This window comes from Thunnus thynnus, chromosome 2 (assembly GCF_963924715.1).
Source record: "Thunnus thynnus chromosome 2, fThuThy2.1, whole genome shotgun sequence".
NCBI classification, from domain to species: domain Eukaryota; kingdom Metazoa; phylum Chordata; class Actinopteri; order Scombriformes; family Scombridae; genus Thunnus; species Thunnus thynnus.
The window spans coordinates 33382155-33443102 of NC_089518.1; the positions used below are offsets into that span (position 1 = coordinate 33382155).

The window sequence follows — 60948 nt, forward strand, 5'->3', positions numbered from 1 at the left end:
CATTTTTATATTTTTTCAGTAAATTCTTCACTAGCTGTTCCATAAATTCACCCCTTTACAATAATTTCTTACATTAGTCCTTACAATATGTTTATAAACCTGCAAATTCCTCTCAAATCAAATCGACTTTGTCTCACTTTAAACTACTTTTGGACGCTTTCAGGTAATAATTTCTTTTTAACTCTTTACATGATTTTGAACCACGAAATTTTATAGTCTTTAATTTAATTTAGTTTAATTTAATTTAATTTAATTTGTTGATATAGTTTTGTTAACAATTCTATTGGCTCTCTTTTGAAGTATTAACTTCAAAAGAGAGTAATTTGTATTTGTTTTATATGTATTTCCTGACACTTTCACACAATAAGTTATTTATAGAACTCCATGGAGGTGGTATAAGGTATATTATGAAACTTGATTTAGAAAATCCTTTGTTTTGCAATTGACTTGAAATGTTTGCTTTGATGTCATTTATATGCGCTTTCATGCGTAATTTACTATCTATTATCACACCCAGAAATTTAACTTTAGACATACTTTCAATTTCAACATCATTGATCATGAGTTTGCTTTGTGAATTTGCTACCAAAGATTATAAATTCCATCTAGCTAAATGCTTTAGAAATTTCAATTCCTTTTCCATTCTAACCACAAGTCATTTCATGTCCTTACCCCAACAAAATAAATTACTGTCAAATGGTAAATGGACTGCATTTATATGGTGCTTTTCTTGTCTTACCGACCACTCAAAGCACTTTACACTACATGCCAACATTCACCCATTCACACACTGGAAGAGGCTGCCATGCAGAGTGCCAACCTGCTCATCAGGAGCGATACAAAACTTCCTAAAGCGCCCCACAATGTTTCTATACTCAACCATTCACACACACGTTCACATACTGATGGCACAGCCATTGGGAACAATTGTGGGTTCAGTATCTTGCCCAAGGACACTGCAACATGCGGACTAGAGGAGCCAGGGATCGAACCACCAACCTTCTGCTTGGTGGACGACCTGCTCTACCTTCTAAGCCACAGCCACCCAAAAATAAACAATAATGGGCCTAACACTGAATCTTGGGGAACCACACAAGTAACCTTCAATAATTGTGAATTAAAATGATTGATTTGAACACTTTAATAGGTGAACAGATAGGTGATCCAGAGTTGATTTTATTTAGATGTTTGATTGTAGATTAGTTGTTGGAAAATACACAGACACTTCAACTCTCAGACTGTAGAGCAATTCATAAACTTTGTGAATAGTATTAGCTAGAATAGACATTTTATTAGACATTGTTTGGGAATAAATAATGAAAAATAACGTTCAACTTGTAACTATGATGATGAACTTCACACCTCTAAGTCTCCCATGAGCCATAATATAACTATTTACATGATATAACTATTATTTTCAAGAAGTATTCAGACCTGGTATAATTAGATGTCCTCACGTAACATAGAGTAAATTAAAGGGAGTAAACATGAGCAGAGACCCAAATGCTTTAATGGTTTGGTACAAATTAGAGCTCCATAATTCAACCCAAAATGCAAAAACATTTACATTTGAAGAAGGTTAAAGAAAGAGAAAAATCACAAAAAATATATATCCATTACCCAAATGGCAGATGACCCCCAAAACCTACATGCTGGCCTTGGTCATTTCTATCACTTACCAAAACACTACAAATAGATTGTATGACACATTACTACAAAATCCAAATATTCTTAGATATGTTCATTCTCAAAAGATGTCTTCACAGTGTTGAGGGTGTAAAACAGGAAACAAAAGACAATATTAACAAGTTCACAACAACCTCAATTAATTCAAAATTGAAATTGGTGAAACATAAACAAGCAATGAATTAAACAAGGCTGCTTGTTTGAAAATCTGTCACAAAATTGGAAGAAGATTAAGAAAACCTTCTGGTGAATTACTTTTATCTGTCACTGTACTGTAACTACACTGTAGTTTTGAATGAATTTAGCTTATTTTAATCTTCTATTTTATTATAACCTATATATATGTATTTTTATTAGTCCTTGTGTTTCTTTTATAACTTGTCTTAATGGGTTTTTTTTATGTCCAAACAGCGCTTGCCTTGCAATTAGAGATTAGATTAGAGATCAGACACAAATCAAAGCAATAATTCTCAATTTTATATTTTAAAAATATTCATTTTCACTATCAAACTTATCTGGGACCTCGGGGCAAAAGCTTGAAAATCAGCACAGTCTTGTTTGATCAACACATCTGATCATCCAGTGCAGACTGATCAGCCAACAGAACATCAGTGGAAAGATTTGAATTGTCTGGACGTGAAGTGCGTGCCCTTAGTAATTATAATTCAAGGGTGTGCTTTTTCAACACTGACACATTGTTGAACTTCCCAAATGTGAATCACTTTACACATTACTGCTGACGAAAATTTTCTCTCCTGTTAGCAGTTGGAGCACCGAGCTTCTAGCAGTGTTGGAGCAGCACTTTCGCATCCTGTTTGACTCTATTTTCATTTAAATGGCGGAAGTTCAATTCACTTTGCCCTGTTTTATTTTAAAGTTGGTTTGTGAACATGCAACAACCAGATGACCAGTGCTTTGTATTTTCCACATAAATAGAACAGATGCCAAGAAATGACCCTGAACAGAGGATCTAAATCAGGTTTTTAAAGAAACATGATTAGCATATTTGCAGACTTCCGAGCATGCATTGTCTGAGAGTTAAAACTCTCCAGAGATGCTTCTTTTTTGTAGTTTGAAGAAAACATACATGACGGAAACTTGTTGTGTGTCATTAATACATGTTAAGAGAAGTCATGGTTGTTTATTTTAATAATAATGAAAACAATGTTAACCATGATGGAGGTACTGAATTTAGTCCCAGCACATTAACAATGTATTAGAGTCATAGACAACAGCCTGATATGTTGTCTTTGTACTGACTCTCACAACAAGAGCAGAGGCTGAAGCTTTAAGTTCTTTGTGTCAAATGAAAAACCAGCTCTGAGAAAATTTTAGTGTGTGACAAATCTGACTGTGACGCTTGTCAACATGACAACATGTGTGAGCTGTGACCATATGAAGTATTCACAGTAAAACTTTTGGGATCCTCTGGCCAGATGTTGCCTCAGTGTAGGTGAGCTGAGCAGTGGCTCTCTGTCACTCGAAAATCTCTGTTGAGCTCTCTGGAGGAGTTGTGGTGGATGTAATTTAATACAATGAGAACAATGTGATGGGAAATGCCTCTTCCAAAAAAACTCTTATTTCTGTCTTCTAAAAGCAGGTTTCTGTGTACTTTCCCTAGATCAACAGACAAAAGGTAGTTTCATTAGATCATGTGTAATCTGATGCTGTATTGAAGTATAAACTGTAACTCCTCAGCCATTATTTTTCCTCTGTGGGTGGCTCGGTCTATCCTGCAGAGCCGGTTTGACAAACAAAATTCCCAGTGATGTAAAAATCCAGGGTTTGCACCCAGGACATAATTGTTGTGAGGCAACAGCGCTAACTTCCGAGCCACCAATGACGGATATGGGACAGACTGCAACATTGTCTAGAACAAACAATAAGTGGATGTTTTGTCATCATGTGTCATTCATGGGACTTCATACGTGACTGAAAAACAGTTAACATTATCTGCTGTTACCGGCACTGAATACTGCTTCAAAGAATACTTACATCAAGAAGGAAAAAGGAAGGAAAATGAATTCCTTACCGTATTTAGCACGGAAAGTTTTTAGAAATGGTTATATCAAAATCAAGTGTTTAAATATTACAGATGGCACAACATTACGATAATTAATAACAACACCAAGTCTTATGGAAGCCCAAAACTGACCAAATAAGAACACAAACCTGCACCTACACCTGCAAAAACTCTGCCACAAATTCTACTTTTATGAAGCTTATTGATGATCAGTTTTTGTTGACATTATCAGAAATGTGATAATTCTATTTTATGTTTATTATTGAGGTCATAGCTGGTGGTTGTGTTGTACTGGACTGCATTATATTGGAAGTATAAATATATATATATAACATACATGAGGGGGGCAAAATATTAGAAACATTGCATTAGATTGTCCAAGTGTACCCAATAAAGTGGCCAGTGAGTGTTTATACGAATTTTCTTAGGAAAAATACATTTTAATTTCAGTTTGACTTTTATTTTTCAGCTCCTCAGTTTTCCCATCTTTTGTGTCTTGGCACATGTTTAATCCAGAGCTGCAACAAAATTATTTTGAGAATCGATTAATTGTTTTGAGGCATTTCTTAAGAAAAAATACTATTTTTCTTCAATGTGACTATCCTTTGGTTTCTTTAGTCTTCTATGATAAAATGAATATATTTGATTTATGGACTGTTGGTTGGGTCAAAACATTTGAGGCTTCACCTTGGGTTTTAGGAAACAGTGACCATTTTATAGATCAAACGACTAATTGTTTAATTGAGAAAATAACGGACAGATTCATCGATAATGAAAACAATTGTAATAATACATAAATAAAATGTAATCATTTATTAATTCCCAGTTATCCTCATGCTTCTTCAGGAAAAATGAGACCATCACAAATATCCATAGAGAAATATATCTCAGGTTTATTAATAACTTTCTTCATCTTCAAAACTCATTAAGACAGAAATTATAAAACAGTATTTACACCTTGTTTCTTTGTTTTGTTTTGTTATTTTTTTTTTTTTAAGTTAAAGCATGCCGGAGAGAATGAAGGACAATCAGTTTACCCCCCCCCCACACTCCCTCCCCCCAACGCCAGTCGCTCCATTCGCTCTGTTCCCAAATTAAATTCCATGACAATAAAAAAAAAGATTATTGTTTACCACGATTATTGACAGTGTTTTGAGGTACAAAAACATAACCAGACTTGATTCACACACACGAACACGCACGCACGCACACACACTGAACCCAAACCCAGTACAATTTAAAGCAGGTGGGGGGGGGGGGGGGGGGGGGGGGTACTCTAACTCAACACATACACAGGCGCACACACACATGAACAAAAACACCAACAAAAAACATTTGAACAATTTCAGCCTCATCTGATAAAAATCTACAAAAATTAACAAAAAACAGGCCGTTGAAATGGGAGTGTGTGTCAGGAATGAACACAAAAACTAAATCCAGTACAGTCACTGAAAGAGAGAGAAGGCAACAGTCAATGAGTCCATTAAGCTTTTCGTGTCTGTACAGACAAGACACATGACAGCAAAAAAAAAATGCAGTCATGTTAAGGAGTCTGTGAAGCGAGGATTATGAAAACTTGGTCAGTAACAGTATTTTGAAAGAGCTACGGAGCTGGCAACTTTGGCAAATTTTGTGGCTTTTGGGAAAATACTGCTTCCTTGCTAAAGTGCTTCCAGTTTCAAGTCTGGGCTGTTTGAATTTTCTTAACCCCCACAAATGAAGAACAATGGGAAGTTCTTGTTACGTAGTCATTAACAGAAGCATTTCTCAGAACTACATTAACCGCATTAGTTGAATTTTACATCAGTGAGGTGGCGATAACTCATGTTCCTCTAGCATTTAGTCACTGAGATTTTCTTTCATATGTTGTTCCTCAAAAGCTCACACCACATTGCCTCCACATTTACCACGTATCTACTATTGTAGGCCTACTAGTTCGTAAAAATTGAACAGTCATTTCAACAAAGATCAAAAATATTTTGCTTGGATTCAACAATATATCATGATTGTTAGCCTTAGTGGAAAAGTCAAAACTTTTTTTTCAACCTGTTGTCCAGCAGCAGGTTGTATTTTCAGAGGGTATTGTAATCCCAAAGATGTATACTATCTGCCCACAATGATGTAATATCCTAAGAAACCAACCCTTAAATCCAATATTTCCACAGACTGTGCGCCTGCCTTCTGTAAGCTGGCACAGCAGACTTATGTTCAGCAAACTAGAAGAGAGGAGTCTATGGAAAATATTGGATTTAAACGCTGCTTTTACCCCAAGAAAACATTTTATTAGGTTACAAAAATACAACCTGCTGCTGGATGTAACCAAATCACAGAGTAAATAAGTCATTGGCATGTTGTCAAAGCTTTATAGATGCTGTAGTGTTTAAATGCTAACAACAAAGTCATGTTTTATTCTAAAATGACATGGTTTTACTACCCACTGCAGTGGATACCATGTTTTAAGCCTCTATAGGGAACTTCCTGAGTTTTGGGGACTTCAGCTTTCAGTTCTTCCTTTACTTTTGAAGACAAGTTTTCCTCCCCAACCTTCAAATATCAGTGACTAGTCTTAAAACAAGAAGTAATCAGCTGCTAAAATCAACACATCCTCATAAAAAAAAAAAGACAGTATAGTTACATTTAGTTATGTTTATGCCATCTAGCAGCCATAGAAATGCACTCCGCCTTTCCAAAACTGTTACAAATCACCGTTAATGGATTTGTGGTGTGACTACTCTGTGGTTAAAGATATACTATGCAGGATTTGTCGGTTGGTGTTTGCATTCAGATAAATAAAACTTTATTTTCTGATTGTTTCACAGCGGTTACGTTGTAAAGCACAAATAAACACACCCACACCTCAGCACAACCCTGTGGGAAGGAGCCACATTGCCGGATTTTGAATGCAGAGCTTTATCCTGTCCGCTGTGGCAGAGAGACGGAGACAGTGATGTAACCCGGTTGCTATGCTACGAGTCCCGACCTCACACTTGCACTGGGGGCTACACACCCGCTGCCCAAAGGTTGGCACCCAGAAGCATCCCGAACACAGCAACAATAATAAGAAAACAAGGCAAAATACAGGCAGAGGGCTGAGTTTCCGTAGATAAATACAACACCACACACTTGAATGGGTCATAAGTGATGATTGAGAAGGATTACTTTTGTATGAGTCTATACACTGGTTTGTTGTTGTTGTTGTTGTTGTTTTGGGGAAAATCCTGCATGGTATACCTTTAAGGTCTGGTGTGGTTTAGGCATAAAAACCACTTGGGTTGAGTCAGGGAAAGATCATGGTTTGGGTCAAAAGGGTCACTTGAAATGTGGTTTATACTTCCTTAAAGTTATGCAACCTCATCATCATGGCGACACTTTTTTTTTTTTTAAAAATGTCCCGACTTGCAGTCAGAAACATGACGCTCACAGTTGAAAATGGGAAGCAAACACTGGTCTCCTTCAGAGGTCCACTATCCATCTGGCAGTGACCCAACCTGCCCCCTCCTAACGAGGCAAACTCAACTTATCAAGCCACCTTACATTATATACATACGTCATCTGAAATGTGTCACTTCTCTGGGTCATAATTACTACGGCTGCTAGATGGCATAAACGTAACTATAGGTTGTTTTTGCCGGCTGAATTTTATAGGCCTACCTACACTGTCGTCGTTCTTGTGAGGACCGGCTGGTTATAAACCACTTGTCAATAATGTGAGCAGTAGCTGGCCAATTGTGAAGAATCCATTTTTTTTTTACATTAGTTTTGGTTTGGATCCATCATAAAACAACCTATACATAACAGTTCAAATATTGACACCCCCCCCCCCAATCATTATTATGTCACAACATCCTGAACTATCATGAAAACCACAATCAGCAGTGCATAAAATACGCATTTTAGATTTTAATAATATTTATATTTAGATCATATTTCCCCCTCTTCGCTAATAAGGTAATTTTTGCCTTTCACCCACTGAGGTTCAACTCAACCAGTGAGATTACTAAAATTCCAGTCTTTTGTGATTTTAGTGTCGTGAAACACATTGAAATAAGATTAGTGTAACTGTGAACATTTTCCAGTTTAAAAAGAAAAGACAGTACCAATGTGTAAGAAAGGACAAGTGTTTTTAAGGCAGTGTGAGTAACACTGTGTTACACCATGAAACAAGCTCAGCAGCTCCCGTACGCTCCATCATAACGACCTCCGAGGTTCTGATCGAATAAACTGACCGTGACTGGTGTTCAATATTCAAATCCTTATGTTAACTGACAAAACATCAAGATCAATTCAGATTATTTTCAACTTGTAGATAAAATTATTGGTATACTGTTGAAAAAGACAAAACACCAGGACAGCTCAGACCCACGATGCATCAGCCCCATAAACCGAAACACAGAATTATTATTTTGATTATCACAACTCGTGTCTTTGGCAAAAATGTCGAACGCATGACATAATAAAAGATTTCTACTTGTTTCTGCAAAAATAAGTCAACTATCCATGACTACTTCAGGTCACTTGCTGCCTGCTTCAGAGGTTATTTATGTGTTAATTTGACTGGCTCAAATGTATGAAAATAGATACTAAGAACAAAACATTTTTAATGCACATCAAGTTAATTTTCTTGGGTCTTTTCTAAAACACTTATAAAATTTAGGCTTCCCCAAATGTGAAACCACAAGACTGTCAAAATATCAAGTCATTCCAATTCATTAGAAAACAGAAATGACGTTTTCAATCTGCACTGAAAAGCAGAAATAAGTGATTCATAATTCCTTACAGGAAGAGAGTTTATTTCAGTTAAATTATTATTTACTACAGAAGAGAATAGAGGCCTAATGACCAGTCGACCAAATAGTTAACCAAAACACTTCCTCACCTTTGAGTGACTATAACTTAGTGATATGAATACTCTGAAAAATGTCAGATTGTGTGTTGTGACTTTGAGATTAAGTGTTCAAATTAAATTGTTTTGGTGTGTACCCACTTCCCCGTCACCCTGTGTTGTCTACCATGTCCTAACCTGTTGGATTCACCTGTACGTTATACTGTATGTGTTAAGTGAAAGTTTAAAAAAATATTGCGATACTGAATGCAGAGCAAAAGGCAAAGAAATCTCAACTTTTCGTATGGTTGCAATGCATTCTGGTATACTGAGGCTGCTGTTAAGTGTAGAAATCAATCTCTGCTTCTTCCGCCGTGGATGTCCCATCAATACTAAACATTTGCGCCTAAATAACGAAACTGAAAAGCTTTGATTTTAAACACAAAAACAAACCCCTTGTGCGTTTTACTGTTCATGTTTTATAATAATAAAAACACCTATGAAACACCGCTGTAGTTCTGCTAGAAATCAGACTAAAAAAAAAAAAAAACAACCGTCATAAGACACAAAATTTGGCCCAGAACAAAAACAAAGCACCTCTGACGGTAGCTGTGTTTATATCTGAGGTTTTAAGGTAAAATTTTCTGTTAAAATCTCATCGGAAGGTACAGTAAAAATATAGCTGGAGTGTGTGTATGAGTGTGTGAAGATCTGTGAAAAACATGCATTGTGATAATCATAAAATATACGACATTGTTTCCCCCCCCCCCCCCAAAAAAAAACAACGGTGAATATTTGGCTGATGTCAGGGCTGAGCGGCGTGTTTGGCTAAAGAAGAAATGCAAACGACAGCGACAAAAAAAATAAGTTTGCCGTTCAGTAAGCTAGAGTTACCCTCATCCCCCAGATCTGATTAAAAACAGGAAACCCAAAACATAACCATTGAATGCAAAGGAACATTTAACACGTAAAAAAAAATCTCACAATGAGGCAAAAATTTAAAAAAATCACATTTCTCACCCTCCTCCCGTCGACAAAAATGTACACACACACACACGCACAGAACAAAACTGTAAGCAAAATAAATAAAGTTTCAGATTTCTTAAAGTATTTTCTACTCAGGAGGTCATTAAGTTTCCCTCTTTGTTTGGTTTCTGTTCCCACCAACTCAGGTGATGGCCATTTTTGGTCACATACACACTCAACACACACACACACAGACACAAACAGACACAATCAGACTACACACCCTCTCTTTACAAAGTAGGAAAGGACTCGCAAAGTTTCTACGAGGATCCGTCTCATCGCTCTCAAACACCTTCACCTCTGTGGCTTTTTTTTTTGAAAACGGATTTCTTTCTTCACGACTTGATAAAATCGAGGCGCGAAGAAAAGAAAAACAAAAAGGTTTCTCAGAGAAGAGGAGCTGTTTGAGAGCGGGATGGCCACGGTTAACGTACCCTACACATTTAACTGAAAACATTCATAATCATATTGATTGTCTTAATCACGATACAGACTGACTGCCTATCGGTGCTGAATCTCTTTAACAACTCTGGGATATAAAGGCCCTGGGCTACTTTACTGCTTCTATCTAGGAAACAAGAAGGAAAAAATATATATATATATAGAAATCCACCCCAAATCCTCCCCCCCCTCAAAATAAAAAAAAAAAAAAAAAAAAAAAGAGTCTTGTGTGTCCGTCTCACACTCAGAATTCATCAATAAATATCTCTCTCTATAAATTTCTATGGAACATATATTACTTTGTTTGAACTCTGCTGACATGCTCTTTGTCTTCTAGCTGTATGGATGAGGCGGGTGGGGGTGGGGGTGGGGGGTGGGGTGGGGAGGGGAAGCAGGTTGCTACACATGCGGCGGCGGGTTGGTTTTGGTGAGCAAAGTGCGACTTTCAACCATGCTTAACGTGTATGTACGCCGAGAGAAAGAGAGAGAGAGAGAGAGAGAGATGGGGGGGGGGGAGGAGGGCGGATTCTCCCTGAGTCTCGTTGTTTAGGGACAGTGAATTGGAACCAACACACACACACACACACATTTAAAAACACACACACACACACATACACAGAGAGAGAGGAAGGACGTTGCACATCGGCGAGGCCTCTGAACGCTGATGACGTTGATAGGCGAGAAGGGGAGGAGTGTTCTGGTCCAGATGAGCAGGTCCTTCACATCTCTGCAGTCAGTTAATACATTAGGCAGCATGTATACACACACACACACACATACACACACACATACACAGGGACATACATACAGATACTCCTTGATGTGAATGAACTACCATAGATGAGTGTTGGGTTTGTTGTGAGTCTCTTTATGATGGTAAATGGATGACGCAAGTTCCCACAATACACTTTGGCATGTCTGTGTGTGTGTGTGTGTGTTCTGTTTAATCCTTGCATATGTACACAATATGCCTGCAAAGCCTGTCTCTCTCTGATACACACACACACACACACAGACTCCTCCCGTCCTCAGCGTAGTAGTGCATGCGTGCAAACGTAGGAGGATGGGGGGCGGTGTGGTGGGCGGGGGTGGGGTGGGGGTGGGGGGGGTCAAATGCTGTTTTCCAGTTGGCTGTGGTGGTTGGCTGTGTGCGGCGAGTTCTGCTCGTTGAGGAGGAGGAGCGTCGTCTCATCGGGCCCGTTCTCCGTCGGGGTGGAGTCCGCGCCCAGGTCCGTGATGGTGGTGTTGACGGTGGCGGGGGGCGTGTTCTGATCTACGCGAGCCGTGTTGTGGCCGCTCTCTGGGGACTGGGGCGTGCTGTCCAGACGGGACGCCATCAGGCCGTTCTGGTACTGGGACCGTGTGATCTGAAGGAGAGAGAAAGGGGGGGGGGGGGGGCGATAAAGCTGAGAATGTGCACCTCGCCTACAACTTTTAAAACAAAACTTGCAGGATACGGCTAGTAGGTATCCACAGCCTGATATAACTTATTCCTCTGTGCTGTAGACAAATGTTGTTGTCCAAAAACTAGTAGAAACACATCAATGAGTCACACCGTCTACATGACATGTTCCTTCATCCCTGAAGACAAATACGAATACCACACACTATGTCACTGCACAGTACACCAGTAGTCATCGATTCTGTGAACATTTAGATGTTTATGATTCATCTAACTGTGTGAGTCAGGTCCTATCTTCCAAATCACAGCTACTGTATTTGTAAGTGATTCTCCCCTGCTGTAGCTGCTTCAAACTCACAGATTCTAACAACACTGATGACTAACCTTGACGAACTGCAGGTCGGTGAGGGCTCGGACGTAGAAGTCGGGTGTGTACTGCTGCGACGGGATGCTGTTGTTGAGCTGGCTGTTGCTGCCGCTGACAGACAGAGATTCAGTCCGGTCTGCTCCGCTCAGAGAGGCCGTGCGGTTCAACCCGCTGAGGTGCGAGGGCGAACGAAACTCTGCGGACACATGCGCACACACACACACACACACACACACACACAAGATAAAAAAAGATTATTAACATCTCCTCTCGGCGATCATACAGAACTGTGTGTTGAAGATCTAACAGGCCGTCCTGCGTACATAAATAAAACAGGAGACGATGTTTATCGGTACAGAAAGCTGCGGCGTTGTTTTTGATGTTCTGTTTCAAAGCCGTTCATGAATTTACGTCTTTATGATGCAAACACAGATCAATGGGAGACGCTGTGAGCACAAGATGCAGTGTAAGTTCAAATGCAGGTTAATAATAATGATATGAAGGGATATGACTAATTAGTGACACACAATACAATCTAAACAAATGTTGTATAAAATCTGTGAGAGCAGGGAGACACAGAGGGGGGCCAGAAAAAGGAGGTTAATTTATTTCATCCACTCAACACACAAAATCGTGACCAACTCTTTGTTTCACTAATTTAGCTGCGTGACCGGCAGTGACACACAAAAAATTTCCTAATAGCATGATAAACAGTGAGTCAGCTTGTGTTTACACGGATGCTTTACACGAACATGACTTGCAATTTACTCACAGATTTAAGATAACAGTGTTTTTTTTTTACTGAAGGTTGTGAAGTGCAGGATGCAAGATAACACACGGCTCATTAACAGAGGTGGAAACAACTATAATATATCGGTATACTGCCGAGCCCAGACGCCGTAATCCTTCAAAAGTACATTTGTTTTATTCAAGCTACATGAGGAGTTTATTTGGCACAAAGAGGAGCATAGACTGTCTAAAGCTTTAACCTTTTAACACCCGCTGCTCACAATCAGGACACTATGTGGGGCAAGGATTGCTAGTGCTATGAAAACTTCAATTAATATAAACATATAAAAAAGTGTATTTATAAATAAAACTTATGTCACGGCAGAGTATATTAAGAATGTTCTTGATTTATCATTTTATCTATAAAATGTCATAAAAATAATCATCCCAATATCCCAGAGCTGAATTTACAATAATATAAAACAGAGAAAAGCAGAAAAAACTCACATTCAAGGAGCATGCGAATGCAAATGTTTAGCATTTTTGTTTGAAAATTGTCTCAAATGATTAATCAGTAAATAGAATAGTTGCTTATTAATTTTCTGTTGACTGACTTGATGGATTACTGGACTAATCATTACAGCTCTAGAGTATACAGCGGACACTTTACAGATATGGTGTCCTAGGAGGTTGGGTGTTAAAGGGTTAAAAGTGCCTAATTTGAAAATAAATGCAACTTTTTTTAGTCCATTTACACTGAGCTTTTTTTTTTTGAGGATTTTAAAGGAAGTCCAGGTTCAAAAATGGTTCACTTTTACATCAGAAGTTGGGACCAATTCCAGCAGGTTTGGTCTGGTACTCTGAGTCATAGTTGTGAATAGTTTCTTTTTTTAGGATTTTCCTAAAAAACAATATGTATAGACTCATACATCACCACATCATCACCTACGACTCACTAGGAGCACATGACAGTGTATTTATCTGCAGATACCCTGCCCTCTGCTGCTGTGTTTCAGGACGTTTCTGGGAGTCATCTTTTGGGACGTGGGTGTGTAGCACCCAGATAATGACAGCACGCAGGGTGTGAGACTGGGACTCATAGGGTGGCAACGCTGCCTCCGTCTCTCTCTCCTGCTCTCTGTCTGTGTCATGGATGTGTAAAGAGAACCGGTCTGTTTCTGTTTGACTGAGGGACAGAGCAGAGAGGCCACAGCGGACAGGATGAAGTTCTGCATTCACACAAAATCTGGCGATGCGGCACCTTCCCGCAGGGTTGTGCGGGGTCTTGGCGTGTTTATTTGCACTTTAGAACGTAACCGCCGTGAAACGATCAGAAGCTCCCTCTCTTCATCCGCTCTCTAGCTCGCTCGACCGCCGCTGCTCTCTCTCCGGTGTTGTCGAGAGCTGGGAAGGAGGGGTCAACTTTGAATCCTGCATAGTATGACTTTAATAACAAGAACACGTACGAATTGGCTCCAGGCCTAAAAGTGTTCCCTGACCTAGTTATTTTCCACCTCTGCTCAAACATATTGAAACCACAATGACTAACATTCATGTGCATCATCCAGCCGATGGTTTCCTGAAGTCTGTATTGTGGCATGCTGATGTCATCCAAACGAAACCATACTGTTGAATGTATCACCCACACACACACACACACAGACACGCGCACACTCCACACGCAAGCTCACCACCAGCGGTGTATTATTACCAGTAGGTGTGAGTCTTCCAGCAGGGGGCCTCAGTGAGTCATAGGAAACTGTTTTACCTGGACATGTCAACTGCGTTAGCTTTCATGGAATTAATGTAGCTAGTTAATCCTGGATATCTACAACTACATTCTAGTTAGTGGTTAGACTTTACTTAGTCATGAAACAATTTTTTATTATGTTGATATTAAAGACGGGAACTTTTAAGATCCAGTAGGGAACTTTTCTTTATTTAGATCATGTTAACTCGTGTTTTTCTATATTTTTCTTATTGTCAACAAATCTCATGTGCAGAGACAAAGCAACAGTGAACTGATCCTACTTAAAAGTGTTGTGTGTGCATCCAAAGTCTGATATATTGTATTCCTCTGTGCCGTAGACCTCTGTTGTTGTCCAAAAACTATTAAAAAAGCATCAGTGAGTCACACTGTTGCATTTGGTGACAGGTTCCTTCACCACAAAGAGTTTTGGCTCGTTAGTTTGTTTAGAAACGGCTACAAAGACTAATAACAGGGATTTTATAAGTCATTGAAGCCGTTTCAAACCAAACTACTATGACTGTAACCTTTGTGGCAAAGGAACCCAGGTAACGGTGTGGCTCATTGATGTGTTTTAAATAGTTTTTGGACACTATGGCACAGAGAAATACAATATATCAGACTTTAGATGCACACACAACACTTCTAAGTAGGATCAATTCATTATTGGTTTAGCTCTGCACATGAGATTTTTTTGACAATAAGAAAAATATAGAAAATCGCCAGAGATAACCTTTGAAAAACTATGCCTTGCCAAAGCACTAGCTTTGATAGACTCTTGAAGCCTTTTAGCATGTGACAGAGTAACAAAGTCCTGTTTTTTTGCCAAAACCTAACATTTGGTTTCTTTATCTTACTTTTTCTCAGCTTCAGTCACATTACACATCACAAACATACAGTTAAACCAAAACATGAAACTAGACTGTCAGATATTTAGATACATGTCTCTGCAACCTTACGTGAGGCTTTCCTTTTAAAAACTTTTCTGCCTTGGCTGTAATTCATTTAGTGTTAAAACTTAAGAGAAAAAGGTTGCCTACTGGATCTTCAAGAATAATAATCAAGGAGGTTTTAAAACAACCAACTTCTAGTTGTGACCTGGTGCTCGCAGAGTGATTAGTGTTTTTAAAATTAAAGGTGGACAAGTGATGGACCCAATTCCAAACAACAATCCTCACTCCTACCCATATCCAACATCTTCTAATGAAAAGTATCAGAGGTAAAAAAAGAAAAATATGCTTATCTGGTACAAGACAGTTGAACTAAAATCCTAATTTCATATTCACAAGAAGCAGGACTGAGTAGGTACTGGGATTTAATTTAGAACTGGGCGTTTGTGTTTAAATGGAGTAGAAATTATTTTTTGTGCTCTACCAAACTACAAACTATTTAAGCTGCGATTTGGTCATGAAAACTAGGGTTGATACTACATCATGATAGTGAGGGAGAGGGAAAAAAAAACATCAGAAATTAAAAATCCCAGGTTGTATCTCAATAGCTCCGTGCATTCTCCTTCATTATTTTTTATTGATTTAAAATCTGAAACTTAAACAAACAGGAAGAAACCATCTGAAGCTATTGGGATGCATCCAAAGTTGACGCTGCAGAGAGCAGACAGCTTAACCCCTCGAGGGGCTTCGAGTCTCATCTGGGTGTCTCGTGATGTTGTCCTATTCTTCTCCATCTTAGAGGTGTCATGTGATTGTTTTCTGTCCCCAAGCGCCCTCACAGTTTAAGATTTGTGCTGACATTTTGGCAGATACGCTCTTTGATCAACTTTCTTGCCGTGCAAGATCCAAAGAACCTGTGCCTGTTTCACACCTTCATCTCCAGTGTATTCCTGGTCTCCCTCGCGTTACGCTAATACTGTAGCGCACTGTAAGGTTAGTGTTGGCATCATCTCTAAATGAAGTCAACCTGCATGACTCTTCTTCTCCTGTATTTTCAAATCCAGGCAGAATTTCTCATTTAATAATTCAGAAGATAAGGGTAAAATCTGAACTTGTTTTCACAGAACCATATCATGTCTTCACCAGTTTCTCTTGTCATTGATTTAGTCTAAAATGCCCTCATGCAAATGTATCAATTCTATTTTCCTAATTTACTCTCCTCAGCGTATCTCAGCCATGAACACAGAACCTTGGCCCTGACCCTCTTGCAAACGTACGTAGCTTGCAATTTTCAAAGACCCGAAATTTATTTAGCTGTTCGAAACTGTTCTGCATGTACAACATTTGCTAATTCCCCAAAATGACAAAATGAGATAAATAAAATGATTAGTTTTGAGTACTAAGGCTTAAGAAGGCACAGTGGTGAAACTACTTCCAAACCCTGTTTACACCTGGTAATAATATATGATTAGATATCTAAATATTTTATCTGGATAAGAAAATAACTATGCACATTGTGATCCACAGACAGATTACAGAGGTATCCAGATGTTTGGTGATTCATACAGTGTGTACATTGTAGAAAATCTGTCACCATAAATAGAAACATCACCTCTGTGGGCAAGATTTTAATCACTGTGGATACAAATTATTTTACAGCAGATAGAAACGTTACCAAAAGTAGATCTTCATCACTGCACTGTCTAAGAGAGAGTTATTGACACCACTGCAGGAAATATCCATGTTAGACAGTAACATATGCTGACCTACACCAGATGCAGATAAAATTAAATGCAAATGAAATGTTGGCTCGATAAAACCAGGTGTAAATGAGGTCGACTTGATTGAAAAAAAGAGCTTATTTGCCAAAAAGTAGCTGTTATTTGTAACTCTTTGCTGTCCTTAAAGGGTAAACTGACAGTGACACATGGGGAAGAGAACTGCTGCCGCACTGCCGTCTTTGAACCTGTTGCACCTTTGGCCACAGCACAATCAGTGATGTCATAGCAGGTATTTCGAGCATCATTGATGAGAGCGTGCTCACAAGTGCAACTCGTAATCTTTTCTTTTAGCCCATAGAAAGCAGTGCTGGAGAAATCTTCTGCCCTCTGTGATCGGGCGTTAATTTACCCTTTAACAGATTTCTAAGACAACGTCTACAAAATTTTCTAAGCCACACCTGGCGAATCAAGAGCCAGGCAACTGAACTCTAACCCGCCCACCCACCCCCCCAAACCCTCGCCCATCCTTGGTGTTAAAGGACCCAGACATGCCGGAGGTTACCTGGCAACCGAGAGAACAGAGAAAACCTCTTAAAGGAGAGGTGGCGAGGACGAGGTGCAGCCACTGAGAGGAGAAAAGGAGGAGGTGATCGATGGGACAGAGGAGGGAGGGGGATGAAGGGGAAGGGGGAGGGAGAGTCAGTGAGACAATGGGAGACAGAGAGAGACAGGTCTGCTTCCAGACTGGGTGAGGACATGCAAAACTGTGGAGAAATTCTGCTCTGGGAACGTCTTGTCAGGTATTTTCCTTGAGATGTTTTGCACAGTTTCTGAGAAATAAAACTTCTCAGAAGCAAAGACTGCTCTTGTTACATCAACTAATAGTTGGATGAATTGGGGGAAGGAGCCTTGGAAATGAAAAAAAAATATGTTTCATACATCACAATCTGCACCTTAAGTTCCTGAGAGAGTGAGGAAGAGAGAATAGAAAGAGGAGAAAGGCTGGCATCAACATTTTAAGGCTGGTATGGCTACTTGTGTGCTAAGAAGGGTTTTAATTCCAACCCACTAATTAGCTCCTTCAGGTAAAGGGGAGGAACACATTAGTGTAATCACCTGCTGAGATCAGTTGAAATGAAAACATATAGACTGTTTGCCATAAATGACACACAATTGGCCATCGTTGCCCTAAATGACACCTTAAATTGTTGCTAAGACTTGCTTGAAGACCGCGCTCCATTTGGCCATGCCGGTGTACTGCTTGTTATGTGGCGGCAAGCGTGAGAAAACCTGATAAAATGTAGTGTGCATGATGTGGCACATCCTGAGTTTGTAGGTTTGACGTTTGATCTCCATCACAGCTTGTGTTCTTCCTCAAACTGCATGACATGCAAAGTAAGCTTTTGCTTCACTACATGACACGACATTGAAATAGGGCTTAAGCATTGTCTACTATGACTCAAGATTCAAGGTAAATTGACAAACTGTCTCTCAGATTGTCCTCTCTATTCTCAACTCTTCATATTTGTCAGATCGGGCCATTATCGGGTCGATATTGTGTTGTCTGATCTTGGAATGACCAGATGTTCAGGCCAAAAACAGCAGTGCATTAAAATAAATGTATGGGTGCATTGTCAGCTGTGTGTTGTAACGGGTACTTTTCAGACAATAAAGTATTATCCAAGAAGGTCAGTTTGAGTAATACATCCATTAGTTTGTCTTATTAAAAACCAAAATGTTGCACAGCAAGACTTTCAATACTCGAAAGATCATTTTATACTCTGTAAAAACGACTGCCGGGTAAACAGCAGTAATATAATGTTCTTTTGCAAAGTAATCTACCAGGAATGTATGTGTGCACGTATTTGATTGGCTAGCGTATTGTGTTGCAGGATGACGCCTCAAAAGTTGAGTGAAGTTCAACTTTTTTGCCGGATGGCCCTGTTTTTTGGGGGGGTTTTTTGCCACTAGAGTCACTAACACAATGGTTATTGGAATAAATGAGGTGACTGCTGCAAGGTAAAATGTTGGTCTGAGCACAGCCTACAAGTAGCAAACAATGCAAACAAAGAAAGGAAAAATCAAACTGACACAACTGGCAGACAGGAGTAAGACAGGAGGGATTATTTTGTATTTAAAGGAGTGACATTGAGAGAGTGGGAGAGAGAGAGAGGGAGGTCAGGAGTTCAAAAGGCAGACGATATTTCACCAACCAGTTACTCATTTCCTCCATCCAACACATGAATGCTCCCAGTGCCCTCAGTGAACTCTCTCTCTCTGTCACACATCTCAATGAGTTCGAATCCTTTTTCTCCTCCAACATAAAACTGGATGTTTTCATCTAACACTTTATAAAAGTACACATTTTTTTTTCCTGCTGGGCATTTTTTTTAATTTATCTAATTTGATTTAATGAACACATCCTCTATGAATCATCTGTTCACTGCCGTCAGATGTTCATAAGCAAGTCATTGAGGTCATAGAAGAGGAGGAGGTGAACGAGGACACGTTGCACCAGAGAATTGTGTTTGCATGTATTTGTTTAACTCGAAAACAAATCCCAGCATTTGTTAAGGTACGTGGACAGTTGCTTCACGTTTGATTAAACAACATCGCGTGATATAACATGTATTTAAAAAAGAAAAACACTTTTCAGGTTTTCTCAAATTTAAGTTTCTTTCTTAGAACAAATGTTGTGAATTACATGAAAATATCTGAACCACAGCGTGTGTAAATGTGTGACTAAATAACTGGCAAGACTTTAGTCAACAAGCAAATTCCACACAGTTTTATGTAAAATGGTGTGATGTGGAAGTTTTACTAAAGTTAAAGTCTCAATAATGTTTAATGACTATAATATAAGTGACATATTGTTATAAACATTTACACCAGCAAAGGTTAATCATAAAATTATATGTTTTATTTTGGGTCCTATGAGGTTGCACTACTTTCTTTTTATGTAATGATTACATTGTCCACTAGGTGGAGCTGTTTATCCTCCTGAGATTAATTGTACAGTATCTGGATGTAAATACTGTAGTTGACCTCTGGCTATTATTACCATTTACTGTCCCTGTATTGTTGTTATGTGTCGGCTACCTCTGTGTTCAGCATCAATTAGTGACAGCCACATAGGTGAATTGTAGTTTCAATAGAGTTTTGTAACGGCAGTAAACTGTCTTTCAGTTTTAATTACACACTGACTCATAACATCTTAACTAAATTCTATATAAACTTGCTTAAACAGGCAATCTTGTGAAGCTGTTGTGTTCTCAAAAAGCAAGAAGGAAGTGATGTCAGACTTCTGAATTCCATGTAAATGATGCGGCCTCTTATTTTGCACGTCTCATCGTTATTCAGCACGGCACGATTTGCACATCTCTCCTCTGAGGAGAGCTCCCGCGTGTATTCAAGGGCATTTTTATTTAATAATTTGTTTTTAATCTGTATTATTCTGTTATTATTGTGTGATTGCTGTAAAGCAGCAATTGTATATGTTACACATTTTTACTCTCCTTTCAGAGCTTGTGCTTCAATCCCTTTCAGTTAACTCCAGGTCACATCTGTACTTATAATCCAACTACAGTTTCAGCGCTTTATCTTACATTATCCTTCAATTCTTTTCTTTATCTGAACATGCTGGTAATCTGTGTATTTCATCTTACTTTTACTCTTTCTGGCGATGTTGTTTAGCTTTTTGCTTTACAGGCAAAACATTTCAGCTCTCAGGTTTTAAGGCAATGCATTGTACGTTCATCTCCCTGCTTTCCATGCAAAACGTTTATACTTTCAGCATTTCCAGGCAATTCATTTCAGCTTTCAGCTTTGATAGTATTGCAACTTTAATCCGGCAAAACATTTCAGTTCTTAGCTTCTTCAGGCGGCACACTTCAGCTTCCGACTCTGCTGCTATTACACATCAGCTTCTGGTTTTTTCAGTAATGCAGCGTGAGAAATTTCAGCTTTCAGCAATCACACACATTTTTTTTTTTTTTTTTTTACACAGGAAATGCATTTTCTAGTTTTTTCAATCTCTTTTTTAAATATGTCTTTTAGCTTATTCTGTATTTTATTTTTACTACTGAGTAATAGAGTGAAAATTGTCTGTACTGTGCTGCATTGACATTTGAAGCATCTACCGTATCTGTCCATCAAATTTTAACCGACATGTAAACAAAAACTGTTCTGTGCTTTCACACTGTGGTAGATGGTGGGTTAAACAAACATTATAATAGGTGAAAACCCTTTCCTGAAGCCTGCATTCAGAACATATATTGCCTCTTGCATTATGTAAAATGTGCATTTCTCATCTAATACCATTTATAGCAGGGATACACAATTTTTTTTTTTTTTAACTTTAATACCTCAACTCAGGGTATCCACCAAAACCAAGAAGTGATCCAGTATTAATGCCCTCTTTTCCCTGAATATAAAATTTGTATTCCTCACTGGGTGAAACTCATTGGAATTATTTTAATGGACAGTAACATGAGGTCAGACGTTATTGTAAAAAGTGAGAAGTAAAGTAAAAAGAAAGTCGGCATCCTGCTGTGACTGTATGAATGTAACTGATAACAGAATCAGTTTATAATGACATTGACAAAGAAACTGTATTTAATGTGGATCGATCATCAGTAAAATCAGTTTCGGTGCTGATAACTATCCAGAGGTTTGAAATGGTGCATCTCAATTTATAATAGTGCAGAATACTGGAAAAATATTACCTATATTTATCTATTTAAATGAATGGAACACTTAAGTACCTTAATTATATTTATTAACTATGTTTAAGTCTTTCTCTTCTATTCAACGTAATATTTTACTGATGGCAGAGGAGGCTGTTATCTTCTAAAATTTTACCACTAGGTGGCAGCAGAACCCTTTAAACCTGAACCATTACACTGCAAATACTAGTTACTAGATTCCTTATAGTAGATTAATTACTTGTGCACTAATATTGAACAAATGATACTAGCTAATCCAAGGAGAAGAGAAGAGAGGGAGGAGAGGAGGAGGATGGGGGAGAGACGGGGTAGTCGACTCACCCAATGTGGGAGCACTGAGCGCCATGACACCGTAGTAGGAGAAGGGTCCAGTCTCAAACTTCATGTTTTCATTGCCGGCCTCCACCTCCACTCGTCCCTGACAGAAACAACAGAAACAACAGAGACAAACACGGATGATGTGTGAGAGATTACAGCTTTATGACAGATGAGATTCACTCGATATTCCTGTATTAGCATAAACACAGTAACATAATATTAGGCCAGCAGTTATGTTTTTCCTTATCAATTAGTTCTATGACATAATATCTGAACTAATGACAAATATAATGCAAGCGAACACCCAAAGTATTTATTTTACAACATGACTAGCAAATGTGATGGTATTCTCACTTGATAAACGTCAAGAATATATTTTCTAATATTCATCTATTTGAACAATTTAGCCATCAGTACAATACATATACATTCATCATCATTCAACATCTTTATATCCCTTTATTGCCGACCCAGATGAAATAAAGGAATGGACGACAGGCTCCAGTGTATCCATCAAAAACTGTGAGACACGTTGAGACGCTTTGTTTCACTGGATTCTAGCTGAGGTTCAATCTGAAGCCAATGTTTCGGTACTTTTTTAAAATTGATCAATTTTAATTTGAAAAAAAGTGCAAAGAAAGGTGCAAAAATTCAGCGTTTCCCCTGGAATGTTGCTTTATTTGAAGATGAAAGGCCACTGAAACATCATGTGACACAAAAATCTCTATTTAAAGTCACATGAATTACATTTTTAGGCAGCTCATCGGCTCCGTTAGTGTCCAAAATACGTCGAAAAATCACGTCAAACCCTCATCTTTATTACAGCAGAACCAGGTAACAATGACTTGACGATATCAACTTTTTTAGAAAGACTAATATTGCCTAGTAACCCTGACTTTGGGTTTTTGGAGTTGCACTGTCTGGCCAGTAGAGGGCAGCACAATCACAGCTCAAAACAAGGTGGCCTACAGTATTTATTAGTGATTATTGGAAAGGCTCTAAATCATTTGGAGAAGGAAACATGTTCACTTTGTCCTCGTTTAGACACCAGTAAAGCACCCTATAAATCAGGATTCCTAAATCTGCCGAGTAGTGCGAGTTCAGATGGACGGTGTGATGCTAATGCGGAGAGGGGGGGGGGGTGACCGGACTTAATAGAGGCTCTTTGTAAAAACTTAATTCAAGGGTGCAGAACACACACAAATGGAGAAATTAGAGACAGGGATGGAGATAGAGCGATGCCAGGACAGAAGAGAGGACAGAAGGAGGCCTCTGTGTTGGTACAGAGAGTTGGCCCGAATCGGCCCGCTGGAATGTGTGAACTGCAGCAACAACACAGCACAGTTAATCCACACTGTCGTCCCTCCTTCCCTCCATCCCTCCATCCTCCCATCCCCCTTCACATGGACTGAGCTGATGAAAGCAGAGCAGGTGGTAAAATAAAAGAGAAACCAAACAGAAGGGACGAATAAGACATTGCAGAGGAGCTCGCTACATCTAGCGGCGATGATTAAATTGGGGCGTTTTTAAAAGATTTTTAATTACAGGGTCCCTTTTCATTCTTCTTTCAAACAAGAGTCTTTACTCTGCAGAAGTTAGATTTGTAGAGAATAAACTCTGCCGGACCTTTTGTACAAAGTAACGTTGTGCTGCAAAGTCTTCCTTAAATCTATGCAACACAAATTTAAATTATAGTCAGGATTTTAAGGTTTCCAAGCTTATCAAATACGATAGGTTATGGTGCAACCGTTTAATCCCATGGCATCTTGGGTTAATATTTCACTCAGTCTAGCTTCAGGAAACATCAATACAGTGTTGGAACAAGCAGAAACAGGATACATATTATGTTATGTCCTAAAATGAAAGCTTGTTTTTCTAAATTTGTATTAAAGTTGAAGGTAAAAATGATTATGAGGTTAAAAAGGCTGCATTTGTCCAACTCAACTGTTTGTAAAAAAACAGCCGATTGGATTTATTTTACATTAATGGGTCAATCAAATCAGACTCTCATTATTCACTTCTATGCAAGTTTATCTTTAAGACCTCCCGGAATGAACTGTTATGACAGAGCAAGCATTTACAAACATAAACTCCTGCTATTTTAAGGTTCATGCCGGTGTTGAAACCTGGCTTGGATATTACAGGAGAGGCAGGGGGGAGAGGGAGGGTGACGAGCGTCTCTGTCACTAAACAACTCACAACGTCTCCCCGCGGCTCCGCAGCGAGAGCTTCACAACCGATGTCAACACCGATCAGAGCTAAACTCGTCTAGACGCTGTTGCCGCCGCTACTTCTCTGACACAGCATCTACATTTAAAGCGCAAATCCGACTATTTAGCTGGTTTTATTTTTCTCATAACCATCAATTCTGACTCTATTCAGTCTTGTTTGCTTGGTATCATCCCTCCAAATCCCGACAACCTAGTAAATTCTCAAAAAAATAATCTGAAGCAGGTTTTTCAGCACACTGACTGCTCGTTTTGGGATGACACAGCAGTGCAAAAATGTCAATAAAAATGATCTGCAGGGACACTTTTCATCTAACATTTTGGTGCTTACTAGTCGTAGTACTTCCTTACTTACCCGCTCTTGGGCTGCAACTAACAATTATTTATATTGCTGACTAATCTGCCAGTTATATCTTTAAAAAGGTTAAAAAAAAAAAAAAAAAAAGCCAATCACAAGATCTGCTTGTTTTGTCAGATTAACAGTCCATCAAAAAGATATTTTATTTTCTATGATATAAGACAGAAACACAGCAATTCCTCAGTCAATATTTGGCATTTTTGCTTGCTTACATGACTAATCGATTATCAAAACACTTCTTTTTGATCGATTGATCAACCTATAGTTTCAGCATGAACCCTTTTCTGACTAAAAGGCAGCAACCTGTGGAGCAAAATAATCAAGGAATGTTGTTATTATTTCCCTAAAAAGGAAATATACTCAAGTCTGTGACATGTTTTGAATACTTCAGATGTTTCGGTGGTTGGTGTATGTGGTGTCCGGGGTCAAAAATGTGCCATGTCATGTCTTTAGGCTCGTACTTAGTCCACATACTCACAGCCAGAAGCTCATTAGCTGCCCTACTAACGTTAGCACGTGAGATAAACAACTCTCATCACACCTAGCGTTCTCTTGAAGGCTTCTGCTTTCTGTTTTTTTTCCTTTTCTCATGATTCAGCTTTGAGGTTGAGGAACAGCTTTGATTATTCAGTTGTTTTTTTTGTTAAAACTGTGAAACCATATTTTTTTAATGAGGACGATCTTCCCATCTGTCAACACTCAGCTCCTTATGTGAGAAGATTCTTATTTTTTCATCTTCATATAAAAAGAAAGGTAAATTCACTCTGCACATATGACTTTGCTGGTCCAAACTTATCCCGTTACACACGTTTTACACCTGCCTCGGTACAGCTACGGGCCTCTACCTTCGGCCACTGAGTAATCAGAGGTCGAATGCCTTGCTCAAGGACGACTCGCTGCTGAAAAGAAGGGCGAACATTCCCTGCAAACCTTTTCTGGCCGCCTGATGTTTCTTTCATAATCCTACATTTCTTCAACTTATAGTTAACATGCAAGGTTTACCGCAGCGTGACTTCTTCATCTGACCCTTATGACGAAGGTTAAACCTCCAGCTTTCTGTCTCTTAAAGTATATCAGCAGATTTGGAAAGATGCTAATCTCTCGACATATGGTCACCTCTTTGTGTATGTGTGTCATCGGCTGGGGGTCGAATACTTAACCTGTAACACGTGCGCATACACAATAAACTCATACATGACTCTCCCCCGTGCCTCGCAAGCATGCGGGAGGGCTGACTCCTGGGGAGATCTGCGGCCGTCCGCGCCGCCGCACGGCTGGTGTTTAATTTTAAAGGGAGGCTCGGGGGGAGGGAGGGAGAAGAGAAAGAATAGAAACAGAGGGAGGCGGATGACAGGAGAGAGAGAGAGGTGTAAAAGCCTGCCGGTGCTCCGGTCAGACCTGTTTTCCTAGATCTGCACTGACAGTGCAGCCTGACAGTTTGCTTCGACCAATATACTGCAGCAGTGTGGTCAGAGATTCAACCCTGGTCGCAAGCTTTTATCTTTTTTTTTAAATTTCTATATAGTAATAATAATAATTTCTATATAATAAATAACTCTCAAGTGTGGTGGTGAACTTTACTTCCCAGCTTCTGCAGTGTCATACTATAAAAAATCTGCAGCATAAACTGCTTCAAACTTAATGTGGCGGAAACTGTCACAATTTTGATGATGTTAGACAATAAACAGGAGTGAGCTGCCACGTAGTTGCAGAGAACAGCAGATTGACAAACACATGCAGGACTGTGAGAAAGTTTATTTTATTATTTCTGTTCATTTTTAAAAAACTGAAGACTACACACAATCTTCCTGAGAAGAACCACAATTTTGCATCAAATACTTTGCAGAATACTGAGAAAACTGAAGGGTAAGTTAAGCTAAATGATTCCTGATATCCTGAAGGAGTCAACACTAGTAAAACCTTAAAGTAAATTTGTATTATTTAAAATTTTGGTCATCATCACATGGGGCATAAACCATTTAATGAGTCAGGATTTGAACCCCTTCACTTGCTGATGGATCAGTTATTTAAAATTGATGCTCACACTCTTTAGGACTTCATTTAAAATTCTACTTTTGAAAGGTAACAATGTGTCAGGCTGGATTTTGGGGTTGTGTGTATAAAATGAAGTTAATAGTCTGAAATATTTCCATTTGATGAAATGCTGCAGCCATGACGACCACGAATGAAGAGCCGGAAGCAGTTTTTGTTGACATTGTCATACATCTCTACCTGAAAAAGCAACCTTTTCTTGACCTAAACCCACTAGCTTTTAACGAGAGTCACACATGCAGGTGAGTTTTATGATAAAGTGTGGCAATAAACCTGTGAAGACATGGTACTTTGACATCATTACCAGTTTTTACTTTGTGCTGTATTTCAACTTAAAGTTCAACTATGAGTGTGTCTGTGTTTCTGGTTGTGTGTGTGTGTGTGTGTGTGTTTTTGCTAAGACATGTGCGGGACCTGCACTGTAGGTGGGTCTTGGCCAAAGTTCAAGTCAGTGTTTTATGACTCATCGACAACGTGAGCGAGAACTTTGTGTCCTTGCCGGAGTCTCTCTATTCATCAAACTGACATACATCACGGCTCTGATGTATGTCGCTGTCGACAGCTTTCAAACTCAAACCCTTTTTTGTGACCTTGTTGTGATCATTTATACCGGACTGCCACTGCTACGGAGGAGTTTTCCCATTTCAGATGAGTGAGGGCAGAAAGGTAAAGTTAAGAATAAGGTGGAGTCAGTGAAAATACTCCGGTGGAGCCTCGAGGGAAGAGACGGCCGCCTGTTGAAGTGTTGGAATGAGGCCTCGAGGTCAGAAAAGTAGAGGTTTAATTGGGTTTTATTAACAGCAGAGGAAGAGTAAATAAAAAATCATTTACATATTACATATTCCCTTTTGTTACTCAGCCCAAAGCTTCCTTTAAACCAACTTTAAAGCCTCCACACACGTCTTCTCTGCTTAACACGTGTAGAAGAAGAAAGGAACGTAATACGGTTTGACAAGCAGCAAGCCTACAGTTTGGAGGTATTTAATGACTATCATCAGGCTAGCTTAAAAGTTAGCCGCAGTGACTGCTACATGAAGTCACGTCCTCTCAGTGAAGCTGCATTTTTCTCATGCCAGCTCCAACTCATCAGCTGATTCCTGAATGTTAGCTACCAGTAAATAAGACAAATTTAGAGTTATCAGGAATCACATTCCCCCTCTTTTGGTCACCCACACCAAGCCAGAATGTACCGCATCGGCCCCTCCATCAAACTAACTAAGACAACAAACAAGTCGTACCCAACATCCAACGCTGATGAAGGATGATTCCAGTTTATCACAACTTGAGTTTTGTTTTTATAGTTCTGACCATAGTTTCTCTCTGTTATGATTATATTGTACACAGTAAAAAAAAAAAAACTGCGGTTAACAGCGAACTCAGTAAGCTCAGAATATACATGTGGTAGCACAAACTGAAGTGAAAAAGTAAGGGGAAAATCCCAAAAGTGCTCGACACGTGCTGCGGTACTGAAAGTCTGCTAAAAAGCTACTCGACTCTGTAACCACTGACATTTTATTGGTCTTCTCAAAACAATTTTTCTTTTAATTTTATGAAGCACACGTTTGTCGAGTTGACGTTGTGGGTGTGTGTGATTTGCTACTGTGTGTAACTTTGTATCATGTGTCCTTGCTTTGTACTGTTTGTTATTGTTTTGTTATTTGTTGGAATATGTATGGAAATCAGCTGTAAGCTAACTGGCACACGGTACATTAAATGGTAACCTTTATGTTTACTAGTGTGAACGGTCCCTTACAAATAAAATAAATGAATAAATACATTTTTAACCTTGTATCTGATTTTCAAAATATATGCCAATAAATTCCCAGACTGTTTTCAATAATAACATCAACCGAACTCTGAGAAAAGTAAAGAAAGTTTAAGGACAGTTCGTAAAAGCACAGAATTGAGTTTTCTGGTCACTAAACGAGGGAGTATCGATTGGGAAAAAGCAGGCACTCACAGACACTACGCAAGGAGGGAAGATTCAGCCTCCCTGTGAGTGCCGGTAAAGGTCAATCAGTGCGTGCGTGTGTGTGTGTGTGTGTGTGTGTGTGTGTGGGAGAGTGTGTTTGTGTAGCTGTGATGAACCCCTGCAGAGGTCTGAGGAATCGCTGTCACAGGTTTGTTAATAACTTATACCAAAACCAGTAGGAGGCCCCACCTGAAACCACACACACACACATTTGACTAAGAGTGCATGTGAGTGTCTGTTGTGTGCATGTTACCAGCCTCAGCGTTTAGTGGTTTGTAACCACATGTTTGTCTGCTGACTTCAGTTAATGGTTGATGTCAAACTAAACGGTTTTCCTCCAACAGTTTGTGCAAAGTCACTGAGTCATTTACGCTGTGTCACACACACACACAGACACACACACACACACACACACACACACAGACACACACACACACAGACACAGGCCGCCTTTTAAGTCCAGGAATATTTCTTATTCTCCAAGGACTCCATTTTTCCAGTGCTCGTCCACAACAGGAAGAGTTGCTCACAAATATGTTCTGACGTGATCATCCTGGAATGTAACTACAACAATAGTGTTTAAATACTAATGACGAACGATGTCCATCAACCAGTTAAAGAAAATTAATGGTTACAATGTTGACGATTTATCAGATGTTGGCTACGGCTTCTCAAACACAAGTATTTGTCTGTGTTTCTCAGTTTTATTTGATCATAAATAATGAAACTTTTTGTTGTTTTGTCTGTCTAAAGACATCATTTTAGTATTATTTTCATTGTAGATTAATCTGATGATTATTTTCTTGATGAATCGATTAATTATTTACTCAGCAAAATAATAGTATAGTAATAGATTCACAATGTGGCATTCACAATTTCTCAGAGGCCACGGTGATGTCTTCAGTTTTATTGTTTTGTCTGAATAACAGACCAAAACATATTCAATTTAGTGTCATACGTGATAAAGAAAGACAGTGAATCCTCACATTTTAGAGGCTGGAAGCAGTGAATTTTTGGCATATTTGCTTTAATGACTGGAGCGATTAATCATTAATCAAAGTAATTATCAAAACAGTTGCTGATTCATTTTCTTGCGTCATCGTTGCATAATTTTGTCATTGTTCTTCACATTCTAACTAAGTCTAAATCCATGCTAGCAGCTCTGTGAGGCCGTTAGCGGTGCTAACATCAGGAAGCTAACATACTGATGTTTACCATGTTCACTGTCTTAGTTCAGTGTGTTAATTAGGAGCAAGTATTTAGTCATAAAATTATTGGACAAAAGTGAAATTATGGCCGGATGGTTGCGCTAGATTAAACATTCAGGGTTCATTAAAGTTATTACAAAAAGGTGGTTATATTTCACTCAAAACTACATGAGTGAACCTCATGGTTACTGGAGATACTGGAGGTAAAATGTTGGACCAACATACCGCTAGCATGGCTAAAAAATATATAGCTCAAAGCAATAACTGATAAATATATTTATAATGAAAATGATTGTTTTAAATACACATCACTAAAAAAAAACTCCCTGATGATAAAACAGCAGCTGGACAGTGAAATGACATAAATAAAGATATCCAAAAAGGGATGATGACGGGTTATAAGCCTCAGTAGTAACATACAAGACTCCTGGTATCCAAACATTTGGAATAACTACAGTAGAGCTAATTCAGTATATGGGCTGAACATCATTCCCTCCTCTCATCAACACTCTGATCTAATCACAACATCACATTCTTCCAGAGGTTGAAGGAACCTCATGAACGCTACTCAGTGATCTAACTCTGTCCTGTGAGAATCAGAAAGCATCCTTATAGAGGCACATGAATCATGCTGGTCATAAACAAACAGCCTGTCCGCTGACAGTGAGGATCACTACCAGGAAAACACACACACACACACAAACATGCACACACACTATAAAAGGAGCGCAACAAGGACAATGAATTATCTGTAACTGAGGTTTTCGGGTTCTCATGAGTCAACCAGCCTCCCACACATCGGATATACATGCACTCATTACGCCAAGAATACAGCCGAGCATGTAAATGCACACACACACACACAAACACACACACACACACAGTCCAGAGTTTCAGCTACATTCATCATTCATTCACCTCTGTCGGTCTGCCAGGTCTGATTTTTAAGTGCCACAGCAATCCTCTGGGTATTTATTTATTCTGCCAGCGGTCACTCTGTTACTCTTACAGCACCTTCACAGCCTGGACGCTGTCGTTTGCTGCAGTAAACTAATGTTACTGTTGATACTAACTCAACACTTCAGGTGAAGGTAGCGGGTGATATTTACCGGGAAGCCATCTTGAGGGGTGTTGACAATGTCAGAGAGGTTAGCAAATGTAATCAAAAGTTGGCTGGACAAAGTTTTTCAAATAAGGTTTACACATTTTTCAAGACTTTTGGTTTGGAACAAGAGAGAAATACATTCAATTAGATCCTTGACAAAGCGGGATTAAGGAGGGCGGTTAAAATAAGGAAGATGAAAATAACATCTTATTAACGATGAACTTATAGCACCATAGTAGGGATGTGCAGAAAGCCCAGTATTTGTATTTGTATCTGTATTTGTTGAGGCAGCAAAATTATTTATATCTGTATTGTTGAATATCTACGTTACAACACGTAAAATACGTATCATCTCAGCATTTCTAAAGTGACGTAGTTAACATGTGATCAATATGAGCTGATCTTTCCTATTAGGAGGAGGAGGAGGACCGGTGGATGGTGGGGATGTGCAGAGACCCCAGTATTTGTATTTGTATCTGTATTTGTTGAGGCAGCAAAATTATTTGTATCTGTATTCGAATAAAAGTGGAAAGAGGCTTAAAAATCCTGTTTTTGTTTTTATTACGCTTTTAATTTTAGAAAATTAAAGTGTTACAATAAGAATAAGTGTTCATAAATAAACTACCTTATGAAGGAGGTCCCCACACCGGGTCTTGAACTGGAGTCTCCCAGATCATAGACCACTGCGCTGACTACTGAGCTAAAACCTGTTGCCTCGTTGCAGACAGACCTCTAACTAACAAATACTTTTTAAAATATTTGTATGAAACAAATATTTGTAAAAAAAAAAAAACCCATTATTTGTGCTTTGCCGAATAATGTATTTGTATTCGGGCACACCCCTACACCATAGCATTGTGACTTGAATGCACTACCAATGAATGATGCACTTTAGCAGTTTTGGTTTGTGAGTGATAACAGGGAAAGAACGGAGCCATGCACAGGTAAAAAAAAGGTGTACAAGAGGCCGTTTTCCTTCTGTACTCGACATACGAACATACGCAGCCTTCAGGTTTCCACGTTTTGAGGCCCGTAGAGCATGGTGAGTCTTTCTCTGCCTGAGCCGGTTAAAAGCATGCACGTTACTTTCACCAGCTGGGGCTGGCTGACTTCCTGTTGGCTCCCCCCCCCCGCACACATGGATAGGATGAAATAATTTATTGATATGGCTCCTCAAGACTTTCTGATAATACAAAGAGTCATTTCAGGGTGTTTGCAAAAAGCTTTATGGGCCAGTCACATGATCCTGCGATAGTGAACGCGGCCAACCGTAAACCCTGAGCCAAAAATCGCCTCGCAATCCTTCTCTCTTTCAATGTTTTTTTTTCTATCTCTACTATTTGCCAGTAAATGCTAAAAAGCAAAGCAAAATAGTAAAGATTATGCACATAGCAGGTGATTACAGCAGAAAGGATTCGAGTACCTGCTCCGCGCTAATAGTTACATGGATATTTAAAAAAATCAATAAGCTGTTGTCACACGTCCAAAATAACCAGTGTCAAATTAAAACGATCTCTGTGCATCTCTCTCTCTCTCTCTCCCCCTCTTTCTCTGTTTCCAAACAAGCAAACCTGGAATGTGAGAGTCTAATTTTGTTTACAGGACAAACATAACTAGCACACAAACTTGCAATTTTCCACAAGTTGTCTACACACACAGGCTCGTCCGAGACTCTTGAGAGAGGAAATTCATAATTCATCGAGTAGTCAGCGGTGTATCTGTAATTACTGAAATTAAATATTGATCGAGAAGGGAATCTTATGTAAACATTTACTGTGAGGTGAACAACTTTACAGAAATCCAGGTTACATTAAAAAAAAACAAAACAATGGAAAGTGGTTTAAACACTCATTGTCAGAAACGGAAGCAAAAAAAGCCTTTAATGATAGAAGTAGTTAGTAGTGAGAGCTGTTGCTTCATCTATGCCCTGCTCCTCTACTTTGAAAATCTTGACTAAAACTCAGGATTTTCCACACAGTACCCAGCACTATTCACAACTACTGGTTTCAGCGGTAACATTCACTCCACAGCAACGGTGGAAAATTCCCTTCCTGGCATGCTGACACTAAATGCCGCCCCCCTCTAAAAAAAGGTCTCAGAGGATTATTCCACATGTGGGGTCTACACAACATCCTTGATATCCGGCCTCCCACAGGGAAGATCTCACCGAGACGAGCGGCGGGGGGAGAAAACCAAAAAATGATCCCCGGATCACTGGACCCACTGGTAATGACTGTTTTTGGGGACGGTGACATAACCGACGTGTGGGAAAATAAATGTGTGTGAAAAGAGATTAAGACAATGAAGCGTAATTTCCCAGCCTGTGGGATTTGAGTGCACGTGTATATGTACACAGAGTGGATACAGCGGAGGCGGTGTAGTGATTTTGTATGTTTACAGTGTGTTAACATAAAGAGGGAGGTTCTCAGGTTGTAGTGGGTGTGTGTATATGTGTGTGTTTGGCATTAGAGTATTGAAGCTGACTGACAGCGGGCCGATGCCGTGTCCTCCCCGCTCTGATAACATCTTATATAACGGGGATCAATTAATGAAGAGTGTGTCCTCCTCACATCTTCATCTCTCTGTCCAAGGTCGCAGCTGTGGGAAACCTCGTACGACCTTTCTCCCACTTTTACTTTTTACCTTCACCTGTCATTAATTTGGAGGAGTCACTCAGGACTGGAAAGACAGGTGAAGTGATGACAATATAGGAAGTCAAGTAACTGTAAAAATGTCCCTTGTCTTCGATTTTGACTGAAGCTTTATTTGTTTTGTTGTTCGCTGACATTAAAGATAATTAAGACTGAATTTGCTGCTTTTTATTCTGAATATTGAATCTTCAAATAGAAAAAACTGGAGGAAACTAATAGATTTGCAGCCTTAAATAGCACAAAAGACATTACTGTGTCTTCATCACAGTCAAACTTTGAGTATTGCATATTTCAATAAACAGGTGCATATTTCAAAAATACTTTTTATCGTTTTTTCAGTTTACTTTCAGCAGGAAACACCACCTGTTTTTGGTGCACTGGGACAAATCATTTAAGTGAAAAGTTGTTGAAATTGATCTAAAAATGTGTTAAATCTGTTGTGAAGATTTTACAGTTTTCAGCTTCTCCAAAAAAGACTTGAACTCCCCTGAAAATGACAAAGTTCAAGTTTGGAGGAGTCTCATAAAGTGAAAGATTATCAGCCGTTATCTTACAGAATTTCATGAATGATATATTAAAACTACACTGGTCGGTGCGGCTGACTTTATCTTCTTTCAGTATTGCATATGACATGATTAGACTGGACATGTGCAGGGTGTTTGGTATGTGGGCTGTTTTTTCTGTGGTATTGTTTTAATCGAATGTGAATTGGATGTAAGATAGATCACTGAGTCGGGCTGTGAACTTGTACCGGTCCGTGTAGATGTGATTAAACATGAACGGACATCTGCTACCCGCTCTTCCTCCTGATGCACTACTGATATCGTAAAAAATGTAAAACAGCGCCCTGAAAAAAAAAGCTTCGCTTAAATGGGAAGTTGCTTCGTTAACGTTTCTGCTTTCATACTAAAGTGATTTGAATAACGCCACTGATTCTTCAGTTATCAATTCGACTTCCCTATTTTTGGTTTTAGCGGCAATGAACTGATAACAACAGTTTTTCAAAGTTTCCTGATGTCAACCACATACTAGAAGTTTGCCTCGCTCCTCCGAGAGCTACGAGCTGCATCCCACGCTCACCTCCTGACTACGTCTTCTGCATTTTTATGTCTTGTGAATAGTGTGAATAATTTATGTTTTCTTTATAAAACATAAATAGTGATCATGTGGTGAAACAGATATCATGATTATCATCCCTGTAGTAGTACAGAAACGCGGTGTGTTCATCTTGATTTGTGTAAGAACGTTAACCCATTCTTAAAGGAATGCTTCACTCAAAATCATTTTTTTTTATCTACTATCATTTTAGTGACAGTTGCTCCATCATGGACAGAACTAAAAACCACAGATGAAGTCTAGAGACGACGAGCGTTTGGCACTCCACCAAATCTGGCTCTCTATAGAGACTCCAAGTAGCCGGTTAATCTCCTTGTAGAGTTGATTGACTTTGGCTCAGCTTTGACTTCTCAACTGTTGTTGTCGTTGATATAACAACACAGATTTTTTTTTACCTTTTCTTGATCGCCAGGTCTTAATTTCTCTCAGTAGAATATATTTTAATGAAGATTTCCTCCCTGCAGTGTTCTTTCTTTTGCGTTATCGGTGTGATCAGCATGCATCTTGACAAACTGGGATTAAACCGTAAATGATCTACTGTATATTATGTATAATACAACATCTTATCTAACAGTAACGTGTGAAGGCTGTGGTCGACGATGGCAAACACAGCTCAGAGGAAAATATTAAAAGAATTCGTCCATGTTCCTAAAAATTTGACCTTAAAATGCTTTCTTAAACTTTTGTCGCAAACATGACGCATTGATGTTGACTGAGCTACTTTGGTTTTGAGAGCGTATCTAATTCTACTTAACATATTGATCATTACGTACAGTTAAAATGACTTTCTGAAGATAATTTAGTTTTATTTGCCAACCACTGTTCAGTGACTCAACTTAATTTTAAATGCTCGGACAAATCTCAAGACACAGACACAAACCGAGGCAAACAACAACACGCTTTGCTTTATCAACAGTTTCCGGGACCCCATGTCGGGTCGGGCGCTGTGTATAACGCCTTCTGCCATCTGTCGCAGGCTGCAGCTTAGAGCCACGTTCAATAACCGGGCGGATCACTCAGTGCCGCTATGCTCCAGATACACTTGGTGAGGGGGTGACTTGACAGGTGGAGAGGAGAGAGAGGAGGAGGAGGTGGAGATAAGGGTCAAAGAAAAGAAACAGGGAGAGAGTGTTTGTAGAAGGTTAGTCTCATAATCCGAGCTGCTTTTATCCAGGCTGAAGCAAATGGAAATATGACATTTAAAAAAAGACTGTAGGGCGGGATGTGTTCATCGCAATGAGTCAGAAGGTTGTTGCACTTATATGCACGTGGTGTTTAAAAAAAAAAAGTGTTCTGGCATCAGGCAGGAGAGTTTATCTAAACTTGATTTTCAAGATGATATTTTACAAGATGACGTCATTGTAAGTCCACACCTGTCCTGGCAAACAGTTGTCATGCGTCTTTTGTGACTGTAATTAGCATACCGTGGGCATGCAATTACTTCTTCCCTTTTCTTTATATGTTTTTAATAATCACTATTATTATTGTTACAACTCGCCTGCCACAAGACTGTGTCAAATTCCTTTTTCTCATTGGATGAAAAGAGATGAAACCTTAACATATCAAACTTCAACTGTTAAGCCAACAAGAAGTGTTTAAAGCGCTAAGTGATGCTTACAGTATATTTGAATATCTACATTTCCATGACAACTGGGGAAAGAAGATGAGGTGATGTGATTGAAAGCTCCACTAATGGAGCTGGTGTTCAGATTGTGTTGTCAGCTGCTATTTCCAAGGTCAAGAATGACACCTTAAAGATGCGTGTAATGTGCGTTCAGCATCCATGACAGTTCATATTCGCACGCCGGAGACGCAACAACAAAACAAACAAAGATGCAAAGCAGTGAAGAGACTGTAAAGGTTATGTGAGAGTTAAAAGTTGAGATAAAACTAGATATTCTCTTTGCACGTGACTGTGTCGGAGTATACAGGAATGTGTGTTTCAATCTATCTGTTTGGGTGTAAGTGCAGAGAAAAGATTATATAAGAATTCCAATCCCAACATAAGTAAGATCCTTCTTTCTATCTGCTTTTGACAGCAGCATGAGCAACTCCTGACTTCTAACCTGCGGTTTATCTCACCCACGCCCAACCAGATGATAAATCATGCAACGAAGCAAAAAAAGAAGCCGCAAACCCAAGTCCTGCTTCACCCTCTCCTCTCCTCTCCTCTCCTCCCCTGAATCATTGTTTACCTGTAAGATGAGAACGAAGTAGTCGACAGGTTTGCCCCTCTGGTAGACGTAGTGATGGGGAGAACGCTTCTCACTTTCGTTGAACTTGATCTCCTGGATCACGTCAGGATGGCGCAGGATTCGCAGAAGCACCTTGTCTGAGATCTGAGACGGGCTGAACAAGCTCACTTCTGCAGGAAGAGAGAGAGAGAGAGGAGAAGCTTTTTTTTTACTTTAAAAGCGATTTAATTAAAATATTTTTACGGCCCCATAATACAAATTGACCATGAAATATCTGTGATGGTTGATAACAGATGGTTGATGGTAGATATCCAGGTCTTACAATGCCAATCTCAGAAAAGATACAAACACTTAATTACAGTGAAATGATTGGCTGGTACCCAACACTAATCCCTGTAGTTTTAAAAAAAATTAATCACTTATGATGATGTCAGTAGTACAACATGAAATTTATCAGTTACATAAGTGGGTGTGTCTGCTACATTTGTTCACACAGCAGGTGCAACTATACTTAACAATGTGGCACAACACACTCAAAGCCTCAAGCACCAACACATTGAAATACTTAACATGATTAAAGGAGATTAAAAAATTACATTGAGCATTGGGAAGCATTGGGTTCAGTAGCATTTTAGTGAATTCAAATACAGTATCAAACCTGATTATTTATGATTTGATACATGAGGTGATCAGCTGGTCATTTCTCTAGAAAATAGTCGCCTGTTACGCCGTGTTTAGACAGCAAGCGTAGCGTGAGCAGCATGTCAGCAGAGCAGCAGCAGCAGCGTCTGCTCCGTCTGTGCGTCTACACCAGAGGCGTTCAGGTGCGGTGATGAGTTTAGGTCACCTGTGTGTTTAAAGCGCTCAGAGCCCGATACACACGACTGTAGTTAACGGGTGCGAAACGGATGAAAATACATTTAAAAAGTATAAATGAATGCTTCAGGTCGCGGTTTACGCCCGTGAGACGCAGCTGAGACGTGAGCCTGCACGGAGCCGCACAGATTACAACGAGAGCGCATCTGTTGTGTGTGATGTGCGTGTGAAAAACATGTCTGACACACTTGTTGTCTAGGCACAGGGTTAAACTACGAAAACAGTCCACTCACTACTTGTGTTGCAGAGTGAGGTGTCTATTGACTCAAAATCAGTCTTTACATTAATCAGAGAACAGCCAAACTTTTTATTTTAGCTGATACTGAATTAATATTAATAATAAACTACAGCTGATCTAACCTGCTGCTGGTGATGGTTCCCTTTATACTTTGCTATAAAAACAAAGTGAGGAGAGATAAAAGGTTTGATAAGAGATTTGTTAGCATCGGCACTTAACAAATCAGGATATTTTTATGAACAGGAACCTGCTATCAGCTGTCCCTGATATCCCTAATCAAACATCCTAAACCAAGCTCCTCATATTTTAAATTACATAATAGTATATTAGTGGTTTCACCTGATAAGATACTGATGCAACCACTGTTTAAACAAATAACTACCTAACTCATTTCAAATGCAAACATGTCACTTAACTATTTGCCTTTGTTTTCATTTCCATCATTTTTTATTTCTTGTGTTCATTAGTCTCAAATTGTTCTACTATTTTCATTTGTACTGTCTTATTATTATGTCTTGTCACTGGTAAAACACTACGAATGCACTAACCTGTGAGGTGCAACAAAAATAAAATTTGATTGACTGATTTGATTTGATACAAGCCATTGTAGTTCAAGGGAAGTGGAACAACCAAAAAAAATTACTTTATTTTACATTCATTTTTATATCTTTTTGTTTCGGTGCACCTTTTGTATTTTCTTCATCTTTTGTGGCCTTTGTTTTAATGTTATTTACTCCTTTTTTGTTTCATTTTTAATGCTAAAACTGGCAGGATCTCTGTATTATGTACATTGTGTTTTTTTCTGTAAATAAAGGTTGAATGGCATATTGACTAAAATTTCTAAAATTCATTGATCACCAAGATTTGATTTGCATGTATTTCTCAACAGCTGTGAGCCAGACTGTTGCAATCAGAGCTCAGCCATAAGTGCCTTCGTCCCCACCCATACTGAGAACAAAGAAACAGTCCACCCTGCAAACAAAACCCTGTGTAATACACAGTGAGGGGTGAGGCATATATGACCGGTGTTGGAATCCATCATCTAAAAGTCAAACAAACTCTTTTCTTTTGTGGTTTACATATTAAGTCAACAAGTTCATCTGGTAAACTCAAAAAAAACTGAGTGACTGAGTGTATCTGCTGTGGCTCGGGTTAAATTTTAAATGATTTTTCAATAATTAATCACACTACACTGGCTTTTGAATTTAATATCTTCCACTTGGTTTCATATTTATATAGTTTTCCAGCTCAGAAAAGTTCTACATACTGGTTTCCACACAGTGGAGCTTGCTGTTGCGAAACAGTGAAGCTGACGTCCTCCGGTTCATTCAATGACACATTACTGTACGTGCGAGTGTACTAATACATCAGGAAGATTCAATGAGATTCCATGACTTTCCCTGTCTGGAATGCATCTCTCATATTCCAGATATATCATGACAGACCAGACAAAATCTGACAACAGCTGGGTAATAATCATTGATATCAACAGGAACAAAAAAGAACGAAAGGAAACAGAAACCTCCTGGACTGTAATGTATGACAAATAAAAATAGAAGCTCTAGACAAACTTAAACGTTCGGTTCCTGTGTCATGAATCAAGACAGGAAAACAAAACTAACAACTTGAGAAATAAAACAGATACTGTGTCCACAGACAGACGTTATGCCTGCAGAGGCAGACTCTGGCATGCTCCTACACCACAGCAGCGTCTGTGAGGCACGGAAGTGCTACGTCATGCTAGCAGCGGCTGGTGCTAACTGCTTCTGGCAGAGCATGTCAGCTAGCGCTCGCTAACCAGGCTGATTGCAACACATTCAAGTGATTTGTAGCAGTGGCGAGGCATCGCATCCAGCTGGCCGAAGTCCAGAGTCTTTTTGTGATGGTAGGCAGAGGCAGTTGTACTGCTTGGATCTTAAATAGATTCCCAAAGTAAATAAACACATTTAAACCTCCTCACTGAATGTATGCACCTGTTTTGCCTGTCAGATGGCAGGATGACCAGGATAATCATGTCGTGGGCTACATGCAGGACACATAAGTTCAAATATAGAGTTGGCTTACGAGTTATAAATGAGATACGAGTAACTGTGTGTATGCTTTTATTAATCCATTTCCCACCTGTAGCCAGGAAGCGATGAGCGGCCAGCAGCAGCTGAGGGGAGATCTTGACTTTTGATTCACTCTCATGTTTGAAGGCAGAAAAGTCTCTCTTATTCTTATTTGGCGCCACCTTTTTCCTGGTGCGGTTATCAGCTGAGGAGATACACACAGAGCAGATTAAGTTATTTATTATCAAGGGAACATTTATAAGATCCAAATGTTTAGGCAATCAGCAGCAAACCTGTTCCTGTGTTTATGTATTTAAAAATAGTTCATACGTATCAATGTAAAAATCAATCAAAGATAAAACAGCAATTGAGATATGAGTAATAAAGTAATTAAATAACTAGACTAAGATTAGGAGGAAGAAAACAGCCTCATCTGCACTGGTAGCAAAGACAAGCTTAAGGATAAATGATAAGACATGTGACAAAGAAAAGCTGAACTCACTGTAAAGATCCGATTCATCCAGAATCTCTGATTTAATTATCTCCTCGATCACGTCTTCAAGGGTGACCAACCCCAACACCTCGTAGAAAGGATCTCCTTCCCCTTCGTTGTTCACCTTCTGCACAATGGCCAGGTGGGATTTTCCTATGTGGGGCAAAAAGAAGCGTTAGATACATTATCTGCAGATCTATTTACTCTGATACTACTGATAACCCTCTTTATTTTTTCTGGATGTTATGATCAGGACAAACAAAAAAAAAGCAAAAAAAAAGTTCCCAACTTTAGGAATTTATATCAGCATTTGAACTGTTTTGATAGACCACAGATGCAGATGAACACCAGATTCACATTTCTGCCAATACAGAAAGCATTCATGTACAGCTGGACAACAGTTGCAACTGATGGTGGAAGTAATAACAGTAAGAAGTAAGCCATGAAAGAGGAAAAGGCAGACAAGATAAACTGACTACAGTCTATCAAGACTTTGCCATACCATTTATACCATAGTAGCAATCATCTTTATAATCCATCAATGTGTCGATTATTTTCTCAGTTCATATTTTTGTCTATAAAATGTCAGAAAACAAGGAAAAAATGGCCATTATAGTCTCGTAAAGCTCATGGTGATGTCTTGTTTTGTTCAATCAACAGTCCAAAATGCAACACATGACACAGAAAGTTCTCAAATCCCCATATTTGAGAAGCTACAACCAGCAAATGTTTGGCTTTTTTGCTAAAAAAACCTGCTCCAAAAAAACAATTACTCGATTACCAAAATAGTTTTTCTGTTGATCAAGTGTTAAAATAAATTCATTCATGAGTGTGCAGCTTTTCTAGTATTCTTACATCTGCTTACAAGCCCAGCCCTTCACCAGAATAGGTATGCATTTTCCCTCATTTTTTTTATTCCCTAAAAAAATACTTCAACACCCTGATCACGATCCAGTCGCGTGCTTTCACGGTCTTATCTTCGTCTCACATCTCCCCTCAAAACAAAGCAGCATGCGACATGATGAGCCCTAATGTTGCTCATGCTTTAAAGTCAGATAATGTGAAGCAGAACTGTAACTGTTAAGAGAGTGAAAATATAATTTCATATCTTCAATTTACCATTTATTTAATCATATTGTGCTATATTTGAACAATTTACATTCATTCTCATCGTGTAGCCGAACTGCTGGTCATAGCAACAGGATTGTAACACTGAGCCCCATGACAAACGTTTATATCATTATGGATTACAATCTGATAACAGCTCTGTTCTAACATTAACCCATCTGCCCATCCCTCTGCTTGCACCACAAATAGCCTGTTAATGTGTACATGTCGTTACAGTCTGGGGCTGGTTTCTGGACTTTGGCCACGAGCGTTACTGTACAACACAAAAACACACATGTACACAAGAGACACACACACACGCTATGCTGAACTCTTAGCAGGACAGACTTTAGATGGAACGCTGGCCGGCTGCAGAGCCAAACGAGTGTTGAGTTGGCCCCGGCGATTGCTCTGAATTATTAATGACGCTGCCGGAGTGAAGCACTCAAGAGGATAACAGGGGGGTTTAGTCCCCGGGTGGATGATTTCTTCCCCTCCTGACAAACACACAGCGCACATACGGGGATACGCATGCGAGCAACTGGTCTAAACTCTACCGTATCACACATTCATGCACACACAGAACCATTATGAGATTGGATTTGAACAGCAGGATGGGTGACGACAAATGTAACGATTTGATTCCTAAATATAGGAGGAAGTCAAAACAGCAACTGTTGTACTACACAGACACACGTTTTATTCTTATTCTCCTGAAATCACAAGCAGTCAAGTTATAATAAAAGATGAAAAGCGAGGCAGAGAAGAAGAGGTAGAGGATTCATTTTAAGGTTCTTGTTGTCACAAACTCTGCATGGTCAGGCTCATGTGTACATCTGAGACGTGCTCCATCCTTATATCACCAGTAGGTCGTTACTGGTTGCCCCTCGTTCTCGACTAGAAACAAACGGTGATCGTGGCTTTGGAGTTGTGGCTCAGACACTAGGCTCTTTTATACAGAGATCCCACATTACAACCGCGAAGAACATCCATCATTTAGCTGCCTTTGCTTGTTTACACTGAACAAAACAAAAGTCGACATAACGCCGCCCTCGTGTGTGCTTTTGCACAGCCCGCCGGCGTTCCAGATTCAGAGGCGTGACGGGTAACACAACACAGTCGACCCGGCCTTTATGACCATCTCCGTAGCTGGCTTATTGGAATAAAGGAATAAAAGGAATAAAGGCGCAGTATTCCCGCCTTGCCTCGTGCTGTCTGGTGTTTGTAATTTTGTGTGTTTTTAATGTCTTTCTGTTGCTTATATTTTATTGTTTGTTTTCTTTCTTTACTGCTTTTTATGGTCTTATTTTGAATAATTTTACTCTAGTGATTTGTGACTTTGCTGTGTGAAAAGTGCTTTACTGAATAAACTTTACTTACTTACTCACTAGAGGAAGAGAGAAATCACAGAGGCCCATCAAAAGATCGACAGGCTGTCTTTGTTTCCAAAAAAAGAGAGCAGCAGATCAATGGGATTTACAAAGAGCTCGTATGACCAGCAATTAAATGAAGACCAAAAGGCTGTAAGTGATTCTTCTTTGTGTGTGTGTGCGTGTGTGTCCTTGATGTCTCCCCCCCCCCCCCCCCCCCCCCCCCCCCCCCCCCGCGTGTCCTGGCAAAGTGGGCGCTGTTGGCACGATGACACAAACACACTCCGCACATTCTCAGCTTTGACCTTGCTTAGTTTTACTACATGAATAGAGGAGAGATACTTTGAAGAATCCATTTCCCACCGAGCCGGCCTTACTGCGGGAGTCTGTGATGTCACAACACGAGATGTGGAAGAGCAGGGGCGGATGATGTACTGTATATTTAGTCTGGACGCTCGAGTCTCCAGAGGAACAACGGGGCAGGACGTTTATCGCTGGCCATGAAAGAAGTTATCAACAGTCCAAACGATTCTTGTCATGACATTAAAGTTGAATGCAGGGCTGCAACACTTATTTTCATTATTGATTAATCTGTTGATCATTTTGTCAATTACTCGGTTCATCTTTTGGTTTACTAAATGTAATGTAATAAAATATTGAAAACATGCTTACTACTGTCCTAAAGCCAAAGGTGATGTCTTTACATTGCTTATTTTGTCCGACCAACAGTCCAAAACCCAACAATATTCATTTTACTATCATGTATGACAAAAAAAGCAGCAAATCCTAATAATAAAGAAGCTGGAAACAATAAATGTTTGTCATTTTTGCCAGAAAAAATTAAATGATTGATTAATGCTGATTAATTTTCTGTCCATTAATCAATTAGTTGTTTCAGCTACAGCTGATTATCATTTATCTGTGATTTTTTTGGTAAATGTATTCGTCATTTAGCCTAAAAAATATCTAACATAATGTCAAGTGCCTTTTCACAGGTTCCCAGCACCAAGTGATGTTTTCAAATTGCTTATTTTGTCTGATAAAACAGTTATTTAGAAGAAAAAGAAGAGAAGCAAGCCAATCTTTGAGATTTAAAAGTTGTGAAAAGCAAAAGTTCGATAAATGACTCATTGATTAACCGACGCAATGTTCCTGCCCTGTTTGATAAACTGACTGCATTTATAGAGCACTTTTTCATCTGAGCAGGACAAAATGTTTTACAATGCCGCCCCGGCTATTGAGAGCAATTTGGGGTTCAGGGTTTTGCTCAAGGACGCGTCAACACATGGAGAGGAGGAGTCGGGGATCAAATCACCAACCCTACAACGAATGTCCGACCCACTCCCAGCCACAGCTGCCCCACGTGGCATTAAAGCTACACTAAGCAGCTTGAATTTGAATTCTTAATTTCCCCAGAGCTCACTTCCTGTCACCACGCATCCCGTTGAGCAAAGTGGCGTCATGTAAATTGAGTCGTTGGTTCACATTCTGAATTGCAAACCCCAACGCTTGAGCTGCAACAATGATTTCTATCATCAATTAATCTGCAGATTATTTTCTCAAGTAATCAATTAATCTATAAAATGTCAGAAAACAGTGAAAAACGTCCATCATATTCTTCCAGAGTCCAAGATGACACCTTTGAATGTGTAGCTTTGCCCAGTAAACATCACAAAATCCAAAGATATTCAGTTTACCGTGACATAAAACAGAAGAAACCAGCATATTTAAGAGGATTGTTTGGCATTTTTTTATGCAAAAAATGCCTAAAATGGCTCATCAATTATCAAAATTGTTGCTGATTAATTTTCTGTTGATTGCCTAATCAGCTAATCGTTGCAGCTCTACCCAACACAATGTCCGTTTTCACACATTTGACCAGATGCCACCAACGTAACCAGCTTAGTTTCAAACATATTGTGGCATCATATGACAAAAGAGATTTGGTAAAAAGATTACGACTGCCTTTCACTTTCTAGTTATCAGCTTGCATGCTTAAAAATAGATCTCTATTCCTATTGAGCACAATGTTATGTATGATGATGTGCAGGTTCCTTAAAGAACGCATGAAAGAAGTACTTGAACTTCCAGGAAAACATCAGTGCATCTTCAGTGGTGACCTTAAGTGCAACATCCAAAGGTCACATGCAGCATCTGTCATTGGACACATGGCAAGTGATGCCTAAAGCACACACCAGATGCACCGTATGACAGAAGGAATAGCCAAGGTACAGTAGGAGATATGTGCCAATCGAGAGCTAGCCTGATGCCACAGAACCATCTGAGAAGTTGTCCTTAGAAACTTTTTGGGAAAAAATTACTTGGTAGGTGATTGGATGAACCATCTGTCTATCACCAGCTATCACTGTCGTCACACCTAAACCACAGCCGAAGTACTTCCAATAGCTCTAGGATGCTGAATGGCCACAAGCGCCTAACTTGAAGCCTGACAAGATGGATTCTCGCATGATCTCGCGAATCCAGCTGGCTCGCAAGGTAAATCCAGGACACGAACATGGTAAAATTGCTGCTTTTCTGGAGCATTGATGTATGCCGACACCAGGACATCAGCTCCTCCTGATGCAAACAATAGGTGCAGCATTTTGACCCGTATCATACGCCACCAGCCTTTATGGCCTTTATACAACACTGGTAGGTGTAACTAAACTTCCGACCAATACAATCATCACAAGTCTGCCTATTCTATCAAACTGAATTGTCTTGAATGGACTGACTTTATGATCTCTCAATTTGTAATCCCAAAATATCCGTTTCTTCAGAAATGACATGACGTAATGTTGCTATTTCGTGGGAGCTTTAAAGTGTTATTTTCACAGGATGGAGAATATTAGTCAATAGTGTCCCACGGTAAAAAAAAGCCTTTGAGTATGTTCATTAGCTGATAGTTGTTCATTCCACTCTAGATCACTGTAGCAACGAAAATAGAGACATCATGTAATGGAAAAGGCACTGTGTGTGTGTGTGTGTGTGTGTGCGTGTGTGTGTGTGTCCTCTCTCTGTGGTGCTGAGTCAATATTTCAGAGGAAGTAGGACCCCAGGGGACATACTTACCCCGAGTTACTGGAGAGTCAGTTGAGAGTCTATTGACTCCGTCAGAGCACACACACGCTAACACACACACACACACACACACACACACACACACACACACACACACACACACACACACACACACACACACACAGTGCATAAGGAGGTTCAGCCAAGTACAGGCTGCTTCATGCATTCAGTGTCTGACCTGTGTCAGCTGAGACTGCATCTGTAGCTACTGATTTTCAGGCAAGATGTGTGTTTGTCACAAAACATGAGATAAGGTGACCCGAATCAGCTCAGCACGTTCACCTCGGGTCCAAACAGAAACACACACAGCTGTTACTTATCAAACTGAGAATCTGACATGACGGGGGCAGTGTTTTTTTTTTTTGGTGAAATCCATCCCTCCGTCCGTCGCTCGTCCTTTTTACAGGCTGTGAGCTGAGCTAACGGTGATTACCATCGGTGCTCCTTCGCTTTGTAAAAAGCTTAAACTGGTCGGTCTTTTTTTTCCTTTATTGTTGTCAACCTCTTGAAATGTGTGCATGTTTTCAAGAGATTGAACTTGAAACTGAAAGCAGAAATCGATCAAGGAATTTCACACTGAATACAGTTACTGAAACTGCAAACAAGTAGGATAATATATTTAAAGTGCAGTCGATTTTATGCTGATCTATGTAATGCCAATGCATCACCTACATGTATTACCAGACACTATCAATGTATCACTGTACTGTGCATATTCAGCATCTATTTGTAGTAAAAGATTAGTCCTAGTCTTATAAAAAGGGACAAAAAGAAATGTCCTTTTACTGTGATAAGCGGATTTATTCGCACTTCAAGCACATATTGATGTCTGGTTTTATGTGTGGATTTTATGGATTTTTTGTCATCGGCATACCTTCATTATAATCCCAGTCATTTGAAGATGACCAGTTCAGTTAAGAAGGGTGAAAGTTGTATTGTACATAGGATTATTGTTTTGTTTATTGTGATCATCGCAGGTATTTTGCGCTTAAGAGAAAAAAAAAAGAAAAATGACCACAGATTTTCTCCAAAAAGAAGACGCAGCAGCAAATTACGTGACAGCAGAGAAGAACAATCCGACAAAACAGGAACCGAGAAACACGTTGACCTTTTTTCCACAAACACCAAACCCTGCTCAGCTTCTCTTTCTTTGACTGAAAACACACGAGTCAACATAAACAACTAACTGACGATTGAAATTTCGGGGGGGTTTAATTTTCTGAATGAAGCAGTCGTTTAAGGATGAGTTTTGTGTCAAGTCTGTCCCGTTCATAGATTACCTGATCAGCCTTTTCATATCATCATTAATTTAACTGAGTGTGTCCATCAGCATGTATTGCACACATACAGATATTCCCAGCGGGTCAGGTGACCTCCCAGTCTGTTTCTCTGCCCTCTGGCTCTTCCGTCACCAGCTTGTGAGCCTGCCTGTTTGTTGACATGAAACATCGGCGACAAAAGGACAAGGGAGGGGGGGGGGAGTGATGAGTCTGTATGGGAAAGGAATGCCACACGCATACCTCCCACGCACAAACACAACCGTCCGACCACATATCAGCGGCACTGACCGCGGCTACCGACTCCAAAAACATGTACGCTGTGAGGGGATGAAACAAAAACGCATGCCTGCAAATATGCATGTGCGCGCTCATACACACATACTTGCATGCGTACGTTTACACAAAAGCTTGTTGTGCGGGACAGGTCAAGCTCTTATAACCTGTTTTTCCAGCTAAAACTGAAGCCCTATGCAGATAAGAGCTACTCTGATCTTAAGGGACAGCAGGGCAGGAGAGTAATGGCTGAAATGTTTCGCTAAGTCGATTTAGATTTGTTTTAGAAGCAAAACTACTTTTACTGCATCTCATGTAAACATGCAGCAGAAGCAGTGAGACGCTTAGGATGAAATAAACAGAAGGGGCCGTGTTGGTGTGGCTGCGTTGCTCAAGAATATCAGCCTATCCCTGATAGGATGAACTATAAATCAGTCCGCTTTGAAGGCTTTAAATGCCAAGATAGATTATTCACCGTCGAGGTAGGATTTTACGACTCCGGTGTGATATTACAGCAGTGATTATTTTCTCCCCTGTCTTGCCACTTGCAGAATACAAAGCAGAAATTAGCGCCATGCTACGTGACGGTAGGAGCGACGAGATATTCTTCCTTGTACGTGCGCTTGCATGGTGCGCTGCCGGTTGGCGCCGGACTGTGCTGGTGTCAAAACACGGAGGCAGGCCCGACTGTTTGTGTCAAGTGACTCTACATTTATTTTGCCTCTCTGTGGTACCAACACAGTGATCTTATAGAAAGAATAAAGAGCGAACTAGAGCTGAAACAATTAGTTTGTCTGCAACCACTCTGATAGTCATTTAATCATTTAAGACAATTTGTTGAGCGAGAGAGCGTTGTCTAGGACAAACCATTAATCTGTTACTAGTAAGAATACTTATCTGATTGATCAATAATTCAAATAATCCATTAGTTGCAGCCCTAGAGGCTAAGTTGGTTTTTTTTGTCTAGTGCAGCCACGGTACTGACCACTACAGCTGAGAATCAAACCTCAACTTTGAAATGGATTAAATTGTGTCCACAGCAAGCGAATCAAAAAACACTTTCATCTACTGAAAGCTCCGACAGATTCTCACTTTTGTTACTTTCTGATCAGACACGGCTTGATTTTAATCCTGTTGTTAATTTTGGACAGACTCTGGTACCAAATTGGCGGCGGTGTCTGATTATTTCAGATAACACTCAGCCCTGTTGCCAATAAACCAATATAATCTACAACTAAAATACCTCCAGCCCCAGTGTTATGTAATATGATGTGTAGTAAAGTCGCAGTTTAAGCAAATAGACAAGACAGCAGCTGTGTGTATATGTGTGTGTGTGTGTGTGTGTGTTTGGGACATTGAGTCATTTCTGCTGAGCTGCCTTTTCTTGGTGCTGACTGATATCATTATGGCACACAGTCTGCGTGTTGATGTGACACACACACACACATACACGAAGTTGGAATTGAGAGGACTGCAGCCGCACCATCAGCACTTCAAGTTACACTGACAAGACAGGAAGAGAGAGAAAAGGAGCAGGCGGCTGATAAGAACGCGGAGAGAGAATCAGAGAGAAACGTTGCCGCTACTGATTTCCAGCGGCTGATCGTACGAACCTTGTGTAGTATCGACGCACATTAGCATTTAGGGCTGCGAGTAATCATTATTTTCAATAATCAATTGATTGAAGAGGACTGTCATATGACATCAGTGGGAAAAAATGCTTTACAGCCTATAAATAGCGACAGACAATGTGAGAGTATATTTCCCTCGTTGCCACTGAAGCGGTTTTAAAGATAAAATAATTATCTGTCTTTAAACTACTTTTTAAGGAAAGAGATTTTTGTGTGTGTGTAAGCTGTTGTAACAGTGGGAAGAAAATGTTGGTTGCAGACATAAGTCGATCACACAGGTTTTTATCTCGCACGAATAAAAATCAGAGCACAACAGACGGGGGGATGTCAGCTGACAAGAGTGTGAGCGAGTGAATGTTAACTGTGGTCTGACTCAAGACCAGTTAACTGGGGGGAGGGCTTATCCAACTGGGAACAAAAGACTTATCCCCTATTTGGTAAAAAGGTGATTTTTGGATCAGTGGTTCAGGTAAAGGGTTTAAGTTGCGGTTATGGTTGGGGTAATTCACCAGGAAATGAATGTAAGTCTATGTAATGTCCCCAAAAGTGACGTAGGTAAACATGTGTTTCCTTCTATGTGTGTGTGTATGTGTTTACTTTGTGACTCAGCGGACACACCAGTGAAAACTTGCAGGTGACAATGGTTGGAAATATTTTGGAGAGCTAGATGGCTGCCTGGTTGGTATTTCGGTGAGTAAGTATGCTGTTAAAAAAAAGCTGCTCATACGTTCCACCTTCAGAGGCTGCAGCTACTTCTGTCAACCTTTCTAACACGAAAACACTATACATCCAACATCTGTCATCTTTTTGGTTTTGCTACCAGGACGTAAAACCCGTCTTACGCCCTAGTGAGCTAAATACGATGATAAAAAGACGACTCTGTGTCTAACACATGCCGACACATGGCTCAGACAATATAGCCTGATTATTTATGTGTCAACGTTAGCCGATTTCTTGTTGGGAGGGGAGTTTTTCTGTTTTGTTTTGCCCGAACCAATCAGTAGTGGGTCAGTCATCAGACAAGCTTTGGTGGTGGTTTCTGGGACATCACCAAAAGATTTACACAACATGTACGGCTGTGTCGTTTTCACGCTCGCCGCCATTTTTCTGTCGCAATTTTCATGAATATAGTTAGGTAGATACTGTGTGTGTGTGAATCCCTCCTTTATCCAACCGGGGGAACACCAGACCCACCGTAGCCAGGCAACAAACACAGTACTGTAGATGCCGAAATTACGACATCTTCCTCCACAAAACAGACAAATAACAGTTGAAGTGGTCGACATGATGATGAGGTTCAGAACAAAGAGCAACAAATAAACAATAATAACAAAAACATTCTTGATTTATGCCCCGAGTTGATGGAAAAAAACAAGAATTTTGTGGGCAGATGGGCAAGATTACATCACACAGGAGGAAAAGTCTGGTTCGTTTCGTTGAGTCGGATACATATTGGCACAAAGAGCAAACTTATTGATCATGAAATAACCCAACTGACTCCCCAAAACCCCTGAAAACTGTTAACAACTACACAAAATTTGTCTTCAAACATAAAATAAAGCCTTTTTCACACAACAATTTTGATAATCTATTACTTTTTTTGAGTCATTTTTAAGAAGGAAAACAAAACGCAGCTTCTTAAATGTGCATATTTTCTGGTTTCTTTAGTCTTCTATGATAGTAAACTAAATATCTTGCAGACTGCTTGTCATCTTAATCTTTGAGAAACAGACATTTTTCACAATCGATTAGCCTTATTGTGAAAATAATCAACAATAATCAACAGGAAATGAGCGTTTAGTTGCAGCCTTCATCACATAAATAAACTACCTGAGGTTTCAGTGAATAAATGGTTTCCTGAAATATTGGAAGCTTCTTGTTTTGCTTGTCCTCCCCATGTTTTCATTTTACTGGCACATCTCCAGCTACAATGTGAACATCGCCATTGTTACATAACCTTGTAACTGCCTTCTACTAAATCCTGTTAGGGTTTTTTGTTGCATCAATAAAGGCTATTAGTATTTTAACACATTCGATCGCTGCCAAAGATTAGACGAAACCGTTCTTCCCTATGACAGTCGAAACAAAAACAAACAAAAAAAACAAGGACAGATGGGCAGAGAAAGAAAAAACAACACAGAGACAATTAATGGGAGGGTAGAGACGGAGAGTTACAGACACACCCGTTATACAAAATGAGGAACAGAGATTCAGGTCTGCCTTATCAGCTCGGGGTTGGGTAATCTTTTACTCAAAAGTCATAAAACTCTGTGTTCTCCTTTATACTTAAAACCAGAGGGAGACATAGTAAATATTGCTGCTGCCCAACCTCGACAAAGAGTCAGGTTCATGTTTAGGATTACGGTTAAAGGTTGAGATTAGATTGAGATTAGGTTCAATTCAGATTGAGGGGCTGAAGAAGGAATGTAGTCAATGAATGCTGTGTGTAATGTGTGTGTGTTTGTGTGTGCAGGGAGTGTCACAAGTGTCATTAAGGGTGGGAAGAGAGGTGTGTTAAAGGTGCAGTGTGTAGAATTTAGTGGCATCTAGCGGAATAGACTTGGCAGAAATGGAATATAATATTCATGAGTATGTTTTAATTAGTGATTATACACTAATTAAAACATACTAGAATGGAAACATACATAGAGATGGAACATAAGTATGTTTTAATTAGTGTATAATCACTAATTAAAACATACTTATGAATATTATATTCCATTTCTGCCCGTGTAATTAAGAATCGCTGCGTTTTCGTTAGCTTTATATCTACACAGGGAGCGGGTCGTCTTCCACGGAGGCCCTGTGAGCTCTAGGAGCGCTATGTTGCACCGCCATGTTTATGCAAGTTTCTCAGCCACCCTAAGTTCTCCTACACGCTTGCCAATCTGCAACCTTGTTGCTAGATGACACTAAATCTTACACGCTGATCCTTTAAAGTACGTGTGTCTGAGTGTGTGTGTGCATGGCAGGATACGAAGGTGATGGAGGCCAATCTGTCAGGACACACGACAAAGAGAACAGTTGAGAAGTGATTGAATAAAAAATTTTAAAAAATGAGGGAGGGGAGGGTAGAGAGAAAAACAAGAAAGTACCACCAACTGCACAATCCTCTAAGTTTCTTATATTAACAATAAGAAAATGCACCTGGTTCATTTTCATTTAATCTGTCAGTTATTTTCTTAATCGATTCGTTTATGTCATGTTTACTTGTTCTGTCCGACAGACAGTCCAAAAACAAATAGATATTAAATTACACTGGTATAAAAAAAGATCAATGCAGGAACTAGGGCTGCAACTAATCGATTAATCTGTTGATTATTTTCTCAATTGATCAGTTAGTTATTTGATATAAAAAAACTAAGATGTCTTATTTTGTCCCAACCAGTAGTCCACAACTCAAAGATGAAGTTTACTATCATAGAAGATTAAAGAAAACCAGAAAATACTGACATTAATGAGGCTGGAAGCAGAGAATTTAAACATTTGTTCTTAAAAAAATGACTCAAAGCGATTAATCGATTCTCAAAATAGTTTAAAGGCGATTAAAGATTAAAACTTTAAGTTTTAAGCAGCTGAAACCAGTGAATGTTTGGAATTTTTCCTTGATAAATAACTCACAGTAAACAATGACTGAATTATCAAAATTTTAGCAACTAGTTCTTATCTCTCAGTGTCAGAATCTGAACGGGATGTCGTGATCTATTTATAAAAAAAATACCAAAAATCTACCCACTTGTTTTGCCCGTGAAAATTTCATTAAAATCCGTTTGGATGTTTTTGAGATATGTTGCTACCTAACCGAACCAAACCGCCTTTAAACCGTCGTAGCACACATAGCGGGATCCTTAAGACCTGGGTGGGGTGGTTTGATAAGTGCCCAAACACTGATAAAGAGCAGACAATGCAGACGGTCTTGACAACCACAAAACAAAACACAAGCTGCTCCATTTCCTGAGAGGCACAAAGTGGTGAGTGTTCAACTGGAATGTTGTGTTTAGTCTTTAAGTCCTAAACCTGCCCAACTTCTCACATCCAATGCAAGTACATTTACAAATGAGAAGAATAATCCAACAGCACGGACGAACCGTTAGTGCCGACACATTTTAGGACATTTCTGATATTTTGACATGTTGATATTTAGTTGGAGAGAAGCAATACGTTAATTTTGTTCCTAAATTCATTCATACAGCTGTTGCTTGATTATAACTAAAATATTTACAACGATAAGCAGATTGCACTCCATATTTTGTGTATAAAATTGTCCAAAAAAAGTCCAAAATATCTTGGTGAAATGCTAAACCCAAATATGTTTGTGCATAAATGATTTGTTTCAAGGGAAAGCTTGCAGATATCTGCTGGTTTTTAATTCAATTTGGTGTTATTTTTACACATTTTCATTGAAATCGGTCACATTAAAGGTGCAACGTGTAAGATTTAGTGGCGTCTAGTGCAACAGACTTGGAAGAAATAGAAATATAATATTAGTAAATATGTTTTAATTAGTGTATAATCACTTGAAAATAAGAAAAATTGTGTTCTCGTTACATTTATATATCTACGAATTTATATCTACATAGGGAGCGGGTCCTCTTCAACGGAGGCCGCCATGTTTCTACAGTAGCCCAGAACAGACAAACCAAAGACTGGCTCTAGAGAGGGCGTTTCGTGTTTTTTGAACCGTATGTTCTCTACACGCTTGGAAGAGGAGGGTGACGGGTATTTAGTCAGTTGCGATATGCAACCTCACCGCTACATGCCGCTAAATCCTACACGCTGCACCTTTAAAGTATAAAGTTATTATTGAGAATGATGACTGCTGTCTTTTTAAACTACAATAGCAGTGTGTTTGGGCTGTACCTTCCTTGTTATCACCGTCAACAATAAAAAAAAAAAAAAGGTCAATACTGGCATAAAAAGATAAGAACTTATTAAAAGGATCATACATTTTCTTGCATGCTTTTTACTTGATAGAATTTACAATTTAAAAAGGAGGCTGACCCCCCCTCCAGGGATAAGTGTAGGCTACACACTACCCCGAGGGTTCAACACGTGACGGTCTGTTGACAGAGTGCAATGTGCCTCCAGTGACTTCATGGTTGACTTGTGTTTGTGTGTTTTCAAAATTATGCCTGTTGTGTCCAATGTGCATGAATTTGAACGTTAATAACGGCACATGAGAGGTACAAACTGGTGCTTGTTAATTCATTATACTCATATAGAAATAAGAAGATGGTTTTAATAAAGCTCAGTATGTTTTCAATAATCCACATCCTGTTATGTTAAAACTGTATGAAAATAAAAATGTGCTTGCTTACATATTTTTCCTTTTTTCTTTGATGACTCCTGTTGCTATTTCCTGCAATGACGAAGCATCATTAAAATTTCATCTCATCTAATAGGGGGCGCTTCATAGTCCATCTAAAAGGTCATATCATGTTGACTGAGAAGGGTGATGAGTACACACACACACACACACACACACACACAGACACACACACACACACACACACTAACGTCGAAGAATAAATGTCAGAACATCCAGTATTGATGGCTGTCTTTATCACTTTTCAACTCAGAGCTCATGGCCAAAAAAACTAAACGGTTCAAATCCTGGACTGAGTGAGAAGAACTGATAATATAGATGTGTACACACACACACACACACACACACACACACACACACACACACACACACACACTGACGCTGTAAGATGCCATCACCGTGGTAACTGAAGCCAAGCTGCAAGCGAGTGGAACTTGAGATATAAGCGGGGAGTCAGGTCAGAGGAGAGGCAGGGAGCCAACGGGAAATCAAGCCTGCACGTTCGTTACCATGTCAACGCGGTCCACCGCGAAGGGGGCCACAGGCCGCTCAGTCACAGCGTGGAGGCTGACGTGGTAAAAGTTTTGCAACTTCTTTGGCACAAAGCACTCCTCGCTGTGTTTTTACACTACTTTGCAAGACCGATAAGACCCGTCAGTCAAACAGCGTGAGCAGAGTGACTTCATGCGGATGAAGTCGACGTATTCTTCTCTTTGTCTGTTCAGCTGTTTTGGCTTTTACTGGTTGTGTCAGTTACTTTACCAAGAATTGAAATGCATCACTCCCTGCGTAGTCAAATGATTTCTCAAGTTAATATCTAAGAAAAAGGGAAGGGAGCTGTGAAATGCAAAAAGAGTGAGAGAATTAAGAGAGAGAATAGCCTTCATGTTGCTAGAAAGTGTCTTAAAGTCTGTATATAGTGAGTCTGTTGGAGTCGGTCAGTGTATCATTAATCCAGTTTAACTAAGTTTCTGAAGGCTCGTGTAACTTGTTATTCTGCCACGAGTGAAAACAAGTCCAAAGCATCTTCTGACGTCTTTACTGTACTAACAGACCATGAACTGAATAATCTGTCAAGCTGCCAATTACCACTGTCACAGCTGATAAGGAGCTGAAAAAGACAATCAGTCTGAAAATGTTAACTGCTGGAAATTTTGACCACTTCCAAGAGTCTGAAAGGAGCGTGTGTGTGTGTATGCGACTATATTATGATGTATATTTTCCAAAAAAAACAGGTGTTTGAAAAGGGTGGTGGTGTCACCCTTTCATCAGGGTGGCCTTATATTCAGGTCAATACGGTAAAATGCTCAACATGTGCCTGAAGAACACAGAAAAGGCTTGGATCAGCAGCTAAGTCCGGATTGCGACATGTTTCAAACTTGCCATTCTTCCTCGCGTAGCAACCGATCGAGTTAAAAAAATAAATAAATAAATAAAATAAAATGTGACACTCGATGAATCTTTAGAAGGTGAATGGCAGGAAACAGATAAGATCTGCTCTCTCACACACGCAAGCGGCTGAGGAAGACTCACAAATAACAAGACTCACCGCTGCTGTGAATCATCCCTGTAACTATAAAACAAAAACAACATCGCACCGTCTTCACAAACCATTTCAACCTAGAACTATGTATATCCATTATTTTTAAGAGTTTAAACTGATGTTCAAGATTCCTCCTTGTCTCACCTAATCACACTATGAGCTTTATATACATATATTTTGTAAAACTGGATCAAAAGATACCTGATCCAATGTTAGCCTCTGGTACAGAAAAATCTTCTATACACTTTTTTTTTAGAAAGAATATCTGCTGTTTTAAAAGAAAATGATGGTTGGTCATCCTTCCTAGACTATTTACCTCCATGCAATGATCCTCACATAAACACTACAGCAGGCACAATAGATTAAATTATACAGAACATATGGTTTTAACTTTATATCCTTGTTATTTATACTAATTTACTGTACTAACCAGACATTGTGTCATGAATTGGCTATAAGTTCAATCAGTGAATACATTCAGATGGACTGCAGTAATCTGACTATTACTTTAAGCCGGGGGGTCAAGGGTTTCATACGTTTTCTGTAATAAATCACCTAAAAGCAGGAATCTTATCAGATGGGGGTCTGTGGTCTAATGTGTGTCAGTTTAGGGTCCATGTCACAACATCAGATATCATCTGCAGAATTCAACCTCCGACTCCACCCGCTCGTCTTGCCTTTTGGCTTTTGTTATGACTCTGTACTTGCAATATTCGCCGTAATGTTTCAAGCTGCTCTTTAACATCGAGGAGTTGTTTTGCCCGATGCTTCTCAAAAAGCAGCAAAAGCTCTTATTCTCATTCATGTGTTGATTTGTATAAAATGCATTTCAATAAACAGAGGAGTCCTAAACTCCAGAGTTTGTACACAGCAACTGAGTGTTCTCTCATAACTACTTAAATCTCTTTGCCACGCTTTGAGCCACTCTCTTTGTGGCCGGATTGTGTGTGTGTGTGTGTGTGTTTGTGTGTGTGTAGGCGCTGCAGCTTGCTTGCCAAACCCTCCCACCTCACCAGTCGAACCTACCAAGATGAGCCGCAAAGTCTTTTCTTGGCCAAATGTCACATCGCACCGCGTGCCGCCGCTAAAGCAACTAAAAAGCCGATCTACACCAGCCAGCTGATCGGAGATATGAACAAAGTGATCGCAAAAAGATGTGAATTAAGAGACGGATGGTATTTTAGGATAGGTTTAGTGAGATGAAATCATACTGGTATAAACATGGCGCCGGGAAAGCTCAGTGAATTCTTCGTTACGATGTCACGCAGTCGGATACTGATGCTACTACAGACACACAGAGACACAATCGTTCATTCCTCACAGTGCTGGGATATAGACACAGCAAGCGTGTGTGAGTGTGTGTGTGTGTGTTTCTACTGTCTGTGACCTTGAGACGAGATGCCTGAGAAAGGAAAAATATATCCCTGCGGGGGATGGCGTCAGTGTGTGCACGCCCCCCCCCTGAGAGAGAGAGGGAGTGTGCGCAAGTGTGAGTATTTGCGTTTGTGTGTACGTACGTGTGTGTGTGTGTTTGTGGAAAGAGGAAAAGCAGCGAGGCGAGAGAGAAGTGAAACAGGGAAGTGTTTTGATATCACCGAGCATGATCCTGACTGAAGTTACATCTGATTTAAGTTTACAGATCAGCAACTGTAATGAATAAAACTCCTTTCTCTATCATTGTAGTTGTTTTCTTATTTGTTTAGTCTTACTGTGTTTCCTTATTCTAATCCTGCAAGATTACATATTATTATTACTACTATATTATTATTATTGAGCATTCCTACCAAGAATCTCTTTGGGCTGAAGATAGTAAACGATTAAGACAGCAACTAGACTCAGTATCCCTCCTGCACTTAAGAGAAAACACTACCAGTGTGACTCCAAAAGTAAAACTGGTACACGTTTAATAATTAATGCTCAAGACATGAGTGCATCTGGCAGACAGACTCTCCTGATCTAAGGTTTGATCCACATAGTAGATGCCATGTCAGGTCGGTTTCACCGAGCAAGACATCAAAGGAAAACCCGGATCGCCGAGAAGACTGAAATAGAAAAATACTTCCACAGTATTCTATCACTGATCAAACATCAGTTCCCCGCTTTAGTTACATGCAGGATAAATCCTTACATCGCTGATCCGCCGAGCTAAAAATTTCTTTTAATGTCTGCCCCACTCTGCGGAGAGGTCAAAGGTCAAACTCAGCAATAATCTCCTTGTTTAAACACAAGCTGACTGCTCACTAAACTAGACTGAACACACAGGTGACACCGACTATCTGCACAAGGTGTTTTGTTTGTTTTTTTTCCCCTGAATCACTTGGTGCATCAGTCACAATCGTTGCAGAATACCGAGAAAGTCAAAATTGTAAGAAAGGGGAACAGAGGTCACTTCACAACACGTTCTACTAAAAAGTAAAGCCTCAAAAATGAGAGTAAGGTTTAGTCAGAAGCTTCCACGGTTTCACAACACCATGAGCTTCAATCCAAATTTACTGCACAACTGCTGTATGAAGTTTTATGTATAAGATGTTTTTTTTTTACTCATTAAAGCTTCACACACTTTTGAGGGGAATCTGGTGACACCTGACTTGAGGAGACAAAAGTCTTGCTTGCAGATTTGGTCAAAGAAAACCACACATCCACCACAAACCTTTCTTGAACTCCTCCAGCATGGAGTCCAACTTGGTGTCATGGAAGACGAAGTGGACCGGGTGGTTGTAGAACTTGGTGATGGTCTTCAGGGTAGTGCAGTCGTCCGGGTCGACGAAGGCCAGGTCCTTGACGAACAGGATGTCCACGATGTTGGACCGCTCGTCCTCGTACACAGGTATCCTCGTGTATCCGCTCTCCATGATCTCGGACATGGTGTTGAAGTCCAGTACGGCGTCGCTGTGGATCATGAAGCAGTTGTTGATCGGCGTCATAACATCCTCCACCGTTTTGGTCCTGAGCTCCAACGCGCCTTGGATCATGTTGAGCTCCTCTTTCACCAGGTCGTTGTACGGCTCGGTGACTTTCAGCATCTCCACCAGCTTCTCCCGGTTGTACACCGTGCCGATCTCCTGACCCAGGACGCAGTCCAGGATCTTGCTGATGGGCCACGACAGAGGGAAAGTTAACAGCATGAACAACTTGGTGACCATGATGGTGTTCGCTCCGACTGCCAGGCCGTGCCGGGAACACAACGCCTGGGGGACGATCTCGCCGAAAATAACGATGCCGATGGTGGATGCGACCACAGCACCGATCCCGGACTTGGTGAGGTCGTCCAGGAGGATGGTGAGGGTGGTGTTCACCAGGACGTTGCCGAGGAGCAGGGAGCACAGCAGATAGTTGCCCTTCCTGCGGATGGGCTCGATCTTCCGCGCGTACTTCTTCTCCTTCTCGGTGCCGCAGCTCTGCACGATGCGGAGCTCCATCGGGTCCAGCGCCATCAGCCCCAGGTTGAGCCCGCTGAACATGCCGGACAGCACCAGCAGGAAGGAGATGAGGATCACCTGAAGCCAGATGGGCAGCAGCGACTTCTTCTCCTCCACCACCCGCAGTCTGCCGTCTTTGTCGTCCAGCAGGTACCACTTCTCCTCCTCGTCCTGGGTGTCGCGGATGCACAAGCCGAACACCTTCACCGCCTCGCTCTTGCGGAGCTGCTTGATCTTGAGGCTGACCACCCCGGAGGTATTTTGGTTGCCGACGTCCATGGGCCCCCTCACCACTATATCCTTCGTGTGTTCGGGACAAGTCCTATTGGAGGAGACCATTATTGCGCCGGCAGCGTCATCCTCTTTATCACTTGAGTAAAGTTCCGTGAACGTGATGAGCGCCGAGCTGTTGGGGAACAAGTGGAGCCCGTAGAACCTGAAGAGGATGTCGCTGCCCTCGGTCACCTGAATAACCCCTCTCTCGGTGGTCTCGGCCGGTGTGTCGCTCTTCTCCAGCCTCATGCCGAGTATCCGAGTGACGCCTCTCGACTCCGAAACCGCCGCCTCGGCCTGCCTGCCCGCAAAAACACAAGAAAAGACGAATAAAGTTAGCGTAAACCTCCGTCCACTCGAGTCTATCGCCATGTTTGTTTCGCTCTCTGCGAACGGGGGAACTGACGTCACCTACTCGTTTCCAAAAAGCCCCCACCCCCTCATTTACATATCCCGAAGACTCAGCCAATCAGCGGCCGAGACGTAACTTGAAGAACTTGACCGAGCCCCCTCAGTTATAACTTTTAAGGTCGACTGATAATTTTTACTTTTAAGGTCGACTGCCTAAAAGTTTTTAAATTTCACTGAAATTCTTTTTAATTTTCATCCATTTATACTTTTGTAAATATATTCATTTTTAAGCTGTAACATCAGGATTGTGGCCAGAATTTTTGACAGATCTAAGACAAGGTAGAGTACTTGAGTTACATGTAATGCAAACTCTAGAAAGCAGAGGCACACACCAGCAGGTAGGGAGGAAACAGCCTCCTATTATTGGTCGTGGTGTCTGTCGTCCCTCCTCTGTGACCTGTGCACTGTCGGGAACATCGTTACACCCATATTTCACTAACCAAGACTGAATATTGGAAGCTGGAGGATGATACCTGGGACAACAGGTCAACTTAACAATATGAGTTCAAGCCTTATATCATCATCCATTCACTCTGCAAAACTTTTACTGAACATTGAATACCCACCGGCTCCATTATGTTGCTGAATCTGACCTTTAGACAAAAGGATATTAAAAGGAAGGATGGTGCCGAGGGACTCCTGGGTCGTCAACCTTTCCTGAGAAGCAGGAAAGTGTGACAGAGTCCCTGTATTGTTTTAAGAAAGTAGTTGAGAATTTTAGATTTAAAAGATTTAAAAAATGATGAATCACAGGAGCGAGACTGCAGTGATTATATTCTGAGTCCACTGGTTTCC

The 60948-nt window shown here is 40.0% G+C and overlaps 1 protein-coding gene across 3 annotated transcripts; it reads right to left on the reverse strand.

The window, feature by feature from the left end:
• Positions 1-4580: 4580 nt before the first annotated feature.
• Positions 4581-60209, reverse strand: LOC137168579 (novel protein similar to human and mouse cyclin M4 (CNNM4)). 3 transcript variants are annotated; one of them, XM_067571239.1, is made up of 9 exons: positions 58701-60209; positions 40449-40592; positions 40017-40151; positions 36782-36951; positions 21900-21996; positions 17417-17479; positions 14208-14264; positions 11785-11963; positions 4581-11365 (listed from the first exon to the last, which is right to left on the reverse strand). In XM_067571239.1, exons 1-9 carry the CDS (start codon positions 60112-60114, stop codon positions 11108-11110), a joined length of 2517 nt encoding a protein of 838 aa, XP_067427340.1. In that variant the 5' UTR covers positions 60115-60209; the 3' UTR covers positions 4581-11107. The 3 variants fall into 3 exon arrangements, with proteins under 3 accessions (XP_067427340.1, XP_067427348.1, XP_067427356.1); XM_067571247.1 differs by lacking the exon at positions 14208-14264 and having other exon boundaries at positions 58701-60206; XM_067571255.1 differs by lacking the exons at positions 14208-14264; positions 17417-17479 and having other exon boundaries at positions 58701-60199.
• Between the last annotated feature and the right edge of the window lie 739 nt (positions 60210-60948).

What these genes read in the sequence shown, in the direction of transcription:
- LOC137168579 (XM_067571239.1), bottom strand. Translation starts at nt 60,114, where the DNA reads ATGGCGATAGACTCGAGTGGACGGAGGTTTACGCTAACTTTATTCGTC. An exon ending in GCTCAGTGCTCCCACATTGG is followed by an intron (nt 17,480 to 21,899) that starts GTGAGTCGACTA and finishes TTCTCCTCTCAG; the next exon opens with TGGCTGCACCTCGTCCTCGC. An exon ending in TGGAAGACTCACACCTACTG is followed by an intron (nt 11,964 to 14,207) that starts GTAATAATACAC and finishes ATGTGTCCGCAG; the next exon opens with AGTTTCGTTCGCCCTCGCAC.